The sequence below is a fragment of the Tiliqua scincoides genome, chromosome 4, assembly GCF_035046505.1.
Source record: "Tiliqua scincoides isolate rTilSci1 chromosome 4, rTilSci1.hap2, whole genome shotgun sequence".
In the NCBI taxonomy this organism is placed as follows: Eukaryota; Metazoa; Chordata; class Lepidosauria; order Squamata; family Scincidae; genus Tiliqua; species Tiliqua scincoides.
In genome coordinates this window covers 219,415,396-219,487,184 of record NC_089824.1, presented here as the reverse complement: position 1 = coordinate 219,487,184, position 71,789 = coordinate 219,415,396, and the positions used below count along the sequence as shown (strand labels likewise).

Here is a 71,789-nt window from a genome sequence, read left to right as displayed (position 1 = left end):
TTGCATCCCACCTAGTGGGTCCTGACCCACAGTTTGAGAAACAATGATATAGTAACTACTGTAGCTGCAGGGGCCGAACTACTGATCCCCCGTGTGATCTTACCTGGGGCAGTGAGTGTTCAGAGTCCCCTGCCACATGAAGCCATCTGCTTGCCACTTGTGGAGACAGCCAACCTGTGCACCCCGGCATTTTGTGTTTTGCGACTATGGGAAAGTGTATAGCACTGTTGAGAAAAGATTAAAAGCTCAGATACCAAATACATCCTTCAGTAAGCAGTAAAAGATTTTCCCACCAAAACCTATTTACCTGACCTAAGTAGAACCTTGGAGCCACTAGTTGTTAAGAAAAAAAGTTTAATTTAGAGTATTATTTTTTTTTAAATGTCTTACCTCAGAAATATAGTTAAAACCCAGTCAGAGAGGCATCATAAGAAACAGGCAAAGGGGGTAAACATCTACAAAGGGGTTAAATCAGATACCTGACCTGAGTGAAAACTATCAGGTTGGGTAAAATCAGGATGCCCTGCCTTGCATGGTACCAGGTTCCACAGAGGGGCTATAAAAGGAGCCTGCTCCTTCAGGCAGAGTCAGTCAGTGAGGGGCAGTCAGAGAGGCCAGTCGTGCAGGGCAGTCAGAGCAGGGACACATGGCAGGTGGGAAGGCAGGTGAGGCAGAGCCTCCCCACTGGAGTCCCTTGAAAAGCGCCACCACCGTGGGAGGCGTGCAAGCACTCTCAAGTCCTTTTTGAAGGACTCCAGTGGAGAGGCTCTGCCTTACCTGCTTCACCTGCTTCCTCACCCACCGCACATCCCTGAAGCACAGAAGCCCAAGTCTGGGGCCTGACTAGGGCTGCAACTTTAAAGCCCTTGGAGTAAAGCCTACTGAACTCAGTGGAACTTACTTCTGGCTAAAGATGCATGAAATTTGTATGAATTTATATTTATATTTTGCATTATTTTTCTTGCTTCTGCTTAGCCATGTTCCAGAAAGCACTATGTCTCATGCACAAGGTGCATGGGTTGAGAGTGCTTGCACGCCTCCCACGGTGGCGATGCTTTTCGAAGGACTCTGGTGGGGAGGCTCTGCTTCACCTGCCTCCCCACCCACCACACGTTCCTGAGTCAGAGACAGCAGTCAGTCTGTCTTCGTTCTTGTCAAGAACATCTGAAGGAAGAAGAGCTTTCTATTGACATGTAGTCATCTTGTTCTATCTTTGATGCCAGAACGAGATGACAACATGTCAGTAGAAGGCTCTTCTTCCTTCAGCTTAGGTATAAGATGCTTATTTGAGTTACCAGAAGGGGGGTTATTCTATGATTTGGCTAAAATCTACTTTTTGAGTGCTAAGCCCTGTCCTCAAAGTTCCAATATTTATTCATTTCAGTGTTTGTGTACTTCCATAAATATTTAAATCCATATATCAGGTGTGGTGTCCTTAGTTGCTCGCTGTCTTTGCTGTCTCTGAATGTCCCCAATACTTTGGCAAAACAAAAATTTTTACAATAGTGCCGCTGGTACACTCATTCCAGCAGTGCTAGCTGCTTTAGGATTTGGTTGCATATGTGAAATATATGTTCATTTCTTTTTCTGAACTCTTATCACATGGGACAAATATTCCCTCCCATGCATTTTGCCCTTCTTAGGATCCCCCCTCCATTTTCTTCTGGTGCTGCCACTGCAGTGGGGATTTCATTTTCATCTTTAATAAAGTAGGAAAAGAGGAGGACTTGACTTGAAATAGGACCCACACCAAGAAGACCTTTAGGGGCCGTAAAATCTGGCGTATATTTGAGGCCAGCATTATGATACTTGCTGCCAAAAGTCATATTTCCAAAATTCATATTCTTGAGGCAAGAAAGATGAAACTTGGTGATACTGATGCCCTCTATGCATTCAGGCTTCCTTTTTTGGTTGCACAAATATATCCATGGTAACATTGTCCCCACTTCTCTGAGCAGTGAGCAAATGCAGGGCCAGCATTAAGAGGTGTTGTTTCCTTCGGATGAGAAAATCCTGGCGACAAGAGGTCTTGGTTGTATTTGCTTCACTGACAAGTGCATGCAGAGCCTGGGGGGAGCAAGCAGGCTCCGAAAATCAACCAGAAAATCCAGACTCTTAAGTTTCATGACTGAGCAGCATAGATCTCCTCAGTCCAAGTGAAACCATTCTTGCCATTTTCTGCACCTTTTCCACCATTGCAAAGTCTTTTTTGGAGTTGGGGTTAACACACGGTAGCCCTTGCCCCGAACTGTAACCCATATGTAAAAGCCTAATAGCCAAAAGTATAGCAACACAACATGGTGTGCTCCCTGCGGCATTTGGTGGGCCGCTGTGAGATACAGGAAGCTGGACTAGATGGGCCTATGGCCTGATCCAGTGGGGCTGTTCTTATGTTCTTATGTAACACACAAAATGGTAAAAAGCTACTTTCCTTATTAAAGAGCAATATTGCTAGTCTGACTGAAGCTGGGCTTAGGACTCAATGTGTTTACACTTTAGAATGTAGCTTAGATAACCGTACCAGGCAACTGCTGGAGATAAGCATTCACGCCTTGGCAAATGTTGAGACACACCTGTATCCACCAGGAAAATTCTGTAACTTTTATACTTTTACACTTTTAGAACAAGAAGTTTACAGTCTTGATTTTGGTAATGTGATGACACAGAATAGGGTAGAAAGAGTGGGATAGTAAAGTAACAAAGCATATGGGTGAGCTAAAGCAGGGCCTCTGAGAGGAATTTTATCAGGGGATACAAAGTTTCTTTCGGGCCCCTTTGCAAAGGAGGGGGTATCAAACAGAGCAGGGGAGGGTGGTGACGGATGAGCAGAATGGGGGCAGGGTGGGGCGAAACAGGGTGGAGGGGAGGGTGGACATAGCTGGAAAGTCTTTGGAGCTCAGGTCTACCCACCCATGTTACATTGGCAGGTAGATACAGTAATATGGAAAACCAAACACACTCCCAAGTCTCTCTATAATCTTTTAAATACAGAAAATCATGCAGAAAATTAGCATCATCGTATTTTGGCTCACACTAGAATGGAAAGTGTCTTATGTGTACCAAAACTTGCTTCTGCAGCAGCTATAGTCTTGCAGCTGTGACCCTGAACCCTTTTACACTCCTTCGTGGTAAGCAGATCCGCAAGCCAAAGAGCTACTGTGGAAGTCCAGTTTTCTCCCAGATTTAACACTGTGTTAAGGAGTGTCATGTATGCATTCCTTGGCCCAGTATATATGGCTTGCCAGTAGCTGCAGTCGCACACTCGTGGTAGTGTCCCCAGCATCCTGTGCGGGCAACAAGTCTGAGTAGATAGGAAAATGTAAAATCCCAGGAAATTTCTGGGCCCCCTCCTTTGGCTCCTGAGCCCCCTTTTGGACACTGGACCCCAGTATAAATTACCCCCTTTACCCTCCTCTCCTAGGCAATGAGCTAAAGTGTTGAGAAATAAGTAGACTTCAGTTAAATGATGATCAGAGATCTGTAAAAAGCAGGGGAAATTGGCTAGTGGAGATAGGAGAAAATAGGAGGAAATGGAGAAAAAAACAACCAAATTTGCATTTGTGAGTCCCACAAAGCCTGGTTCACTACTGGCACAAGCCTAACCAGGTCTACTCAGTTCTATTTTGTTCAATGGGACTTACTCTCAGGAAAGTGTGGTTAGGATTGTAGCCTAAGTTAGGTTAAGGAAAGAAAAGGAGTACCATATCCATATCTGACAAGCCCTCATGAAAATAAGTGTGGTAGTTTTTATGCTACAGTCGTTCTGCAGTAAGAAAGTTGTCATAGGATTCTTGGTCATTTCTCTAAGCCTCTTCAGGCTACTTTACTTGTCCTGGATGAGGAGCAGGTGGTCCACTACCTGCCAGGTTCCAAGGTGGCTACTGTTTCAGAGAGGTGAGGGGATGAGGCTTGGTGCTGAGTTTGAAGATGCTCTCTGCTTCTCCCACTGTCCCAGATTCCCATAGACAGGGAAGGAGTCCATGGGATGGAGGGAGCGAGTGAGGTGGGGGAGGCAGCAAGAGGTATAGACCCTGGAGGAAGCAGGCAGCTTGCCACAGCTCTGTCCTGTCCCTGGGCTGAGCAGGCAAGATCAGTCAGCATCATTTGAGGGTGGCCTGAGCAACCGGGAGGCCATGGCACCGGGTCTGCCACCACTTTAAAAATAACACTCCTCCAAGGGGCAGGATGTGTGTCAGGGTCGCTGTGAGAGAGTGCTTCTTTCCTGATTAAAGAGAAACAGGACTTCTGCTGGGGGAGGCGGGATGGCTTTGAAACGAAGGTCTCCTTCCTTTTATTTTCTGACCTTGGCAGGAGAAGGCTTCGGAGAAAAGTTCAAGCAGAGAAGCACTTTTCCTTTCCACAGAAGACTTGGTCTGGGTGGGGAGCTGGCGCAGTGATACAGACACCCATGACATAAACAGAGAGCCATTTTCTCTCCAGAATTCCCACAGGGCATTTTCATACTCAGGGCCTGTTCACACATGCAAGTACTGTACACAGGCCTTGGTTCTTCATTCCTTGATGGCTTGTGCAACTGCCCATCTGAATAGACTCCATGGCAAAGGGTTGTGTTTGAAGCATGGAGATTGTTCTGTGAGTGCCCATTCACATGTGCAAGCATCTCTTCATAAAGGGATGGATATGCACATGTGAACAGGCTCACCATTATCAATGACACTATATATATATATGCTTATCATATCTATACAGCTGTCTTTTTAAGGCTCAAAGTAATTTTTCCACATGCATTACCTTAATAATCCTTATAAAAGTCACATAGGAGAGTATTCTTATCCTATTATAGACTGAAGGGGGGAGAATTGAGGGTGGAGGGAAGGAGAGAAGCATTGCTAAAACAATGGTTAAAAGCTGTCTTGATGTGATTTTCCATGCATGATTGCATCATGATTTTTGGTGATTCATTAGTGCGCACTTGTGCTCCTGCACAACAGTGAAACACCACACACAAATTGACACTTGTATACTTACAATCACGGCAAGACTGAAAAACACTACAATTATGCAAATACATATTGGTAATGGACAGGTGGAAGAGAGAAACCAATGCATGAATGGAAGGAACTCAAAGCTGTGATAAATGGCATGTGCACAGAAGCCTCTACAGCAGTGTTTCTTGAACCAGGTAGGTCACGAACCAATTTCAGGTGGGTCGCCATTCATTTCAATATTTTATTTTGAATAGATTAGACTTGATGCTACCATGGTATGTGACTGCATTTGGGGAAATGTTACAGACCTGTACTTTTAACAAGCTACTATGTATATTCTTTTAACAATGATAGTCAATGGGACTTACTCCTGGGTAAGTGTGGGCAGGATTGCAGCCTAGGATTGTTCAAAGTGTTCCTGCTTGATGTTGTCACTTCTGGTCATGACATCACTTCCAGTGGGTCCTGACAGATTCTCATTCTAAAAAGTGGGTCCTGGTGCTAAATGTGTGAGAATCACTACAGCACTCAGAATTTGAATCCAAAAGAGTGAAGGATTCCTAATGCACTGGGCCATTTAGCACAGCCAAGATCTGGGGGAAATTCAGACCAGGGGGGCAGAAGAATTTCTGGGACATCATCCCTCCTTTTCAGAGATCCAAACCTTTGTCTCTTAGCACTCTTACTCCTTTGCAACATCACCTCTCACCAGTTCTCTCACTACTTTCCATTGCTTGTCCTCTTTCATTTTCCCTCCACTTCTGAGGGGCTCCATTTTCCCTCCACTTCTGAGAGGCTCCATTTTCCCTCCAATTCCAAGGGGCTCCATTTTCCCTCCACTTCTGAGGGGCTTCATTCTCCCTCCACTTCTGAGGGGCTCTATTTTTCCTCCTGAGGGACTCCATTTTCCTTCCAATTCTGAGGGGCTCCATTTTTCCTTCCACTTCTGAGGGGCTCCATTTTTCCTCCACTTCTGAGGGACTCCATTTTTCCTTCCACTTCTGAGGGGCTCCATTTTTCCTCCACTTCTGAGGGGCTTCATTTTCCTTCCAATTCTGAGGGGCTTCATTTTCCCTCCACTTCCAAGGGGCTTCATTTTCCCTCCACTTCCAAGGGGCTCCATTCTCCCTCCACTTCTGAGAGGCTCCATTCTCCCTCCACTTCTGAGGGGCTTCATTTTCCCTCCACTTCTAAGAGGCTCCATTCTCCCTCCAATTCTCCTGGGTTGGTGATAGCAGACTTGATCTACCAGGTCTTTTCTCACCCAGCTACACATTAAACTTGTTGGAAGAGTGGGGAATTGGAAAGGAGTGAGTGCTTGGCACTAGGCATCACTGCTCTTGATCAGCGGGTAGTCACTAGAAGTTCCCCTCCTCTTTCATGACAGTCATGATATAAAATGAATAATAATAATGACCAGAGAAGAAGCTCAGACAGTGAACATTTTCTTTTATTGCACTTATATATAATAGGTTTCACATACGAAGTGAACATTAGAGATCATAACCCAAAACAAAACAGAGAAGGAATGCCCATCAAGATAGGCTGGTGTAGTGGTTTGGGAGGTGGACTTAGATCTGGAAGATCCAGGTTTGAACCCCCCCTCAGCCACGAAGCTTCCTGGGTGACCTTGGGCCAGTCACTTTCTCTCAGCCTCACCTACTTCACAGGGTTGTTGTGAGGACAACAGGAGGGGAGCAACTATGTACACCACCCTGAGCTCTTTGGAGGAAGGGCAGTATAAAAATGTGAATAATAATAATAATAATAATATGCAGTGTGCTTGTGGTCTATCATATATGAAAGCCATTTTGTTGTAATATAGAAGAAAGGCAAAACATACGTACATTTATGAAGAATACCTTTGGTTTTCTGAAATGTTTGCAACAAGCTATTTATTCCCAGTGGTAATCCCGGTGTAATCCACTTCTTGTTGCAGGATTCCCAGTGTAATCCACTTCTTGCTACATAAGGCAATTGTGTTTTCCTTTTCTGGTTTTTTTGATTATGCATCAAATGATTTATAACATGATGGTATTATTAAGATCTTGATATTTTCAAATAATACCATCATGTTGTAAATCATTTGATGCATAATTTCATGCCGAATGCAATGTAACAAACCCCATTGAAATATCTCTATTCTATCAAGTTATAGCAGAAAAAAACCAGAAAAGGAAAACACCATTGCCTTATGTAGCAAAAAGTGGATTACACTGGGAAGTGGTGTATAAATGTGGGCCAGGGGGGCTGCAGGCTTCAGGTGCAGCCCCCCTGGCCACCATTTATATGCCACTGCCAAAGCTGCAGCCCTACTTACTTTACTGGCTTACCTGCTCCACCAAGTGGCCAGCAGTCTGGCAAGGTGCGCAGGAAGGCTCCGGCAGTGTGCTGCCAGAATGCTTTATAGCCACTTTACAGAGCCAGTACTGGTGGAATGCTCGTTCCACCAGTAGGGCAGCTGTCTAACCCCTTTTAACATCCTGTACATTAAGTGACCCTCGCCACATCATATGACAGTGAAATCTCCAGATTTTCAGTGCTGTTAAAAAAATGTAATGAAGAAATAGACCACATCCGACTCTCTGCCCTTTGGCTGTGGGGCACGATAGAGGTGAAGGAATCAGGACTCGATTGCTTATCTAATTAGTGTACCTTGCCAAAGCTTCTTGCTATCAGCTCAAGACACATGTGCAGTTGGCAAAGCTTCTGGGAAGGAACAATACAAACAGTCTTCATTGTGGAGTCAACAATGATGGGAGATGGAGCCCGTGTGCCGTGGGCGGTCTGAGAGGCACACCACAGGCGATTCCAAGCCAGGAAGATGCTGTCAAAATCAAAAGCAGGGGGAGCGCAGATTTCTGAAGGATGGCTTTTATTTTTATTTTTTGGTTTTTTCCCAAAGGAAATTTCATATTTTGGGAATGATTTGGAGCCAACAATATAGAAGGAACAGGCTTTGTCTACATAAAACAGTTTATGGTTGTGGGCATTTGTGAGCTTAAAATAAACCACTGTTGCCAGCTGGTTGCGTAGCTGGATTTGCCAAGGTGCTAGTTCTCAGGTTGACGGATACTAACCTTAATACGTGTGTGTGTGTGTATTGATAAGAGCAGGACAAAAAACCCTGAATGGTTACATAGCTGCAGGTAAGCTGAATTTTGGCCTATATGTGAAATTCATTAAATTTTCACACTTTTGAATTCTGACATCTTAAAAATTCTTGTTGGCATCCTTCAATCTCGGAAGACCATGGTGTCACACTCTGAATGGTGGTTCTGGAACAGAGTGTCCTCTCCAGTGCGCGAAGCCTGGGTAAAGTAGGTATGGAGGATAGGCTGTTACCCATGCAACAAATCCCCCCTCTTCACGTCACTGAAATGGTCCAATGGAAAGGCAGAGGCCATTACGGTTGGTTCCAGCGACGTCGCAGGAGTTGCCAGAACATGACTTTGTTCAGCCATGAACTGCCTCAGGGACTCCGGCTCCTGATTTTGCCTCGAGGTTGACTCCTGAAGCCTTTTCCATAACTGGATGTAGCCACAAGGCAGTGGAGGTTTGGGATCAGAGTTGTTCTTCTCTCTGATGAGCTGCCTTCCCAGGCTAATGAGTCCCATCTACCCGGTGGCTGTTTAGTCGCTTCTTACGACAAGTACAGCCAAACAGAGGGCCTATTCTTATCCCCAGCCCCCAGGGGATAAAAATTAAGAATTTGATATTTGAGTTTCAAAAATGATTGATATTGAGGAGCAGTTCACATCCTCCAAAATGCACGTACAGAATTCTATGCCGACATCTACCCTAGAAAATGAAAATTCACTTAGAACTCTGATGATATACAGATTTCTATACAGTCCCTATAGCACAGTTACAGTTATATAGCCATGTGGTCCAGCTTTATTGGGACTACATCATTTTGGAGAGGCTGAGGATTCTATGTTTAAATACTCAACCTAGGGAACAAAAACACTCTGCATTTCCCTTTGGTTCCCCTGATGTGCTAGCTATCTAAATGCAGGGAGTACCTTTTAAGTGAAGGACATACCAATCTGCAATCCATTCATTTGCAGACTGAAGTGGTGCAGTTTAAATAGAGTTGCACCATGTACTTATTTGAATGCATAGATCAATTGACAACTAATGCTATAGTTTCACCTATTTAATAAAATAATTACACAATGTACTTCAATACCCCTTTGTCATGTTCAGCAAATGGAAAAGCTAATGCACTTTGGAATGGTCCTGCACTAAAGACTACCTGGTGCATATATGTATGTAATATGTTACTTGGGAATACATATATGAGCCCAATCCCCAAGAAATGTCACCAGCCTTGGCTTGACTATTTGCATTCTTGTTGGCTTGCATTAATTGGGACTGCTTTCATGAACCAAGTTTTGATTACAGTAGAACCTCTTTCAATTGACCACCCAAGGGACTGGAGAAATTGGTCGACATAAGGAACTGGTCAACATTCAGGGGAAAAATGGCATTTAAATATTATCATGTTTAGCTCCCAGGACAAAAAATGCAAGGCCAAGTTATTATTTAGATTGGATTTTTAAAAAGTTTTATTTCAAATATCAGTGAGAATTGACCCTCTTGTGATGCTTACTATTTGTATCATCTATACCTATAACAAGAGACAGAGAATAAACAGCCCACAATCAGTGTTTAAAAAAAACCCCTGAAAATTCATAAGCTTAAAAAAAATTGTAAGTTAAAAAAAAGTACTTGGTTTCATAGCGGACAGGCAGACCAATGCTATCCCTTGCCAGCCCATAGCATGTTACATAGCCCCAACAGCTAAAAACAAAACAAAACACTGTTTTACTTAGGCTGCCTGGCCTCCACTGGGTCTCCCCAGATTCACTAAATGCCAGAAGGTGTTTGATACGGTCCCTCACTAAAAGCTGTTGAGAAAACTCCACAGTCAGGGAATAAGAGGACAGGTCCTCTCATGGATTGGGAACTGGTTGAGGACCAGGAAACAGAGAATGGGTGTCAATGGGCAATTGACAAAAATAGTGGAGAGAGGTGGAAAGTGGAGTGCCTCAAGGATCTGTCCTGGGACTGGTGTTTTTCAACATCTTCATAAATGACCTGGCAACAGGGATAAGCAGGGAGGTGGACAAGTGTGGATGACTCTAAACTTTTCTGAGTGGTGAAGACCAGAAGGAATTGTGAAGTGCTCCAGAAGGATCTCTCCAAACTGGGAGAATAGGCAGCAAAATAGCGGTTGTGTTTCAATATAAGTGTAAAGTAATGCACTGGTGATGGGAACCAAAGTGAAAGGACAGTGGCTTCACTATGCACAAGCAACCTCATGTCCCTCACAACTTGGTACATGTCCAGGGACAATCGGCAGCTGGCGCAGGTCTGTCGGCTATGTGCAGTGTACCCACCTATAAAAACCCTTTCGCACATGCACTAGCAGGCATAGGGGAGGGATTGTCACGTGGCTTCTTGCTTTTCCAAGATGGGACAAACCAGACAAAACACAGGCCCACAGTATCTCGTTCAGTGGGCAACTTATGGAATTAGTTACTCTAATTCAGTAATTAGTTCAGTGGGCAATTAATACTCTGTGCAATGGTCGAAGTGGTCAAGATACAACTTGCAGAGGTGGTCAATATAGAGAGGTTACTCCCATAGTGTATATGCAGTGTCTGTCCATACTGTGAAAATTAGGTTAACTTAAGGAGGTGGTAGATATTATTATTATTATTATTATTATTATTATTATTATTATTATTATTATTATTATTATTATTATTATTATTATTATTTTTATTTTTATTTTTATTTTTATTTTTATTTTTATTATTTTATTAATTTATACCCCACCTTTTTGCACACAAGGCAGCTTACAATTTAAAAGTGCAACATGAAAACAATCATTAAAAACAATTTACAATAATTAAAAAAATCTAAAAACAAACAAACCCTGTGGATTTTCATATAAAAAGCAAGAAGCAAGAACGCCAGCCAGCCTGTCAACAATTAAAAGCTTTTTGAAATAAAAAGGTCTTCAGTCCATGCCGAAACGTTAGCAACGAGGGAGCAGTTCTCAGTTCTAAGGGAAGGGTATTCCACAGTTCGGGGGCCACCACCGAGAACCGATATAGAGAGGTGGTCAACTTTGGGGGTTCTACTGTATTTGCATGTAAGAAGACCTGTACCAAATGAAATTTGATTACCTGAATTAATTCAAATGTGACTATTTCCATCCGTTCAGACTTGATAAAGCTTGGAGGTGCATGTGGAGAGGGTTGAGTATTTTCATGAATTAAAATTTGAGAATTTAAAATTGGGACAATTAACTGTGGGTTAATACTATATAGATGTTGGAAGGATCTAGACTTGTTTCTCTAAGCAATTTATATATTTTTTTGCAAATGGTGTCTCCTTATGGGATCAGAGAGAAAACAGATATTAATACTAAAGAACAATGACATCAAAAAAGACTACTAAGAAACCAGAGACAAGGAAAGAAGAGGACTAGGGTGCTTTGCATTTAACAATGGACATAGTAAGGGAAATCTTTAGTTGGGAATTCTCACTGTTTGAGGAAAGGACCCTAAAGTTGACTGCAGAAAAATACCAGAAATTTCAGAATAAATTGAAAGGTAGACACTGGGATTTTGATTAAAAACAATTAAGGGCACAATCCATATGCAATGATGGGCTGGCACAAGTCCCTTGCGCTGGCCCACTGGTGTCGTAAAAGTGCCATAAAGGTCCCAGGCAGCCTACATCCAGAGGTGGTGCACATCCAAGTAGCCCTACTGGGGCTGCTGCAGCTTTACCCAGGGTAAGGGGAAATGTCCCTTGTCCCAAGTTGAGCTGCTTTGGCTCCAACCCTGCTCTGGATGTGGGGCAGGCCCGCTTGCCTGCCTGCTCCAGGGCAGGTTAGGATTGGACTGTAAAACATAAAGATGAGAAGTTGGAAGAGATCAGAGAACTGAATTTTGTATAAAATAACTTTCTAATACTGTAGCAGAATGATAATGGGTGATAATGTTTTTTGTGAAGTGTTTTTAACTTGTTTCAATTGTGTTTTTAATTGTGTTTACGTTTTTTGTATTCTTTTTTTATTGTTGTAAGCCACCTTGGATCCCTTCTGGGAGGAAGGCAGGATACAAATATAGTAAATAAATAAATAATAGAGGAATTGCAGACTAAACAAGAAATAGGGCATATTAAGCTATATAAAAGATGACAAGTAGCAAGAGATCTGAAGGCAAGAAAGAGAGAACGAATTAAAAGCAGAAAGGAACAAGAAAATGTTGGCATCCTTGTACAATGTGCTTCACATACATAATTTTAAATTGAGAGGGTAACAGAGGGAGTAGAAATAAGTACCCTAGTCCTTTTTTTTTGGGGGGGGGGATTTATTTGTCTAATACTTGCAGCTAGAATAGTTGGAACGGAGGGTGGCTTTCTTTTTAATTCTCTCAAAGAATGGGCAAACCAAGGGACATCTTCATATACGAGCTCTCGGTAAAAGAGGCTGTATTGCATCACCTTTGGAGTGGGCAAAATTGATTACACTCTTTCCTGATTATTCGTACTTAATTTGTTCCAGAAAACAGCTCTTATAGAGAAAGTCAATTAATTAATTAATTAATTAATTAACTAATTTAAATGGGAAAAATTCTAACTCATTCCAAAGCCATTGCAAGTTCTTCCAAAAATCACACTGAGGGCACAATCCTAACCAGGTCTACTCAGAAGTAATCCATATTTTGTTCAATGGGGCTTACTCTCAGGAAAGTGTGGTTAGGATTGCAGCCTAACAGCCCAATCCTGAGCTGCCTGGGGCACATGGCTGCAGGGGCGCTGAGAATGGCTGCCACCGCATCCTGCATGCCTCAGCCTGCCACAGGCGGTGCCTCGGGAGAAGGGGACTTTAGTCCCCTTTCCTCAGGTAAGGGAAGCAGCCCTGCCATTGGGCCACTCACTTTACCTTTTGGTCGGTGGTAAAGTAAAGGCATTGTAGGGCACTGAGCCCTACATGAACAGTCAGGATCCGGTGGAGCTCTGCTCCACCGTACCTGCCTCCTGTCTCCCCGCTCCCTCCTCCTTGCACGCCTCCCGCCTGCCCTCTCTCCACCCACCCCATGCCTCCCCACTCCCCGGAATGCCTCCTCTCCACCCCCCTCCCCGCCCCCACTTACTGTGCCGTGGCTGTCTATGAGACTGCCAAGCGGTGGACGCTGGGCGCCCACCCAGTGCTAGCCCAGCGGTAAGTGTCACAGATGTGTCTTATGGCATGTTTGCGACAGTGCGCGGCAGCACGAAGCCGCTGCACTAAGCTCAGGATTGGGTTCTAAATGCCTAATGCCATAAGGCAGTGTTTCCAAACTGTGGACTGGGACAGGTTGCTTGCGTAGCACCTGGTTCAGCCACCATTGAAAATACAGAGCTGAAAATACAGGGTACAGAACTACTGGGCAGGGTGGGTTTTCAGTGGGGAGAGGCCTGGTGCTTTGCCCTGAATAGGTGGGAAGATGGGACACTGGAAAGGGGGGAGGTCTGAGTGGTTGGAGAAAGATCCAAGTCTACATTCTGCTTTGACTTCTGAGCTGGAATGTTTGAATTCTGAGCTATGCAAAATAACAGCATAAGCATGCTGTGTAATGGGACCTTTAGTTGATGATGTCACTTCTGGCCATGACATCACTTCCTGGTTAATTACTTCACTTTTGGTGGGCCCTGACAGATTGTCATTCTAAGTGGGTTCCGGTGCTACAACATTTGAGAACCACTGCAATAAGGAAAACATAGTGTGGTATGATAAAATAAAGTAAGCAGCAATTAATAATATTTGCAACATTATAAAGCATCAATAAAGTGTTGACAATTAAAATGTTTCAAAAGTTGCAGTATCACATGATGAGGCTTAGCCCCTCAAGATTTAGTTGCAAACTGCAAACTCTCTTCCATTTCACTTAGTTTTCCACTTTTCCTCTGTGTTTTTTTCATTTTTCTGTTCCTTAGGACCCAAATTCACAATAAGTTCTAGAAACACAGCACTAAAACAGATACACTGTAAAAGGGAGTGTGTAATGCACATGCCTTGAAAGCATCCCTGTATATTTCCACAACAGACACAGTTGCAGATTCTGCAATAAAAACAAATATTTTTGTGCCTGTTGGGTGTATTTGGCAGAAAGGAAAGATGATGATAGTAGATATGGAAAACTCAGTTCACAAATTATAATGAGTTAGCAGAGCTGTGAAAAAAAAGCACAATTCCCCATGGAGCCGGGTTACACAAGCACTTTTTTACATCCTGCAAAATAAAAAGCAAGAGAAGCAATTGGTCATGGCCACTTAGGCAGGGAGACATAAGACAACAACAAGGGAAAATAAATTAATGAGAAGTCTAGTCAAAGTAGGAGAGAACAACCCACAAACCTTTAAACTAGAATAGATAACAGCTCCATATACTGGTAGGGTTGAACACAAATACTGTACCCATGTGCACTATAATTTTGCAACTCCAGCTCACAGGAAGGATGTTGCTCTTCCAATGTACTGTAATACATATATATATATATATATCCAAATACATTAGGAAATTATAATACAATGAGGGCGCAATCCTACCCTCAGCTGGAACAGGCAAGCCAAAAGGCTTGTGCTGTATCCAGTGCAGGATAGGGAACAAAAGTGGCTCAGCCAGACGTAAGGGGAAACTTTTTCCCTTACCTCTTGGTAAAGCACCCTGGCCCTTATGGGTCTCCCCAGACTTGCACCACCTCCTGAGGTGGCACAAGTCCAAGGAGAGCAGAGTGACTTGAAACCGCTCCGAGGAATGGGGGTTGGGATCTGGCATAACTGCCGGTTACCAGCCCCGCCTCCCGCTCCCCACTCGCCCACCCCCGGACCACCCACCACTCACCCTCCCCTCACACCGGAATGCCTCCCTCCTGCCTCCTCCCTGCCCATCCCAAAGCCTTGTGTCGGCCCACATTGGCCGACACAAGGCTTGCCATGCAAGCAGCTACAGAGGCTGGATTCAGCCTCCATGTGCCAGCACACCTCTGTGCGCTGGTGCGGCTTGCTTGTGAGGAGGCACAATTGTGCTTTATGACATATTTGCAACCCTTCTGGGCTGGTGCAAGGGACTTGCGCCAGCCCAAGTTCTCCTCTGGATTGCGCCCTAAATTGATCTTTACAAAGAGGGAAATTTCTTCTGGCAATTTTAATAGGATATAGATTTAGACTATTTAGATTTCTCTAATAGAGTAGAATGAAGTGCTGGACAAATGAACAGTCAGTTTCAAATCTTTATTCCAAAGAAACTGTGCTCAGAAGAGGATATTTGGTGCTATTTTTAACTATTTTAAATATGTATGCTTGTATAATAATAATAATAATAATAATAATAATAATAATAATAATAATAATAATAATAATAATAATAATACAGGTATTTATAAACCACCTTTCTTGGTCTTTATTCAAGGCAGTTTGCATAGGCGGGCTATTTAAATCCCCGTAGGGACTTTTACAATTGAAAGAAGGTTCTATCTTTCAAGAACCACAACATTCAGATGTTTCTTTCTGATCTGGTTTCACATTCTGGCCTCCATCCTCCCACGCTAAGAGCAGATGGAATAACTCAGCTCAGCTTGTCAGCTGCTTCAAGGTCGCATGGTGCCGGTGGCCTCAAACTGGCGACCTTCAGATGTTATCTTCAGGCAAATGGAGGCTCTACCCTCTAGACCAGACCTCCTGCCCATTAAAATTAAGATAGACATTTATCTATCCTAAATGGTAGGATAGACATTGTGTGTGTGTGTGTGTGCGTGCGTGCGCACACAGGCATTTCTCAAAGCCTGTGATCAGCATTGGGCAAAAACAACTTTTTTCCAAGTTAACCTTGATTCTTCGGGAAATATGACTACTCCTTAAGATACTTTTAAAGCTATGTTGAGGACAAGGTGACCAGATGCATCTTGTTATCCGGTGTGCTCCCTGTGGCATTTGGTGGGCCGCTGTGAGATACAGGAAGCTGGACTAGATGGGCCTATGGCCTGATCCAGCAGGGCTGTTCTTATGTTCTTACGATTGAAGCCAAAAATTCTAATTCCTTACTGCATTTATATTAATACTCCAAATTTCCACCCTTACAAAAGCTATATCTTGCAGTCTCTCTTATGACTAATCTTCAAATCCAAAACTCATTAAGGGCTCAATCCTATGCAGTGCGCGCCAGCTTGTGGTCCTCAGTGCCAGTGGAGCACTGGTGCTAGCTTAGCATTGGCCGGTGCTGGGCTAGCACAGGTGGAGCACCGGTGCTCTGCTGCTCGGTGGTTGCGCTGACTGCCAGGCAGTGGAGAAGTAGGTGGGTGTGTGGGGGAGGTGGGGAGGAGGCGTTCCAGGGTGGGCGGAGGCAGAGGGAGGGCAGGGAGTGAGCAGGCATGCCAGGGGGAGGAAACGGGGCAGGAGGGAGGCAGGACCACCAGGAGGGAAGCTTTGCTCCACCATATCCTGAGCCTCTGACCACCTGACACAGATGCTCTTAATTCTACGCCGACCCTTAGGTTGCTGTAGAATCGAGTAGCCTCATTGAGGGGCTACTCACCTTACCCAGGGGAAGGGGATGAATGTCCCCTTCTCCCAAGGAGCCTCTGGCACTGTCCACTGAGTGTGCAGGATGCGGTGGCAGTCATTTTTGGCACCACTGCAGTCTTGCTCACTGGGCAGCTCAGGATTAGGCTGTAAATCATTAATCTCTCTCTTGCAAAAAGTCAATAATTGCCTTCCAGTTTTTCATAAAGGTTTTTGTTGATTTCTCTTTAAGTAAAGTCATAAGTTTATCCATTTCTGCAGTCCATAAATTTTGTCCACTATTCTTCTATCAACAGTCTATACGTGGTTTTCTGAAATTGTGCATAAAGTATTCTAGTCACATATAATCCCCCTTCCCTTTCAATAAGATTTCACATTTAGGCTGACTAAGGACCAAATCCTATCCAATTTTCCAACCCTGGTGTAGTCATGCCAATGGGGTGTGCATTGCATCTTGTGGTGGGAGGGTAGTTATGGAGGTCTCCACAAGGTAAGGGAACATTGTTTTCTTGCCTCTGGGCTGCACTTCAGCTGTACCAGCACTGGAAAGTTGGATAGGATTGGGCCCTAAGCTGACAATGCTATTAACTTTTCTTTTTTATTGAAAAGCGGCAAATAAATAAATAAATAAAGACGAGGGGTAGAACCAACCGTACTGGTTGGTAGAACCAAAAGGTTTTGGGTTAGAGATACTGTGCAGTGCTGATATAACAGAGGGTGATGTGTAGATACCAGTACATAAGGATATTAAATTTTCTACTGTTTTGGTTTATTTGAGTGAAGCACAATTTAAAATGCTTTACAGATGATACTGGATGCCACAGAGCCTTAGTAAAATGTTGGAAGTTAATTCATTTAAATGCTGGAAATATGAAGCTTGTGATACTGATATGAAACATATGTGATTGGCTAGTACAAAAATCCAAGAATCCTGCAAAATGGTTAGTCTGTCCATTGTAGTAGAGGACAGAATTTGAACCTTGTTGTATTGATATTTGTTTGGTTATATTCAGAAGAATTTGCACAGAGATTTAAGATAGTTTATACTGTATTGTTAATATTGTTGTTATTATTATTGTGATAATGATGACATTTTTCACAGTCAGGTGTTTTTCACACACACGGGTGTTATTGACTGGTTTGTTTTATCCAGCCATCAAGTCCTTCTGAAGGACCTGGGATGCCTGGTTTTTATCCTATAAATACCATTGCAAAATGTAAGCTGTTCGCAGTAATGCTGCTTTTTGCAGTTGATTGATGGTACTTTCTGTGGCCTCGGTGCTGTTCAGGTGCTGTTCAGATGCTGTTCAGGGTATTTTGGAACAGCACCAAGGGTGCCAATCCCCACTGGGATCACTTTGGTCTTCTTCTGCCACAGCCTTTCAATTTCTGTTTGTAAATCTTTGTGGTTTTTTGCTTTTTTCCAGTTCTTTTTCTTCCACTCTGCTATTGTATTGGCCTCCATGTGTCTGTCAGTCTGTATCCAAAAGTCCCACATGGTTTTGACCTCTTCATTTTCTACTACTCTTTCTACCTGGTGTTGCCACAGCTTTTCTGACTCGGGTATGTTGTACTGTTTACGTAAGGCCCAGTGAGCCACATTATTGTGCCATTCTTTGTAATTGGTGATGGCTATTTTGGGATGTTCACAATATTTGGGATGTTCACAATATTATTATTATTATTATTGTTATTGTTATTATTGTTATTATTATTATTATTATTATTATTATTATTATTATTATTATTATTATTATTATAGCACCAGTGATTATAGTAAATGTCGTTTATGCAAAAAAATGGGATGAAACAATCAATCATCTCATTTGTGAACATCCCAAAATAGCCATCACCGATTACAAAGAATGGCACAATAATGTGGCTAAATTAGTTCACTGGGCCTTACGTAATAATAATAATAATAATAATAATAATAATAATAATAATAATGGCCATTGCAATAATTGTCTGGATGAGAAACTGGAAGCTAGTTGCATGCCTGAAGAAAAAAACTGGTTGAACAGAATTTTAGAAATTTCCCCTATGGATACATCAATGGACTTTCTATGGAGAGTTGACATGCTAAACATTTCTGTATGAAATGACAATTGTTTATTAGACACTGCAGTTTTCTTTATGCACAACATTAGACCAGATGGTTTTTTTTAATGTGGTTCTGTTATTATGCAATTTGAAAGTTTTACCATATAACAAATTGAAAAGAGAAATGTCCCTAGCCTGATTAAAATCCTTTCGGCTTGCCTCAAAATTGTTGGAGAAGGAGTTTGCAGCAAATGTGGGATTTTGCTGGCAATGAGTGTCATCCACAGATCTGGAAATTCAAGGGACCTTAACGGTTCATTCAGTTCCAATGCATGAGTGAAGCCAGTAGCCCCCTCCCCAAAGCATTCTTTTGCAGAAGAGAGCAAGCCACTACAGACCTCCCTATCAAGGTTCTGAAGCGCCATTCACCTTGTTAGCTGTGGTATTATTGAGTATTTAAGAACAGCAGTGCATCCTGGACCTTTTCTATTAAGGTAGTTATTGCTTACAACTCACCTAAAAAAAACATATTAGGGCAGAAAATTCTAGACTAGAGAAACAAGAAGTCTGGGTTAACTAAGCTTCTTACAGGGGATCCAGGAGAGAGACAAAACCTTGGCTCTAATGGTCAGAGGTAAGTATAGGCACACTGGGAATTGGAGAAGGTGAATCCTGATTGGTTGGGGCAGGTAGAATGTTGGAGGCAAAAGAAGATGTCTTTCAGCACAATGAAGAGCATCCTGGCACAATCAGTCTGGCACCAAGAAAAGGCACCCTGAGCCTCACTTTCATCTGTTTAACTAGAGAGTCATTCAAGTCACAGGGCAGGGCAATCAAGGTGGGCATATTAGCATATACAGTAGGAAGGTCTGGGGAGAAAGTTCTGGCTGGAGAAGGTCCTGCAAGAAGGTTGCCAATAGCTACTTAGTAGTTGGCAACCTTCAGTCTCGAAAGACTATGGTATCGCGCTCTGAAAGGTGGTTCTGGAACAGCGTCTAGTGTGGCTGAAAAGGCCGATTCGGGAGTGACAATCCCTTCCACACTGGGAGCAAGTGCAGTCTGTCCCTGGCCTGTCTCCCTGGCTATGGGCCTTCCTTCTTTGCCTCTTAGCCTCAGACTGTTGGCCAAGTGTCTCTTCCAACTGGGAAAGGCCATGTTGCACAGCCTGCCTCCAAGCGGGCCGCTCAGAGGCCAGGGTTTCCCACTTGTTGAGGTCCACTCCTAAGGCCTTCAGATCCCTCTTGCAGATGTCCTTGTATCGCAGCTGTGGTCTACCTGTAGGGCGCTTTCCTTGCATGAGTTCTCCATAGAGGAGATCCTTTGGGATCCGGCCATCATCCATTCTCACGACATGACATAACCAACGCAGGCGTCTCTGTTTCAGTAGTGCATACATGCTAGGGATTCCAGCACGTTCCAGGACTAGGCTCTCATGATTGGATGATTGAAGATAGCAATCTTTCAGAAGAAAGGAAGGTTCTTTGCCTGCCCAACTCTCCCATTTACTCATGCAGCACAATGATTTTGCATGGCATAGAGCAGCTGGCAGAATGAGGCCAAGGTTCCTGTCCTAAGGATGCAGGAACCTTTGAGCGTTAACACTGGCAGCCCAAATCTGGCCCTCTGGCCACTCTGTTTACACAGACTATGTGTTACCATCTGATCTACATACAAGGTTCTGGCTGAGACCTTCTCAGGGCAATGAGATGCTTAGGACAGATCCTCACCTTGGTCTGGCAGGTTAAGATACCAGAAATATTTTCAGCCAGGGAGGAATATGCCCACTCCTTTCCTGACTTGCCAGCCCAGGAACCATCACAGGTTCCATGTGCACAGGGCCAAGAGTCACTCAACCTTACCAAACACACACATCCCTCCAGCTTCAACTGGTACTTGTCGTCCTTGCTGTGAGAAATCCCCAAAGTCACCTCCTTCCAGGAACATTGCAGGCTTCCTTTGCCAGTAGATGGAAGGGAGTATTCTCTTGCGTTGGTGCCGACAGGTCGGCTGGCTGGCATGTGCCTCCCAGGGGAGGTGTTAGCAGGAGGTTGTGCATTTCTGGGAATTGTGCAGGCCAGGGAAGAAGGCTGTCATTGTTTAAGGGACAAGCCTGCATCAGGTTGCTGAGATCAGTGCTTGGCTAGCAGCAGAGATTTATGGGTGAAGACTGAGGGATCATTAGAACACTGGCCACAGAAGGATCTTTTCCTGTTGTTTGAACCACCTCTGCAACTTGCCATGACATCAGTGAGTCAAAACTGGTTCAGCTGTCCATCGTATTCCTCCCCTTAACCTTCAAATAAATTGTCCACCTTTCACTTTTTATTCTTTAAACATCCAATGTAGATTTATCTGTTTGTATATCCAACCTTTGCTTAATTAAAAACATTACTGCATAATGGTTTCAGAAACCATTTCGAAACAGTTTCTGAAACTGGGTGGGGAGGAGGAGGTGTGTATTGGTGACATTGCAGGCACAAGCCAATCAGTACTCTCCCCACCCAGCTTCTCCCCATTCAAACCTAATCATTCCAAACAGATGCAAAATGTTTTTTAGAGCTTTTTAGGAGAGAGAAAAGTTTTTTAGGAGAGAAAAGTAAACTTGGTTTGAACATGGCAAGGGGGCTTCCAAATCTTCCCTGCTGCTTTGCAAATGTTACATTCGTCTTCGCTCTATGTGGTGTATTAATATTAAGAATATATATGCTGAGGTGATATATAGAGGGGGTGCAAAGCACTAAGTTTGGCAGGTGCCTCACTGTGCCATGCAAGCAGCCCCTCCCCCTCCCTTCAGAGTCATTCTGGGCCACTAGAGCAAAATGGAGGGGGAAGTGTTGCTTGCATGACATGGTGAGGCACCTGCAAAACTTAGGGCTTTGCAACCCCCTCTAGCTACACTGCTGGTGGGAAATGATCTTGATTCACAGTTGGTCTGATCCAGCAGGGCTCTTACCTACAAACATCTCATGGTAGAAAACCCAAAAGCTGGGGAGGTGTGTGGATCTCAGATGTCACTGACCCATATTTCTCCCCCTGATTCTACTTCTGCTCTGCTGATATTTCTGGGAAGTGTGTGGTGTTTGGGGGATGGTATAGGAAGTGTTCAATGAAAAAGCCCTTTGTGAGAGTTCAGGAGCCCCTGCCTTCCCACAGCCAGCTTTGCAGTGGCGCCGACGAAAGGAGGGTTTTGCAGAGGCCAAAAGGGAAGTATATGAATGCTGGACTTCTCAGGGTGAAGGACGCCCAGCGGGCAGAGCAAGGCTGCAGGGAGGGGAGAGACACAGCTGATGAGGAACACAAAGCGCAACCACATGGCCTGCACTTTTCACAGATGCTGCTGGGCAGAAGGGAGGAGTCAACTATATACAAAGGAATGTCCACTGTGCAGAAATGGATTGAGGGGCACTGAAGTGCACATGTGCCAGTTAATATGCTCTAGTATACAACTTTAGTGCAATCTTCCACTTTCCTTACACACAGAAGCCCTATTCACATGTTATATTCAACACACAGTTTGTGAACAGTGTACAGATGATTGCTGAACTGTATCCATGCACCATTCACATGTTATGTTCAACATGTGTACAAAAGTACTCTACATTTTTGAGGAGTCCAATTCCTATGTTTACCCTTAAATTAAAAACCATTTCTGCCCAATGTTGCATATACACAACAGGGATCAAATGTATACATCTGTGGGCTTGGGCAGAAATGGGTTAAACACATATACAGTCATGCATACAAAAATATGTACATGTACAATTGCACATGCATACAATGCAATGTGTGAATACTTCTGGAGAAATGCAGTTTCTCAGACAATCAAGCATGGGGGGGAATGTCAATTTTTCACACATGAAATGAATGTTACATCATCCTACAGGACCACAGTTTGGTCAGGCAGAGGGTCCCTCACGTTTACACTCTGGCCCAGATTCCAAGGTCACCACCAATGCTTCCACACTACATGGTTCCACACTGCTGTCATCATCCAGGCTGCACCACAACTTGTGAAGGCATCTCTTTGTGTAGGTGCAGATGTGCTGCATGCTGTTCAACGGCCTCTGGTTGTGTGCAGCACCTTTGCCTGGTCCCGGATTGGAACCTCTGTCTCAGTAGCAAGTGAGATGCCCCAGAGAAATCCACAAGGAAGGCATGATGGAGAGAAGCACCTACTGCTGCTTAGCCTGGCATCTGGCATGCAGCAGTGCACTACCCTGGAATACGGAGGAGGCATCAGTAGAGGTGGGTGGAAATGGTTTTTTCATGGACTTCGATGTTTTCTGAAGTTAGAAGTGCAGAAAGCAGTGTGATGTGTTGTTATTCCAAGGGCGCATTTTTATAAATTATAGTTATAAATTATAATCTCTTTAAAAGTATACTACTACTAGGTAGGTGATATAGGTGGTATAGTGTCAGCAGATGCAGCCACATACATGTAGCAGTGTTAGAGAATGTTTTTTTTCTTTTTTGTAGTTTTTGCAGATTTTTTTTGTTTTATTACAAAATTGAGAAGTGCACAAAGTGGTGTTAAGTTTTTTATTTCGTTATCACCAATAAAACCCCATCTCTATGGATTAACAATTGTGGCCCATAGTCATTGCTACACCGCTTCTCCCACTTCGGTGTTCAGCTGTCATCTGTGGCCCAGGGTATTTTTACCCAGTTTATAGCCCAATCCTGAGTTACCTGGTGTGCAGGGCTGCTGTGGCACCAAAAATGACTGTCACTGCATCCTGTGCACTCCAGGCAGCCACCGGCTGCTCCTTGAGAGAAGGGGACTTTCATCCCCTTCCTCCGGGTAGACCAAGTAGCCCCACAATGGGGCTACTTGATTCTATGGCAACCCAAAGGTCAGAGTAGAATTAAGAGCCTCTGTGTCGGATGGTCAGCCCGACACAGAGGAACTCCCTCCCCTGGCCTGCCTCTTCCCCGTCATCTCCCCACCCACCCTCTGCCTCCCCCCTCCCCAGAATGCCTCCTCCCCACTTCCCCCCACACCTTCCTCCACCTACCTCTCTGCTGCTCAGCAGTCCCTGCGACTGCCGAGCAGCGGAGCTCCGGCACTAGGGCCTGCAAACATGCCTTATGGCATGTTTGCAACAGTGCGTGCTGGCACTGAGCCGGCGTGCAAATCTTAGGGTTGAGCCCTCAAGCTGGTGCACCTGCTGCATCAGTCCTTATATCAGATCTGACCATGATTATTCATTATTTGGTTGCATCTTGCCTGGATTACTGTAATATGCTCTACATGAAGCTGTCTTTGAAGGCCATTCAGAAACTCCCAGTGCAAAATGCTGCTGTGCCAGTGATGATCGGCATGGGGTGTAAATATTGTGCCTGTGCTTTGTGCTGGTAACTGGTGTGTCTCCAAGTTCCATTTTGCTTAGGCATGGGAAAGGCGGGATATAAATTTTTCAAACAAACAAATTTGAGGTGCTGGTTTGAGCCTCCAAAGCAGTGATTTTCAAACAGTGTGCCATAGTACCATATTGGTGTGTTGCGAAAGGTCCATGGGTGTGCTATGGGTTTGGAACACAGCATTGAAAATCAGTGTAGGAGGAAGAGGGACAGACAATTTGTTACTATAAGCAGTTGCCCTAGAAACAGAGATGCAGAATCCAGACAAGTCTCCCAGAAGCAGGAAGTGACATCACAAGAGGAGAAGACCATAGGAGGTCAGTGTACTATGAAAATAAAAACATTGACAATTGCTACTCTAAAGGCATAAATGGCTTGAGACTAGAGAACCTAAAAGACCACTTCTTGCCATACAGTCTTCCCTGTCCCCTAAGAACTTCTGAGAGGAACTTTCATGTGTGCCACTGCCAAGGGTTTTCCAGTTAGTGATGATTCATGAAAGGGTCTTATTCATGCTGGCAACCAAACTATGGAATCCCTCCTGCGGGAAGTGAAGTTATACAGAGCTTTTCCAAAACCTCACTAGTGGGAACCAGCAATGCGCAGGGGAATTAGATCACCAGGTTGTCAGAGATGAGAATCAGGACCGAAGTCAGAACAACAAACAGTGGGGGCGGGGGGGGAGAGACCATCATTGCCCAGCAAAGTCTCATCCCCCCCTTACAGGAATTCTGTGTAGGCCTTCCTGTTGAAAAGAACCAGTGACCAGCCTGGATGGGTGGAATCACGCCAGAACTTGGGAATGGTATACTATAACTGAGATGTATTGATAGCCACTAGCTCAGATGGCTTTTAAAAAGGGATTGGACAAATTCATGGATGGAGGAAGATCTACCAGTAATTATTAGTCAGTTCAGTTCAGTTTTATTACAGTTACCGACCAGCATAAAAATAACAATACATTCATAGTATACAACTGAACATACATACGACCCATCACAGCATCCTAACATAGGCTCTTGACAACATAAAATACTAACAATTAATAGATCTAAGACTAGATAAGGCTAAGTTTGGTCTAGTTATTGTGGATTGAACGGAGTACAGTAACTGAGGAAGGTACTTCTGAAAGTCTTCTAGTCCTTATTGAATTAAAAACTTATTCAGAATATAAATACTCCTCTATGAGCTACCTGGAAGGCCACAATCCGCTCTCTTCCTCCTGATCCATGTTCCCCGGCAGTCTACCTCTATCACTGCTGGGAATGACAACAGCAGAGGAGTGTTTCGTTTCACACCTTGCTTCCTGAAGGCACCTGGTTGGCCACTGTGGGAAACAGGATGCTGAGCTGGATGGACCTTTGGCCTGATCCAGCAGGACTCTTCTTATATCCTTAAGGGCAGAAGTAAAACGTCCTGACACACAGCTCGCTGGCTTGGAATGAAGTGAGAGGTCATGACTGGCCTTTCCTGTCACACAACCGGGAACCTCTCATGGTCTGCTCCCTGGGAATTTCTGTGGCTGCCACAGGTCGGCTCCTGCAGAGGTGCGGTTTCCTTCTGCTCTGTCCCCACCCAGGCTTGCTGGCATGGGCCTTTGATATTCAGGGGCTAGCGCTGGATGACGCCACCACAGCTGCTTCAGGACTGCAGCTACCCAAAGTCTGCCAAAACCTCTCCAGGCAGTTCTGCTGCCTCTTCCTGAGTTGGGGGGACACGGTGATTCTGCAAGAATTGGGACAGCTTTTTAGGAGCTGGTGGAGTGGAGGGGCCACCTGTGAACCGGGAAATCCCCATTCAAATCTCATCTCTGCCAAGAAAACACCATAGCTTTAGAAAAACCTCCACTTGCAATGCAGGGCTAACAAATATTGTTCTACCTTATAGGACTGTTGTACAGATGACATAGTTAGAACATGTGAAATGCTTCAAAAATATCAAAAACCTGATCATTAAATTTGTGACCAGGCTTTGCCCCAAAGTTTGCTTTTAATGCCAGAGTTTGGGCCTCAAAAATATTTTGTAACTTGGCAGAAAGAAAGAACGCAGCACCTCTTTGGATACACACAAAGTTCCTTTCCCTCACCAAGTAACCACAAGCAGAGACCTGGTGTTGCAATGGCCTACATTCACACTGGATCCACAAAACAGATGTCAGGGAGAGACAGCCAGAATTTGTGTGATGCACTCTCAACGCCAGTGCCTTTTTTATGATCCCCAAGAGTAGATTATTTAATACTTATTAACTTTTGTTGTTGTTGCTTATGCTGCTTTTTCAGTGTATGCAAAATGCCGAAGGCAGAACACAACATGAAAAGCACAAAACGTTTTATAAAAACTCCAAACACACAATAATAAAGTCATTAAAATAGCTCAGAGCAAGAAACCAGCAGGAAACCACAGCAGCACACGCAGAAAACCCCAGAACATGCAAGGGTTACAGCAGCAGTCTGGATGTGAAGAAGGCTAAGAAACTGGTTATTACTAAGTTAACACAATGACTATGGACATGACCTGGCAAAGCTAAGTCACATGTATAGCTGGAGTCCTATGCAGATCACCTGGCTTGGGCTCTAATGAGGATAGCACACCGCTCAGTAAAACTGTGTACGACGCATGTTTCAGTTATTTCAGTGGGAGAGTTGAGCATGTGCTCACAGTGAAATGATTGGGCTCTATATGCACTTAGCTTTGACTGAGTAGTGTGCAACATTTTTATTTATTAGGGATTCTTCCTACCTTTTTTTAGTATGGGCACCCATGACACTGTGAACTGTGGGACATTTTTCAAAAGACTACCAATGTCTGCTGCTCCGCCATGTCTTGTCATAGTAGTGGGGTTGTACAAATCTTTGGATCTCAGCAGCTGACCAGTATTCACTGTTTTAACCTTCTTTGCAGGGTTTCCAAGAGGAAATGCTCCATCTCAGAGCGATGGACCAGAATCAAGGGGGTGGGCGGTTTACTGTAGTCCAAGAGCATTTCCTACTCAGTCCATCTCTCGTGTCCATATAGTTCAAATCCGAGACACCAGATACAGCTGAGCTCTTCCTGATTACCCAGTTGCAAACTGCTCTCCATCCCAACCAAACCCCACCTCTGTTCTACTTGGCTCCACCTCAGATTCGCTGTGCACCAACCCACAACTGCTAGATTCACACCCTATGTTTCAGGGTCTGAGCCTCTTCAGCAGACCTGGAAACTCTACATAAATCTGCTCATTCAATATTATTTATTATAATATGGCCCAAGAGGGTTGCAAATGTGCCGTAAGGCACATTTGTGCCTCCTTGGGAGTCAGCTGGGCCAGCACAAGGATGCATGCTGGCCCGCAAAGGCTGAATCCAGTCTCCACGCTGACTTCATGAGGGAGCCTTGCATCAGCCGAGCTCAACTGACACAAGGCTCTGGGGAGGGCAAGGAGGAGGCAGAAGGGACGTGTTCCAGTGTGGGGGGAGGGCAGGCGGAGGGCGTTCCAGAGGGTGGGTGGGCGGGCGGGTAGCAGGGGGCAGGACTGGGACCCGGCAAACATGCAGGATCCTAGCCCCTGTTCCTGAGCAGCACAGAGCGGCTGCCACTTCACTCTCCTCAGACTTATGCCACCTCTGGAGGTGGCGCAAATCTGAGGAGACCCACTGGGGCTGTGGTGGCTTACCTGGGGGTAAGGGGAAGTGTTTCCCCTTACCTCTGGCTGAGCCACTTTGGTGCCGGCAAGAGCTATGCTGCATCCTGTGGGGGAATTTTGGCTGCTGGAGGTCTCCTCAGGGTGGGACATTTGTCTCCTTGCCCCAGAGTAAGCTCCAGCAGCCACAATGAGTCAACTCGGACCTGCACCAGTGATACTGCTGGTGCAAATCCATGTTGATCTGTGCTGGTGGATCAGACTCAGGAAGAGCGTACAGCGTGCATTGAAGCTTCCAAACCTGCCTCCTGCTTGGGCCCTAACAGCCAACCCCTACCCCATTGCCACCCTCCCCACTCCATTCTCCCCACACTCCCGGTCTTACCTGCTCTGGTGAGTCTCCTTTTCCCTGCTAGTGCATGCGGGAAGGCTCTGGCCTTCTCACCAGCACACTCAGCCTTTGTGCCAGCAAAAGCACTTCATAGTGTTTTTGTGACAGTGTGAAGGCCTGGCGCACCTCTTCCTTCGGATTGGGGTCTAAGGGCTTGTGTATTGTCACCAGGAATTTGAGGCAGAAGCATGATTGAACCTGGGGCTTACTAACCTCATGCACATGTGGCACAATCCTATGGATGTTAACTTGGAAATGTACCCGTTCCCACTTCCTAGCAAAATGTGCATAAGATTCCAGCCTTGAGTTCTAGCTAGATGTTCCATATGGATAAACACACATATCTTTCTGACTTTTAAAAAAAAATTGCCTGCATTGGGAGGAATGACAGGAGAGGGGCTGTTAACCCTTTTCCCATTTGTCTGTCTTTGTTCAACATTTCTGTCCTCTCCACCTCCCTGCTTTTCCACCCACAGGAAAAAAGAGACAAGTGCTTGCTGCAGATCCACTTTTAGATAAAAGTTCTCCTTTCTGATATGCAGAATGCCACAGTTCTCCACCTCTCCTTCCTCTTCCCCACCGTTCCTCCCAGCCATCCTGGAGTGACTGAGCACCCTGGAATCTGAGAAGCATCACATGCTGTTTCTGTGGTTGCAGACCTTGTTGGAGCTGGAATAATACAAACCACATTGACGGTCTTTGCAGGAGCAGTACATGCGCACTCAGGGTGTGCTGGGAGAGTGCCTTGAACCCAGTCGCCTCACTCCCACTTGAGATCTGCTCTTGACTTTGAAGACTGTGCCAGAACCAGAACCATTCTTGTTCCAAAGCCTGACCTTCTTCCAGAGCCTGGATTTTGCCATGTGATGGAGGATCTCCAGGCACTGTGCTGTTTCCAGATTCTGGTCTGGACAGCTGCCTAATCCCTACTATACTGAGGCTTATTGTTCTGTGGTCCCTGGAAGCATCTTCCCCCTTAATGAGCATGCACGCGGTTGCAGTTTCAGTGTTGGCCTTTGAAAAAAAAGATATTCAATGTATCTGGAACTTCACACACTGTGTGGTATTAATTGCCAACACCACTATTTGAAAATCTTTATTATCCTATCTCATGGTTCTGGCTGACACAAGGGTAGTATTGTAGCTTCAGGGGGAGGCTAAGTGCCACAGGTGCCACAGTGCACGGTGTAAGTGACCCCTCCCTCTTGCAACTGCATTGCGGTTGATGCTCAGAATGGTTCTGATAGTGAGACAGGCTGTTTACATGGCGCACTGTGATGCCTGCAATACTTACCCCCCCCCCCGTGTAGCTACACTACTGCACAGGCCTGTGTACCCATAGCCATCATTTCCCTTTCCAGGCTTGGGTATATTTCAGGGAAGCCAGTATGGGTGAGTCGTACCCTGACCACCAGTCCTGTAAAGGTACTGCTATGTGGCCTCCTTATACAGTATCCTGACGTCCAGAAAGTCAAGAATCTTCAGCCAGCTTGACGAAGGAGCAGTCTGGCTGCCACACACAGCCACCTCCCAGCTTCTGCTCTCACTGCCTGCATTTCAGATAGCAGTGAAGAACTTATTTCATTAGGCTTTCGGTGAGTTTCTGTGTCTTTTTCTCTGTGACTTGATAATTTTTCATTTGGTTGCTTTGTTGATGTTGAATTATTTTACCTTTTTTTTACATCTGATGAAAGCCACCTTGGTGGTCCTCAGAATGTGGTAGAAAAGTGGCTAACAAATCTTTGGAAGAAACAAATCTCTTGGCCTTGTGAGCATTTCTGAAAATGCAGATGGGTTTCCAAGCCTGGCCTCCTGACTGACTGAGGGCCCTACATATTGGTTAGAGATGAATTCTACAAGTGCCCCTGCCCAGCATATGATCTTCTCTGGGGTGGGGGTATGCTCTGTTAAATGCAAGGAACTTAGGGCAGAGTTAAACATGGTTAATTGGCCATAACATGATAGAACACAGATATTCCAACAGTTTGTTTCATTGCGTTCAGTATTAAATTACCTTTCAAATGATATATAACATGATGGTATTATTCGTACTTATCAAGGTCTTCACAAATTTGGCCACTAGTGTGAAACTCAGCTTGTTGCCCCCCTAAAGCTTGTTGTCTGGTGCAATTATCCCCTGCACCTCCCTTAGCTATGCCACTGGGTGATGTCCACTGGCTTAGATTTAAAAAGACACAAAACAAATTCATGGGGTTTATCAATAGATATTGGCCCAGATAGCTCAATGGAGCCCCATATTGGGAGGGAACAGGTCTCGGAATACCTGTTGATAGGCGGGATCCATGGCAGGAGCGGGGTCTTGCTTTCAGGCCCTGCTGGTCCATTCCACCAGGGATATCTTTTTATTATTCAAGTATTTATAACCAAGCATTCTGTCTTTCCCGCTCTTGTGGCTTTGGGAACAGACCTCAGTTCTTCCAGAACACACATTTAAAGGGTTTATTATTTCAAGAGAAGAAAATAGTGAACAGCCCGTATTAGATCAAGCAATGGACATATCCAGTGATTTCTATTTCCTGAGAACTTCATCAGCAAGCCTAATTTCCAGGATCAGGAACTGTAGACTTCAGCTCTCCTGTGCCAGAACATACATAAAACAGGTGTTTTTGTTAAGAATGGTGTGAACCGCAGTCCAATCACATTGTTCCACTCCACCATCCATTCTGTAGACTAGAATATTGCACTGTTTTTATTGAAAAGGGTGTTGGAGCATCACACAAAGACTAAAATGCATTTGGTGACACTTTGGGAGCATAGAAAGACTTAGTCCTTGAAATCAAAAGACTGTATGCAAGTACTTCCCACATGGCTCAACAGCACCACCTGCAGGCATTTCTTAAAATCTGAGTTTATTATATGACATTTATGCAGTGTAAACCTGTGCATGTTTACTCAGAATCACCTACCAGTAAGCTCAATGGGACTTAATCGGAGCATGTGCTTAGGGCTACAATCTTAAAACAACAAAAGGGTGGTGTATTGTATAGAACACAGAACTATCCTACTCTGATTTACAATTAACAATGATAAGAACATGCCTGGTTCTTCAGACCGAAGTTCCATCATCTGGTACTCTTGTCTCCAGTTGTGGCCATCCATATGCTTATGGGAAACACACAAGCATTGAGGATGGCAGCAGTGAGGAACAAGGGCTTCCCAGCCATGGCACCTTGCTTTTGGAATGCCTCGCCCTCCCCACCCAGCAGGCTTGCTCTTTGTTGATTTTGAAAAGAACCTGAAAATGATTTTTCAGGTTTTAATATATGCTGCTGCTGCTATACCTGACTTTGATGCTTGTGATTATTTATTATTGTGATTCATATTGATACATTTGTGAACTGCCTAATAAAGCTCTATAGCTAGGAGGCAAGGTATAAATATGTTAAATTAAAAAGCTGGAGAAAAACACATTACAATTGGGACCTCTGTATCTGCAGATTGTGTATCCACAGATCTGGCTCAACTCGGGTCCCCCGGACCTGCATTGAGCCAGTCTTGGCCCCACTGGTGGCTACTGGAGCTGCGCTCTGGTCACCTCCGGAGGGCTTTCTGAAGCTCATTGCTTCTGCGGACATCAGAATGGCCATTGCAAGCCAAATAACATGCCTTTTGGTTTCCCAAGGGAAACAGGAAGTGACATTTTTATGCCATATAAGGCATTCTGAGGTCCAGGGAAGTCCTCCAGGGGCTTCAGAGCCCCTCAGAGGGCTTATAGGACTGAATAGCGCAGATTATCTGTGATTTTCGGTATCCGCGGGGGCCCGAGAACAGACCCCCAGTGGATACCGAGTTCTAACCTGTATTAGGATTTGTGTGCATCCTCCTAGTTTCTCCTTTTTCTAGTACTACTTTCATAACTTTGTGTACCTTGGCTCAACGATCTCCGACACTCTTTCTCTCGATACCGAGCTAAACAAACGCATCGGTAAAGCAGCTACCACGTTTTCCAGACTCACAAAGAGAGTCTGGTCCAACAAGAAGCTGACAGAACATACCAAGATCCAGGTCTACAGAGCTTGTGTCCTGAGTACACGTCTGTACTGCAGCGAATCATGGACTCTTCACTCACAACAGGAGAGGAAACTGAATGCTTTCCACATGTGCTGCCTCCGACGTATTCTTGGCATCACCTGGCAGGACAAAGTTCCAAACAACACAGTCCTGGAACGTGCTGGAATCCCTAGCATGTATGCACTACTGAAACAGAGACGCCTGCGTTGGCTCGGTCATGTCGTGAGAATGGATGATGGCCGGATCCCAAAGGATCTCCTCTATGGAGAACTCGTGCAAGGAAAGCGCCCTACAGGTAGACCACAGCTGCGATACAAGGACGTCTGCAAGAGGGATCTGAAGGCCTTAGGAGTGGACCTCAACAAGTGGGAAACCCTGCCCTCTGAGCGGCCCGCTTGGAGGCAGGCTGTGCAACATGGCCTTTCCCAGTTTGAAGAGACACTTGGCCAACAGTCTGAGGCAAAGAGGCAAAGAAGGAAGGCCCATAGCCAGGGAGACAGGCAAGGGACAGACTGCACTTGCTCCCAGTGTGGAAGGGATTGTCACTCCCGGATTGGCCTTTTCAGCCACACTAGACGCTGTTCCAGAACCACCTTTCAGAGCACGATACCATAGTCTTTCGAGACTGAAGGTTTCCAACAACAACTTTCATACTACATTAAACACCCTTTCTGTCACCCCTCCTCCATGTTTCTTCAATAGATTGAAGCACTTCTGCAAACATGAAGTTCACCACAGGAGCCTACCTTTATGTACTGTACTTCCTTTGGCTGCTTCATGATGAGTAAAGATGCTTCCTAATAGTTTTAGAGGGTTTCAGCAGGAGGGCACAGAGGCCAGCAAGAGATAGATCTTGTTGAAACAAGTCACAACTGACTGTCCATAGCCATTTGCAGTGAAAGTTCATTTATGGTTTCCTATTGCACTCAATATGCTGGCACATGGGTTTCTTATATTCAACATTAGTGGTGTTGGTTGTTGATTTAGTGAATAATCTGCAAGTTTCGCATCTCTCTTTTACATGCAAGTGGGGGGAGAAACAGGTTGTTGCCACTTTTTCATACAGAAGATGAGCCCTGCTGGATCAGACCAAAGGTCAAGCACCTTGTTTTGGGCAGCCAAATGCCTCTGGGAATTCCTCAAGCAGGGCATGAAGTCAACTGTCCTCTCCAGTTGTGTCTCTCCAGCCTCTGAGCATGGGAGTTCCATTCTTAATCAACTTAATAAGAACTTGAGAGGCCTGCTGGAGAAGACCAACGACAATCTAGTCCAACATCCTGCCTGGCATAGCAACGAACCAGATGCTTCTGGGATGTGTCAATCCACTGCAGTGAAACTCTAGTCTAGCTCCGCCCCTGCCCCTTGGCCTCAACTCATGTTTAAGTCTTAATGGGCAGCCAGAGCCTTTTCGACTCAAGTCAGATTCTTTTTAATAAACGAGTCAGGTGTGGCTCCATGGAAAAGACAGAGCTGCTGGCAGTGTATGTGTATGTCGGAGTTCTCATTTAACACTCCCCTGATGTCCCTATTCCATCTGTAAACTAAAGCTCTGTTGTTGTTTGAGCGAGTGAAGCAGTGCAGAAAGTGCTCAGTTTCCAAGTCTCCACTTGTTATCAAGAAAAACTCCCGAGTCCCAGGTCATTTCTGGTTTCAAAACACGTCTCGAGTCCATATGACTCAGGAAAACACGTTTGGTGATGCAAGTCTGAGTCTTGAGTTGCCCATTCCTGTTAATTTTCTTTCCTCCTGCCAGCACTTGCATCTATTATATACCTGGCTGTTCAGGGTTCAGGTTCTTTTTTTTCCCTGGCTATGTTTGAATTGATTTCATTGCAACTCTGTGGTATTATTCTGTGATGTATGGTGTCTAGAGAACTCCATTCTGGAGTAGAGAAGCAGGCTAGAAATCATAATCAGGACTGTGGCCTCCCACTGCCTGGTAGTCAGAGAAGGAACCTCTACGTTCAGATACTGTCCAATCAACCATAAGTGCATAAAGCCACCAACTGTCACCATCTGCCTCAGAGATTTGGCCAACCCCCTTCTACAGACCTCTCACCTTGGCTGGCCCTACCTTTTTCCTGCACTTTTAGCCCCCCCCCCGCCGCCTTTTGCATAATCCCTTATGGCAGTGTTTCTCAAACTGTGGGTTGGGATCCAGCAGGTATGTATTTCGTTTTCATTTCATTGTGTGTATTTCAGTGAGTACATTTCAGTGTATTTCATTTTTATTATATTAGACTTGATGCCACCATGGTATGTGACTGCATTGGGGGAAAGGTTATAGATCTGTCCTTTTAATCGGCTACTATGTACAGGTGGGACCTTGGTATCCACTGATTTGGCATCCACTGATTTGACTCACCACTGATACCAGGGTCCACCTTTAAATGTCTTGTAACAAGGAATAAAAGCGCCAACATCCAATTTCCTACCTTTGTTTCATTTCATTCCATTAGATCAGGGTGTCAAACTCGTTTCATTACAAGGGCTGAATAGCATTCATGATGCCTGCTAAGGGCAGGGAGTGATGTCATTAGGCAGGAAGTGATGTCATTAAACAGGTCATAACCAAAAATAAGCACTTTTTCTCACTTAGGAACTCATTAGCTGCAAATGGCAGAAGAGAAAATGCACAAATCTTGACCATATTTCAAGATATGGGACAGCCCCATTTTCATGTCGGCTGCCCTTTCAGCAGTAACTGCTTAGCACTGCTCAGCAGCTGAGAGCCTGAGGGCCAGATAAAAAGCTTCCATGGGCCGCATCCAGCCCCCGGCCTTATGTTTGACACCCCTGCATTAGATTCTATTATTCACTCCATCTATTGGCTGAATGTGGTATGGCAGTGTTTCTCAAACTGTGGGTTGGGACCCACTAGGTGGGTCGCGAGCCAATTTCAGGTGGGTCCCCATTCATTTCAAATTTTATTTTTAATATAATAGACTTGATGCTCCCATGGCAGGGGACTGCATTCGGGGAAATGTTGCAGATCTGTACTTCGAACAAGCTGCTATGCATATTCTTTTAACAATTTACTCCTGGGTAAGTGTGGGCAGGATACCAGCCTCGGATTGTTAAAAATGTTCCTGCTTGATGACATCACTTCCAGTGGGTCCCAACAGACTCTCATTCTAAAAAGTGGGTCCCAGTGCTAAGTGTGTGAGAACCACTGAGGCACGGCATCTATACCGCTACATTTTGGGGCGACAGAGGAGGAGTAGGAAACCTGGAAATGGGACTTTAAAGCAACTTTTCCACTGATTTGGGATCCACTTATTTTTTTTTAGTCCACTAAGGGTCCAGACCAGAACCCCATAGAGGCACAACGTGTACATGCTTTCAACAGTGGCAGTCAATGTGGCCTACTGCAGCTAAGTGTGAACAGGACTGCAGCCTTTCGGACGTTTTGGGAATGTTTAAAAGCCATTTCCGTCCAGCGTTGCATATGCGCAACAGGGAAGAAACGGGAGACACGGATCTCATTTTTTAACTTATACTTATGATAAACATTTAATTTACTGAATTGATTTGACCTTGTCGTGGAGGGGTGTTAAAGTGTGCTTGCTTGATGACGTCACTGCCAGGGAGATGACGTCACTCCCAGTGGGTCCAGAGAGTGCTAAGGAGACTGCGGAGCGCTGCCTGAGGGGTCTTCACTGCTCCCCGTCTCAGTTGCTCGCCCCAACAGCTGGCTCCTCGGGGGCTGCTGGGTCTTGTAGTCACTTCCAGCGAGGCAAACAGCGCGAAGCCACTCTACCCACCCACGTCGAACTGCATCCCCCACAATGCCTCGCGACCCAGACCCACTTCAGCGCGGCGCGCGCACCCCCATCTGGGAACGGTAGTCCCGCCCGCTCGGGCTGACTGGAGCCGACAAAGCGGCGAGGAGGCCACGGGACTACAGCTCCCATAGTGCCCCTGGCCGGCTGGCTGGCGAAGCCCCTCGGCTGCTTTTTTGCCGCGGCTGGCCGGACTGAGGCGCGGCTGGCTCGGCGCTCCCCGCCGCTCGCGGTCCCTGCTCCAGGCGCGCAGCCGGGGAGCCGCGGAGCCGGCGCCATGGGCGGGGGAGAGGACATCGTGCGCATCGCCAAGCGGCTCGACAAGATGGTCGCCAAGAAAACCGCAGTGAGTAGCTCCGACCAGCTCCCCTCAGCGCCTCGTAGTCCCGCCCCTCCTGAAAGCCCCGCCCTGCGCCTATGTCGCCTCAGGGAGAGGCGTCTTGAAGGCGCCCCTCCCCCATCAACCTGGCCGTTAGCCCCGCAGCCTTTTAAATTCTCGGCTCCGCCTACACCCATCCTTATGGCTGGCCCCGCCCACTGTCTCGCGCAACCGTCTCAGGTGCAGCGCGTTTTCTACCTCAGCCCTTAGCCCCGCCCCGTGTACCTCGTGCCGCCTCTCTCGCGACTCCGCCCACCTAGTTGCCCCTGCAGAACTTTTAAATACTCGTCCACACCCACCCCTTCTGGTTGGCCCCGCCCAACTGGCTCGTGCAACTCTTTCCTCTCAGAGGCGCCTCACCTCAGTCCTCAGCCCCGCCCTGCCCGCCTCGTGCCGCCTCTCGCACGACTCCGCCCACCGCCTCGCCAGAGCTGCCCTCGGAAAGTTAGCCCCGCCCTCTACCTCCCTCAGCAGAACCCCGCCCTTCTTCAACAGTTCCTCCTCGGTGGCCACGCCCCCTCACAGCTCATTTGCATAGGGTGAGTGGCTTTGTTGTGCTTTGGTTGCTCTCAGCAGATCAGTGGCTGGCTTTCTGCTTGCAGGTGTCAGGAGGAGCTCGCAAATTCCATTTCAACGTATAAACAGGTGCAACAACCGGTGGCGTAGCTGGAGGGAGGGCGGAGCGCTCAGGCTGGCAGAGAGCCTCAGTGAGGCAGGCAAGCGGCCCCTCCCTTTGGAGCCATTCGGGGGGGGAGAAACGGAGCTCCGTTCCCCCCCCCCCAGGAATGGCTCCGAAGGGAGGGGTCGCTTGCCCGCCTCGCTGAGGCTCCCTGCCAGCGGGGAGAGCCAAAAAGAGACGGCCGAAAATGACGGGATACGCCTGACTTTGTCCATGAACTGCTATCTGCATGTGCTCCTCTCTCTTCATCCTCAGCCCCACCTGATCTTTCTTAGCAATTACTTTCCACTCAAACGTATCATTCAGCATTGCAGATAGTGGGGTTTGTTTTGAGGGGTCTGGTCAGACTGGTAAGTGAACATTTCAAGACAGGGCTAAGAGGAAGAAAACCACCCCTGGTCTCAAGGGCACCCTGTTCAGTAAGAGTGCCTGGGCAGCGCAGGTCTTCCCATGTGTCACATTCCAGCACTGAAGATGGCCAAAGGGATGACAATGTCACTTCTGATTGCTATGGCAGCCAATTGCATAACTGCAAAAGGACTGGACTAACTGTGTAATAGTAGTAGTGCTTGGCATTTAGGTCAGTGATTTTCAAAGTGGGCGCTAGCGCCCCCCAGGGGCGTTGAAAGTAAAATGGGCGTTAGGGGGGTGATGGGGACAAAGTGGGCGATAGGGGGGCAGTGACAGTTCAGGCCAGGTGAAAAACGCTGGCCACCACCAAAAAAAGTGGTTCCAGGTGGCCAGCGTTTGAATTTGGCGCGCTTTGTCCTTGCGCGCCTCTGATTTGTTTTTCTCTGCCTGGAGTCAATGAGTGGGAGAAGGAGGCTCCTCCCCCCCTCACCGCTCAGAGCGCTGCAGACTTCTGAGGCAACAGCCTCGTGAGTGCTCTTCCCCCGCGCCGCTTTGCCGCCTGCCTCCCTGCTTGTGTGGCCACAGCCTCAACGCTGGTCGTGGTGCCTGCCTGCTGCCTGTGTGGCCACAGCTGCTTGCCTATGCCATGTGCCTGCCATCGCCACCACAGCCTCTGCAGCGGCGTTGTGCTGCCTGCCTGCCTGCCTGCCTGGGACCAACACAGCTCAGCAGCAGCCTTCATACATACGCTTTTTTTTATAGTGTTGTATTACTTGTTTTGAATTTGCAGTAGACTATTAAGCAAAGAGGTGGGGGGCGCTAGGAATTTTTCCTGGGCCTCAAGGGGGCGTTAGCCCGAAAAAGTTTGGGAACCACTGATTTAGGTAATGCCTTTGGATGTTCAGTACTTCACTGTGGTAATCTTTACAACTACCCCATGTATTGTAGATTGCAGGTACTGAGGCCAAGAAGGAGTGGCTTCCCTAAGACTATTAACAATCCTATACGTATCTCCTCAGAAGTAAGTCTTATTAAGTTCAATAGGACTTACTCCCAGGTAAGTGTGTATAAGATTGCAGTCTGAGAGCCCAGTCCTGAACTCAGTGCGCCGGCTTTACACCGGTGCACACTGTCGCAAAACTGCCATAGGGCACATTTGTGAGTTTTGGCGCCAGGCAAGCACCCGTGCTAGTCCAGTGCTGGCTGGTGCTGGGCTAGCGCTGGGTAGGTTTCTGGTGCTTGGCGGTCACACGGACTGCGGAGCAGCAGAGAGGAAAGCGGGGGCAGGGGGGAGGCGTTTCGGGGAGGTAGGTGGAGGTAGGTGGAGGGTGGGGAGGAGGCGCGTCAGGGAGGCAGCGAAAGGACAGGGGGAGGCATGCTGGGGGAGGGAGCAGGGAGGGAGGCAGATGGGACCAGTGAAGTGACGCTCCACCTTTTCCCGAGGTGCTGCCCATGGCTGCCATGGGTGTGCAGGATGCAGCGGCAGCTGTTTCTGGTGCTGCCGCAGCCACACGTCCTGGAAGCTCAGGATTGGGCTCTGAGTGAGTCTGTGGCAGTGGCACACTAAGAACATAAGAACAGCCCCACTGGATCAGGCCATGGGCCCATCAAGTCCAGCTTCCTATATCTCACAGCGGCCCACCAAATGCCCAGGGAGCACTCCTGATAACAAGAGACCTGCATCCTGGTGCCCTCCCTTGCATCTCACATAGCCCATTTCTAAAATCAGGAGGTTGCACATACATATCATGGCTTGTAACCTGTAATGGATTTTTCCTCCAGAAACTTCTCCAATCCCCTTTTAAAGGCATCTAGGCCAGATGCCGTCACCACATCCTGCTGCAAGGAGTTCCACAGATCAACCACATGCTGAGTAAATAAATATTTTCTTTTGTCTGTCCTAACTCTCCCAACACTCAATTTTAGTGGATGTCCCCTGGTTCTGGTATTATGTGAGAGTGTAAAGAGCATCTCCCTATCCACTCTGTCCATCCCCTGCATAATTTTGTATGTCTCAATCATGTCCCCCCCTCAGGCATCTCTTTTCTAGGCTGAAGAGGCCCAAACACCGTAGCCTTTCCTCATAAGGAAGGTGCCCCAGCCCAGTAATCATCTTAGTCACTCTCTTTTGCACCTTTTCCATTTCCACTATGTCCTTTTTGAGATGTGGTGACCAGAACTGGACACAATACTCTAGGTGTGGCCTTACCATCGATTTGTACAACAGCATTATAATATTAGCCGTTTTGTTCTCAATACCTTTTGTAATGATCCCAAGCATAGAATTGGCTTTCTTTACTGCCGCCGCACACTGGGTCGACACTTTCAGCGATCTGTCCACCACTACCCCAAGATCTCTCTCCTGATCTGTCACAGACAGCTCAGAACCCATTAGCCTATATGGGAAGTTTTCATTTTTTGCCCCAATGTGCATGACTTTACGCTTACTTACATTGAAACGCATCTGCCATTTTGCTGCCCATTCTGCCAGTTTGGAGAGATCCTACCGGAGCTCCTCACAATCACTTCTGGTCTTCACCACTCGGAAAAGTTTGGTGTCCTCTGCAAACTTGGGCACCTCACTGCTCAACCCTATCTCCAGGTCATTTATGAAGAGGTTGAAGAGCACCAGTCCCGGAACAGATCCTTGGGGCACACTGTTTTTCACCTCTCTCCATTGTGAAAATTGCCCATTGACACCCACTCTAATTATTCCCATTGATACCCACTCTAATTATTAACTTCTTGATTTGTAACACAGTCTTATGAATCAGTGTAGCTTTGGAAACATGCTCAGGTAAATGCTGTCCTCTCAAAAACAGCCCTCCACCTGTTTTGTTATGTAGAGATTAGTCCTCAACTTATATAATTATGTGTCAGACATCCCAGAAGAGGCCCTAAGGTGTCCCACTATTTAGAAGCAAAGAAAGGTTCAGAGATCAGTATTTCCCTTCTTTCCTTCTCTTCCTTCCTTCGAGCTACCTTCTTCCCAAGGAAAAGGGAGTGTACTGTCCCAACAGTAACCAAACCCAGACTCTTCTTGTTTTTTTCCTCTTCCCTCTTGCTAGTAAGTTCAGAGAACCTCATACCTCCTTGGAAGCAACAGGCTGAGTTTGGAGATGGGTTTTGCCAACCACACTCCTGGGAAGAGACTGGCATTGTAATGGGAAATTCATGGTGCCGTCTTGTGGCCATGAAACCTGTTTTAATGTCCACATCCTTGTTAAGTTTAGTGTGTCTCTGTTTTACAACAGACTTACGTGAATGGCACATAAGTTCCAAGACATCTGCCACTGACCACATTTTGCCAAATATAATACTGCCAAAAATGCCCATTGCCTGTTGGGTTGTTTTCTAGGGGACTAGAATTGCACAGTGGCAAATAGATAAAGCAAATTCTTAGATCTCCCACATAATAATGTCTTTGCTATGCTGTGGTCTGAAGAGGTATTGAGTTTGTTTTCAGTAAAAGCCAGAATCCACCTACTTTGGTTTTTGTGCAATGCCTGGTTGGAGTGAATGTGTATTTTCTGACTTTCACAAACATGAAAGGGATTTGGATTTGCTAAATGGCAAATGGAACATTCTGGATATTGCTGTTGTTCTTGGGCCTCCCTCCACAGCCACTGTTTTTGCACTGTTGACTGGGCCGCACTCAGAGATGTATCAGAAACAAATACTCTTTACAGGGGGAGAGAAAGGGAGAGCAAAAGCCAAACAACCTATCTCTTTAGGCCTCTTCCTGCCTCTCTGTTTAGATGCTGTAGAGCATATGTTCTGGAAAAGGCCAGAATATTTAAATTTTGCTAAAAACCACTGTTTGGTAGGATGGGTAAAGGAGCTGCGTCTTGACTGATTCCAGTTAGCACTGCAGAATGTTGGCCTGTGCACAGTTCCTCATAAAAGTCAGAGATGGACAAAAAAGTATTTTATCAGAATTTGTAAGTCATATGACTTCTTTTCTTTCCCAGGAAGGGGCAATGGATTTGTTGAAGGAGCTGAAAACTATGCCGATAACTCTGAATTTACTACAGGTAATTCATGCTGTTAGAATTTTTGTCTTTTGCCAGCCCCTGAAATTTGCCTCCACTCCTGCCAATCTGTCTAAAAAAGGTTGCTAAGTCACTCCTGCCTGCATGCTGATGGTGCAAAACAAATATTAATACCAGTGGTAGCTAAGAGAACTGTAATAAGAGCTGTCCACTGTGACCCAAATGCTCAAAATTATTTGATAAGGAAATCCCAAATTTGGGAAGTAATAATTGTAAGCAAATTATTATCATTTGCTTTTTCTGTAGAACATATTCTGCTTTTAATGACTTTTGCAAGATTTGGGATGTTTTGGGAAAGATCAAGGTGGTAAAACGCAGTGAGGTTAGGGACTTGAAGTCATGGGAATGAACAAGACGCCTTGACCTAATTCTCGTTAACCCCTTTTGCTGCCTTTCAACAGACACAGAGTGAACACTGTAAATATTTCCTGTGCAATTCTGAAAGCCATAAAGGACCCATTTTAAAAAGTAAATGCTGAGATAACTATAACGCAGAATTCTGCACCCAAGTGAAATATGCACTTCCCTGACTATCATCCTGACTTACAACTTGGTCATTTATGTTCCAAGTGTCAGCGCTGGATGGAATAAACATTGAGGATTTCGTGATATAATTAACAGAGGGCCCAATCCTATCCAATTTTCTAACACCAATGCAGCTGCAATTCATTGCAATGCAGCTGCAGTTTCAGCCCCATGGTAAGAGAAAATCCTGCTGCCTATTGAGGTGAGGCGGAACAGGGCTTCTTCAGTGGCAGCTGTGGAGTTTTCTCTCCTCTGAGGCCTGGCTGGCACCTACACCGCCTGTTTGTAAAGCTGTTTGTGTTTCACTTGGCTTATCTTTGATGACTGTGCTGGGCTTGGCATTTTGCTCATTCTATTTGCTCGTGCCTGCTTGTTATGCTTTATGTAACTATTAAATTGTTTTTACTGAAATTATAAGCAACTATGGCAATTCCTTTATTGGAGTAGAAAGGCAACTTACACACTCTTCTAATAAATAAAATAATGAACTAGCCATTTCTTGCTTATTGGTCTGCAGTCCACTCGCATTGGAATGTCCGTGAACGCCCTCCGAAAGCAGAGTACAGATGAAGAAGTGATTGCACTTTCCAAATCGCTTATCAAGGCCTGGAAAAAACTCCTAGGTGAGGGAATGAATATTTGGGTAGGTTCATAAGAACATCAGAATAGCCTGCTATTTCTACCACTGATCAGGCAGATACCAATAGGAGCCCACAAACAAGGCATGGAGGCAAGAGCCTTATGTTTTTATTCTTCTGGCCTCATTTGGTGTTCAGAAGTATAACTTCTACAGCTCATGGATGTTCCCCTTAGCTGCACTCAGTTTCTTTCCTAGCTTTGTTATTACTGCCTAATTGTCAAAACCTGCATTTAGTGCAACACAGATATTGGAACCTGAATCCTCAGTTACCCTCCAAAGCTGTGGTTCCTCAAACTATAGGGTGTGGCTTGGACTGTAATGTATTCATGTGTTGGGAATGTCCCAGTTTTAACATAGTGGTGCTGTTCCATGCCATGCACAAATACTCCTGTCTGCTAAGAGTGTTGGGACTGTTGGCAGTACTTGGAAAAAGACCATTAGAGCTAGAAGTGGGCCCTCTTATTTGCCCCTGCAGCTACTGTTCCCCAGTCTTCAGAAGTTCATAAGAAGCCACATCTCTCCTCACCCTGCTCGAGTGATGTATAACTTCCTTGAACCCACAGTAAAAGCAAAAGAGCAGTTATGAGAACCTTGATGCTAAGACCCTGTTCCTCAGTCATTCTTCAGTGTGTAATCTCAGGGAAATATGAGAATGAGGACTGAGGTGTGGGGATCAGCATGGTAATGTGATTTAAATGTATGATGCTGTCCTTCAGAGTCAGAATGTTGGTCTGATTAGCCTTGTTTGTTCTCACTGGGAACAGTTCTAGCGTCTCGGGTAGAGGTCTCCCAGCACCTACTACTCGATCCTTGAACTGGAGGTAATGAGGACCTAGGATCTACCACATGTGTGTGCCCCCTCATTCTCCGTATTGTAGCACTGTCTTATGAGCAGCTGACTTAGCTGTACAGCTTTTAAAATTGGGTCAGTAGACAAGCTTGTTTAAGGACAATTGAGCAATCGGACATCTTCATATGTTTCCGGGACACAGTTTTATATGCAGCGTGAGTATTTTTATTTATATTTATATGCAGGGGGGAGTATTTTTGCTCATTCTCTTCCTCCCCCTGTATTTCTCACATTCAGATGCTTCAGAGGAGAAGAGTGATGAGAAAAGAAAGAATTCCTCTTTGCCAACTTCTTCCTCAAAGGAGAGCGGTGACTCAAGAGACCAAAGGTAATGCTTCCCTTTAGCCAGAGATGATGTCCTGGCACCTGGTATTCTCCCCTTCCTCTGGTTGTTTCACTTGTTTTGTTTGTTGGGATGGGAAAGTTTGTCTTTATATAGACAAATTAAGGCTATCAAAGAAGATGGCAGGGAATAGAAGAGGGCTGGCTGCAAGTAGACCAGTCCAGGTGGTCTTTCTCTCTTTTTAAAATTATACTTGTAAATTGAACAATAAATGTCTACAATACATGGTGGCTTCTGTGAATTTGATTAGCTTTGTTTATGTTTCGTTTCACATTCAATCCCTCTTATGCTCTATCATGCTGGTCCTTTATTAATAAAAACATCACTTCTGGTTCTGTTGATTTATTTTGGGTTTCATTTTTCCCCCATTTCTTATTAACCCATTCTTCTCTCTCACCACTATACAGAGATACATACATATTTTCCCAATGCAGTATAAATCTGTGTCTTCAGAGGAATATTGTACTTCTGGTTCAGCTGAAACAGGAGAGGCAGCAGGAGGACAGATTTTTAATAGAATCTGTGCCAGGCAGCAACTTCTGAGGTCCAAGCTATGCTGACACTCCCCTTACCCCAAATTGCAGTGCATACTCTGGGTGGAGATCATGACCCCTTAGCTCCTTGATGGTTCCCAACAGTCTAATCTCATGGTGACTCTAACTGTGGAGAGCAGGGTGGTTGCACCATCAGTCATCAGTGCTCTAAATATTCAGACCAGGGGTGCTCAACACGTCGATCCTGAGCTACCGGTCGATCGCGAGGCAAAATGAGTTGATCACAGAGCCCTTAGTCTACTCTAGTCTATAGACTAAGGGCTCCGTGATTGACTCATTTTGCCTTTAGCTGCTAAAGGGTTGGGCTTGACTTTGCAGGACAGCCCTCACTAATCGATTGCGGAGCTCTAGCTAGACCTCTCCCAACCAGGCCACGTGGGAGCGGAGAGGTTGCTTGGGGGGGGGGGCAGCAGGCAGGCTGCGGATTTCTGCCCCGAGGTACATGTGGGAAGGAGCCTGGCTGGGGCTGCAGTGCTAGCCACTTACACAGGAGTAAGCCCTGTTGGCTCTAATGGGGCTTTCTTCTGAGTAGACATGCCTAGGATGGGGCTCTGAGGCTGCAAGCTTGTCCACACTTTCCTGGGAGGAAGCCCCACTGGCTCTAACAGGGCTTACTTCTGAGTAGACATGCATAGGATGGGGCTCTGGCTTCGTGGAACTAAAACTGAGCCACATATTCAATTCAGTTCCAATGGAACTGCGAGGTTGTTTTGTACCATCACTTCACACTTCCCTGAAGGTGAATCCTTTGAACACAGATTTACTTCTGAGTAAACATGCAGAAAACTGTACTGTTAATCGCTTTTTTCCCCCTATAACTTTTTCTTTGTATCCCCCTGTGCATCTGTTTGCTAAATGCAGACACTTTATGCATCTGATAAAATGGGCTTTGGAGCCCAATCCCATGCATGTCTACTCAGAAGTACATCTCATTATAATCAATGGGACTTGCTTCCAGGAAAGTATGGATAGGATAGCACAGTCCTATGCTTCTTCTACCCTGAATTAAATTCCATTATAGGCAATGGTGCTTACTCCCAGGTAAATGTGCATAGGATCAATCCTATGCCTGTCTACTCAGAAGTAAGTCCCATTATAGTCAATGGTTCTATAACAAGTGTATAGAAGAGAGAATTTCAGCAGGTGCAACTTGTCATCCCACAGATGACAAGCTGCACCTGCTGAAATTCTCTCCTACACAATTTTAAAGGTCCAGGATCCCTAAAGTTGAAAGTTTGAGCACCCCTGCTCTAAAGCTCCTATCCACACTTACTGGAGAGTAGTCCCCATTGACTAGTATGGGACTTACTTCTGAGTAGACACCATAGGGTTGGGCTCTGAGGTTGCAATTCTGTCCACATTTACACAGGAGTAAGCCCCACTGACTATAATGGGATTTTAAAAAAACTCTGGTAGATCTCCGGGCCTTGCTGGGTTTCAAAGTAGCTCTAGAGCCAAAAAAAAGTGTGAGCACCCCTGATTCAGACCATTGCATGTGAAACCTGTTCATCAATTAATTCTAAGAAATGTGTGTCAGTACTCAGTATGAATTGGAATGGGGAGCTTATACTTGTAGAGATTAAAGTGAGTATTCAAACACTATTGCAACTTTTCAGAAATCTGGGGAAGCAGTCACCATACTAATGCTCCACTCACATGTGAATGGAACCACTCCAAGTTCTGTTCTTCCAATCCAGTAAATAACAATGTGTTTTCACCCTCAGTCATAAGAGGCCTTGCACAAGATGGATTGCTAGGCAGGTGCCTTTCACAGACCTCCTGGATTTTGACCCTTTTCTGAGACTGGTTTTCTAGTTTAAAGCATTTCTCCAGTTCACAAAGGGATAGAATATTGGTCTCGTTAAACCAAAAAAGAACTTGAGATTTCAATATCTTTGCTTCAGTTCTCAGTTAGCAATGCAGGTGGCCCCTATAGCCTCAGATCCGGTATCCACGGATTCAGTTATCCGCCCCTCCCCCCATTGCACGCCCATTAATGTTGTTTAGATTTGTACTGGGGTGAAAATGTTCTTGCTTTTACAGGTTGCTATAAGCATTCAAGCTTATAGCAACCCTCAGGCTGGCAGCCTTTATGCTTGAAGTGACTTGATCAATGCTAACTGGAAGCAGTAAACTTTGTGGGGGTGGGTGGGGGGGAGATGGTGGTGTGGGCGCTGTGGTGATAGGGTTCCCCCATATCTGTGATTTCCGTATCCATGGGGGGAGCACCCTGGAATAGATCTCCCATGGATATGGGGGCCTGCCTGTATTGGAAAGTGTGAATCAAACAGTTTTGAATCTGGGTAAAAAGGTATAGATTAAAATGCAAGGAAGTCCAATGTTATGCTGGGTGGCCCAGGAAGAGTGTTAGGATACTGTGGAGACCTCTGCCAATCCTATCCCTTCCCAGGCACAATGTGTCCCTATTCCACTGTCCCCTACCCAGAAACGCCTCCCTGCCACCCTCCCCACACCCCTGCACTGCTCAGCACCTTATCTCCTTGCAGAAGCAGCCAGGGCCCCCATTGCAGCAGCCCAATGCAGATCTTCTCACCAGTGCTGCTGGCTTGCAAGTTGTCACAGATGCACCTTATAGCACATTTGCTACACTCTGAGGTGGTGCAGGGACAGCTGTGCCATCTTATGGAGAGGTTTCAATTGTACTTTGAGACTGCGATCCTATCATTTCCCTCCCCTGTCAATGCAGGTGTGCCACTGGAGTCCATGCTTCATCTTGCGGGAGGGGGGGCAGTTCCAGAGGTCTACTCCAAGTAAGGGAACACTTGTTTCCTTACCTGGGGGTAAACGTCTGGTGTCAGAATGGATTTAGTCAGACCTTCACCAGCAATTTCACTGGCAGAAGTCTGAGTGGACGTAGCAAGGCAGATTGAGGCCCAGAAGGGGGGCAGCATATTGGTAGCGGCACTGCTGCCAATAGTGTCCCATTTCAGTCCCTGTTCCACCCTGTCTCCTCCCTTTCCTTTCCCATTCCTGCCTCTCCCCCCTCCCTATGCTGACCTACCAGTGCCAACTGACATGGATGATCCACTGGCAGGCCACCGGCACAGCTTGCAATAGCAGCCTGACCATACTGGGCAGCATGCCCCATTTGCAACAGCCATAAACAACCTTACACTGCCAGAATGCTAGTTCTGGTGTTGTAAGGCCACACAGCAGTGGTTCTCAAACTGCTGGGTTGCGACCCACCAGTTTGTGTAACACTTACCCTGTCCCTTTAAGGGGCAGGGGGAGGGAAGGGAGGCAGGGGGGTGCTTTGAATGATGAAGGGCTGCTGGAGGAGGTGCGGGGAGCTCTGTGCAGCCCCCTGCAACGCTCCCTGAGGCTTGGAACGTTCACCAAAAGTGGGCACAAAGCACTTCCTGAGAAATGGAAGTGCTTTGCGCCCACTTCCAGTGAACGTTCCAAGCCTCAGGGAGCATTGTAGGGGGATGCACAGGGCTCCCTGCACTTCCTGCAGCCTCCAGCAGCATAATTCAAAGTGCAGAGCACCCCCCTTGCCCCACATTAGCGAAGCGATCCTGAGGATTGTGTCACTACCCTAGCCCCTCCCCCACAATAACTTACTGAGGGAGTAAAGCTCCCTCAAAGTTTGAGAACCACTGCCACATAGGATTGGGCTGTAAATAAATGATGGTGACTCTACATCAAGAGCTTGCCAGAATTTTTGGTGAAAGGGGCAGACATCATATCACTGCTGAACATCCAAGTTGCCAAGTTCCCTGAACTGGCTGCATGGAGCTCAGCTTGGAAGGCAAAGACTCCCGCTCAATTTGCATGCACCAGACAGGGCATGGCAGAGTCACACACAGCAGTACAGGGACTCAGTAAAGCTGGGCAGACAGCTCTGCCATGCCCTGTTCAGCATGTGGCAAATTGAGCAAGAGGCTTTGCCTCCCAAACGGAACCTTAAGAGAGCCAGATTCGGATTCATGGGCCATAGATTGCCAACTACTGCTCTAAAATTATTCTTCAGGAAATGGGCAATAGTTTAGGGATAGGATACATGCCTTGCTCATAGATTGTCTCAGGTTCAATCTCTGGCATCTCTAACTGGGCATCTCCTCTGTCTGAAACCATGGAGAGTTGTTGCTAGTCAGTCTAGAATCTAGACCAGGGTGCCCAAACCCCGGCCCTGGGGCCACTTGCAACCCTTAAGGCCTGTCAATGCGGCCCTCAGGGAGCCCCCAGTCTTCAGTGAGCCTCTGGCCCTCCACAATTTGTTGGAGCCCACACTGGCCCAATGCAACTGCTCTCAGCATGAGGGCGACTGTTTGACCTTTCATGTGAGCTGTGGGATGAGGGCTCCCTCCACTGCTTGATGTTTCACGTCTGTGAAGCAGTAGCAGCAGCAAAGGAAAGGCCAGCCTTGCTTTGTGCAAGGCCTGTTATAGGCCTTGACCTATTGCAAGACCTTCATTCATTCATATAAGTGCATCTTTAATATATTCATTTATGTAAACTTATGTAAATTTATTAAAATTTTAAATGTAAATTAATTCTTTTTCCCCCCCGGCCCCCAACCCAGTGTCAGAGAGACAAAGTGGCCCTCCTGCCAAAAACTTTGGACACCCCTGATCTAGACAATAGTGAATAGTAATGTAGTTGGACTAATGGTCTGAATCAGAATAAAGGAGCCTCATGATTTTGGCCATACAAGAACATTGGAATATCTGGGGCTTTTTACACCAGCCATCTGACATCATCGAAGGTGAAGGTCATCCATGGGATATATGCAGATGTGTCACTTGTGCACAGTACATTCAAGTATTTGTATCCCTCTGTTCACATCACCACTTTTTCTGGGAGACAAAACTAGAAGTGGATGAGGGATTCACAGGACTATCTGTACTGCAAAGCTATGCTGGCTCTCCTAGTTTGTCAAAGCTTTTGCCTAAAAATCTAGGGCAGTGGTTCCCAAACTGGTAGGTCACAACCCACCAGCCAGAGAAGCACTTGTCCCTGCCCCTTTAAGGGGCAGGAAGGGGGGGGGGAGGCAGAAATTTACCTGCAGCCAGTACTGCAGTCCTGGGAGATCCCAGGAGGTGCGGTGAACCCTCTGCAGGGCTCCCTGTGCCTGCAGAAGCCTTAAAAAAGGCACTTCTGGTTTTGTTGCAAAAACCAGAAGTCCCTTTTTTTAAAAAAAAAAAAAAAAAAAGACTTTTGCAAGCTGGCTGTAGGTAAGTAAAAAATAAAATAAAAATAAAAGCTATCTCCAGCAGCAGCACAATCCTGGGGATCACTTTCCTGCTTTCCCCCTTCCCCGCACCCACTTACAGTGCTCCAACTCCCTTGCAGGAATTTGGGAAGCACTGATCTGGGGGTTGGTTTGATGAGAACTCAGCAATTCCATCCTTAGCCCTACTTACCGTAGATACTCGCCTAGATACTCGCCTATAGCACGTGAAATTTTTGCCAAGTAATCAAGCTCCTATTCTCACTTATCTCTGGATCAGAGAGCAAAGCCTTTCAACTCTGAACAGTTTTGTTTCTCAAGCGCAGCCAAGTTTCTCAAGCAGCAGGCAGGCAGGCAGGCACAGCTCCTTAGAAGCAATTTGTTAACCTTTTATTCTCCTTCCTTCTGCTGCAGCCTGGTTCTGCTTTGCAAATGCTTGGAAAGCAGGTCTGTTTTTTGAAATACCAGGATGGGAATCTTCCTTTCCATCTGAAGCAGGCTACAATTCAATGCACCCTTACTTAAGAATAACACCCATGGAAAGCAGTGTGTCTACTTCTGAGTAAAAAGTGTTGCAAATATATGCAACTGCATCTCTCTGCTGTGAATTGAATTCCACACTCCCAGTTTTGTGTTATGGGTTGTATGTTGTACGTAGAGCTTCTGGCTTAACACACAAGACACCTTAAAGGTGGATTTGATTCCTGGTTCTCCTGCAGTGGTTCCCATCCTTTTTCACTTGCATATCCCTTGGCAGCCCATTTCCATAAATTGTACCCTTCATATTAGCAAAATGTTTGTAATTAATAATACAAGCCCTCATCTCCTTGATATGAAAGCCCAGACTTCATGTATTTATCACAGTATTTTCCCTTTTTATCTGTTTGAAGAACAGAAGACTCTGCCTTTGCACTGTTTGCACCAGAAGTGTGCTGAGAAATTCTGGGTGATTGATCACTTTCCATATTATGTTTCAGCTTTTTTACTGTGCTGGTTTTCAATCACTGGTTCATACATGAATTGATGACCAAAAACTAACTATTGGTGGGGCTTTCACAGCCAACTAGCTACCTCCCTTCCTGCATTGCTGGTCCTTGCAAGGCATTCCTGTCTTGCAAGGCATTCTGGAGCACGACCTGCCTTTTTCTGCCATTATTTCATTCTTTTTCAAGTACCCCTAAAGGTCCTGTTGAGTGTCCCTCGGAGTACATGAATACCAGGTTGGAAACCACTGTTTTACTGGTATGTTGTTTACAGTGCACTTACTCTGATAGTGTTTACAAAAAGGTGGTGAAGACCAGAATTTAAAAAGAATAAAAATATATGATCTTTTTAATAAATTAGAGATGACAGGTCTTAGGTAACAATTAGTGGTAGGTTATTTTTCAGGATCTGACCTCGTGTAAAATCAGATAAAACTATAGTCAGACACCCCCCTAAGTTTAACCCCCCGACTTATCCGAGGGTCATAGAAAATTCCATGATTGTTGGCTCAAAACCTGCCCTCGGCTTATCTGTGGGATTGACTTATAGGTGGATGTCTATGGTATATTGCTGCACGTGTGGGAAGAAGGAACAGCTGCTGAACCAGTTTAAAACTGTTGCATAGATTCTGGGGTTGTCATTTTATCAGTGTCCATAGATCACTTCCATAACACAATCAGTCATCCATACTCTTCCAAAAATAATCCAAAGAAAGACATTCCAAAATGTCTCTGGGGAACTTGTTCCACTATTGTGATCAAGTGCCTCCTAAAGTCAGTCAAAATCTATGCTTTAAAACCTGATTCTGTGAGTTGCTGTCCTGAGGGGATTCATGGTCCAATCCTATGCATGTATACTCAGAAGTAAGTCCCATTGTAATCAATGGAACTTACGCCCAAGTAAGTGCGCATAAGATTGCAGTGTCTTAGTCTTAGCACTTGCAGTGTCCTAGTCTTAGCACTAGGAAGCTTGTCCCTTGAGGAAGACACCAGGACTTCTAGTTCAAGCATAATAGCAACTGCTGCCGCCCGTGTGTTCTGTTCCACTGCATGGCCCAGGGCAGGGCTATATAAGGGCCCATCACAGCAGGGAACAACATGCTGACAGTGACCTAAACTAAGTGACTGGAAACCAAGATTAGCTCTAGCAAATCTTCAACATTATTTAGGGTGCAATCCTAAGAGTGCTTAGCGCTACTAGGAACAAGTGTTCTGGTGGCACTTGGTGCTTTCCAGCTGTTGGAAAAAGCGACCCATCAGAGCATGCAGCCTGTTCGTTGCTGCAAAGCCTGGATTATTCAATCCAATGCTGTGCAACAGTGATCTCCAGATGCCCGCTAGGCCAGGTAAATCAGCGTAGGGGTAGGTGGAATGGGAGTGGTGATGGGCGCAGGGAGGAGGATTATCAGGACAGGTGAGGGGGCAGTTTCTGTGGCAGCAGTGCACTCTGGACTCAACCCCCTTCCTGACTTTGATCTGTCTTCCTGATCCAGGCAGATGTGCAGTGGTGGACCTCCCCAGCCCTGTGGGCTGTCAAATCCCCCCCCGCATGAAAATCCGCCCCCCCTCACCTGAGGCTTACGAACCCAAGCCTGTGTAGGGGAAGCCTCTCTGAGGTTCCTCGACACTATAAACTGTGCTTCTGGGAAACCTGAAGCACAGTTTCCAACCCTGTCAGGAGCCTCAGAGAGGCTTTCGCGGGGTCCTAGAGGCTCGCTCTTGGGGCATTTGCCCCATTGGACCTAATGGTAGGTCTGCAACTGTAGATGTGCATCAGCAATATATGATGCACATCTACAGTTTCACTACAGTTCCTGAACTGTAACTGTACATATTTACAGTTATGTACAGTTTACATATGTACAGTTTACAGTTCCAGAGGCGCAAACATGCTTCCAATATCTACAGTTCCAATATCAAAAGTTGGACCACTAAAAGCTCATTATAAGATTTAGTTCACATATTTCACAGCAGAGAGATCTCTCACAACCTTTAAAATTGTGTAGAACCTTTAAAATATGTGAGATCTCTCACATATTTCATAGTCTCTCAACAAGAGTCTGGATAGTTAGACTGAAGCTGAAGTGCAGATTCATTTCAGAGCCAAGAGGTAGAAAGTCAAATAGAGGATTTAACATAGGTTTTGCCTTGTCTATCTGTCTTTCTTATTAGAAAAATTTATACTATAAACCAGTGGTTCCCAGACTGGTGGGTCGCAACCCACCATCCAGGGAAAGCCCTGTCTATGCCCCTTTAAGGGGTGGAGAGGAGTAAAAGCAGTGACATAATCGCCAAGATCATGCCACTGCTGGGGACAGAAGAGGGCTGTTTGAACTTACTTGGGGCAGTGCTGGCCAATGCCTTTGCAGGGCTCCACATACCTAAGCAAGTTTAAAAATAATGATCACAACTCACTTCTGGTTTCACAATGACAACCTGGAAGTGAATTGCAATGGTTATTTTTAGACAAGCTGAGGCTTGGGAAGCCCTGCGGTGGCATCTGCGGGCTCCCCACACCCCCCTGGAAGGCTGGTGCTGCCCCGGGTAAGTTCAAACAGCCTCCTTCCATTCCTGATAGCAGTGTGATCCTGGCAATCGCATCACTGCCTTCGCCTCTCTCATGCAAAGACTTAGTGGTTCCCAACTTCCAAAGAAAAGTCTGGGAACCTCTGTTATTCACAAGAGTGCAGTGGTTCTCAACCTTTTTAGCACTGGGACCCACTTTTTAGAATGAGGGTCTGTTGGGACCCACTGGAAATTATGTTATGGCCGGAAGTGACATCATCAAGCAGGAAAATTTTTAACACCCCCATATGACAAAATCAAATCAATTAATTAAAAGTTTACAAGTATAAGCTAAAAAATTTATTTAAAATAAGAACCCTCCGAAGAGAGCAATCCAAACCTGTGCTGGAGCAGGCAAACTAGGAGGCTTGCGCTGTATCCTAGGCAGGTTTGTGGGCAGCAGCGGCTCAGCCAGAGGCAAGGAGAAACTCTTCCCCTTACCCCTGAGAAAGGGCTGCTGGCCCCAGTGTGTCTCCTCGGACCTGCGCCACTTCTAGAGGTAGCGCAAGTCCGAGGAGAGTGGAGCAGCTTAAAACCGCTCCGTTCTCCGCGGGGACAGGTTGGGATCCGGCATAACTCCCCATCACCCGCCCTCCCCTGCCCAGAAACATCACCTTCACTCCTCCTCCCCGTCCCCAATGCCTACCTTTGCTGCTTGTGCCAGCGCAAGTGCGCCGACACAAGCAGCTGTGGGGAAGCCACGGTGGAGGCTTAAACCAGCCTTCCCCGTGAGGAGGCGCAAACATGCTTTCTGGCACATTTGCGACCCTCTTATGCCAACCCAAGGGACTTGGGCCAGCATAAGGCGCACTTTGGATTATGCTGTAACTCTCTCAAATAGTTGCTGATCTGTTTAAAAAAAATTCCCCAAACATCCCAAAGGTTGCAGTCCTATCCACACCCAGGAGTAGGCCCCATTGACTATCATTGTTAAAAGCATAACCATGTTAAAAGTACAGATCTGTAACATTTCCCCAAAGGCGGGCACATACCATGGTAGCATCAAGTCTAATATATTAAAAATAAAATGCACATTGAAATGAATGGGGACACACCTGAAATTGGCTCGCGACTCACCTAGTGGGTCTCTCACCTGCAGTTTGAGAAACACTGCAATAGTTATTCAATTTTAGGGCTTCATTAAATAAACATGTTAATTCAAATACTGCTTTTGTACTGAGGACTAAGGGCCCAATCCTATCCAACTTTCCAGCCTCAGTGCAGCTGCAATGCAGCCCCTAGGCAAGGGAACAAAAGTTCCCTTACCTTGTGGAGGCCTCTATAACTGCCCTCCCACCACAGGATATAGCACAAACCCCATTGGCATGGCTGCACCAGGGCTTGAAAGTTGGATAGGATCAGGCCCTAACTTGGCACAATTTATTGGCAATTTAAAGATGGTCCCAATCGAATGAAGCATATCCAATTCAAGGAATTTAGCTAGCAGGACTGGCAAATATGCTTGCCTGAGACCCTGGAAATTTAGAGCGGTCAGTAGTGAGGTAGTAGTGAGGAGTGAGGTGGAGAGACCATGAGGGACTTTGGAAGGCAGCTTCAGATGTTCTTTCGAACACTTACTAAGGTTTCTTTCCAAGACCTGGTTTCACCAAGCTTATTTGAACTGATATCTGAAAGTCTGAATTCTTGACCAGATTCCCCGGAGTCCGTTCCCATGTTCCCGAATGACTTTCCTTCTCCCTTGTGAACTGAGAAATTCTGATTAGTTCAGTTTCTTTTTTTAGCTCCATCAAAAGGCAGGACCCTCCGAAGACCCCGACCACTCCCAAAATCACTACCTTCCCACCAGTGCCTGTCACATGCGACACTGTGCGCAACAAGTGCCGGGAAATGTTGACTTCTGCTCTACAGACAGACAGTAAGTAACCTGAGAAGATGTGTGTGAGAGTGAGTGTGTGTGTGTGTGTGCATGCATGCGTGAGAGTGAGTGTGTGTGTGTGTGTGTGTGTGTGTGTGTGTGTGTGTGTGTGTGTGAGAGAGAGAGAGAGAGAGAGAGAGAGAGAGTACTTCCCTTTCATCACATTTTTTTATTTGCATCCTTGCGTCCACTGCATTACAAAATAATCAGAGCTGTTCGTAATGGTCACTGCCAAATCTGGGCTCCTTGAGCCTTGTCACTTCTACCATTCCCTTCTAGAAAAAGTGATGACTGGGGTATTACTTTCTAATATGGGAATGGTCAGATGGATGACACTGCATGTATGATACGGGCCTTTCTGCAGTAGTTCCAGCCTGGGTCAGTCTTGTCATCTGGGAAGCTCCTCCCTCTGGGGCAGGAGGGAGGAACTTCCCAGATGACAACCAATCCAGCCTGGAACCACTGAGAAGGGGAATTCACAGGTAAGGTCAAATTGCTCTGTTTTTGCTCCACCTACACTCCTTGCTATGCAGAGAGGCAGACCATACAAAGGAGCAGATACAGTCCTGCGTATACAGTCCTGCGTACTCTGCCCTTAAACACTGCCCTTAAACACACAAGCAAGGCAAATTAAGCTGGTGCAGCACAGGGGCTTGGAGACTGAGCACCAAATTAAGAAGTTCCCAATTCAGCTCTCACCAATTACCAGCTCTCTGGGTAGCTTTAAGCAAACCACAGTCTCTTACCTTCAGCAAGCCCCCCCACTCATTTGCATTAGGAATAATAAACCTGACTTACCTTCTGGGTTGTTATAAGAATTGCAAGAAGATCACACGTATGAAGTGCTTTGAACAGTCTTAATTCACTATGAAAATATTAGGGATATTTACCTATCTTGCATTCTTCTGCTTCTACTAGTTATGGGAAGTGAAAATGATCTACGCAGAATGCTGAAACGCTGAACCCAGAATCCTGCTCCACTCCCTTTTGGCTTTTGATATTCCACAATCTGTTTTCAAGCTTATTTTTGCCACCTAAATGGTTGGAAGCTTAAAAAAAAATAAATGAAAGCAGATATTAGTATGCAGAGTTCAGCACCCTCCTGTTTCCTCACACAGCACTAAGTATATCATGTCTATTTTTAAGGCTGTCACCCAATTAAAGAAATTATAATCAAATAATTGTATGTGTTTTAGTTGATTCCTTGATCAATTAAGCCTGCATCAGAGTTGCAATTTGACAGCATTACCTTGTCTCTCCCGCACAGGAGAGAACTGCCTTTTAAAAGATACTGTTTGTTATCTGCTCTTTTTATATGTATTTCTGTTAAAAACAATTTCATTTTAAAAATCTTAATCAAATTAAATTTAAAAATCTGTTCATTTAATTGGGAGATGCCTTTTTGTTGATTAAAATGTTTTGATCAATTAGACAGACCAATTAATTGACTCAGTATTTAAGCTTGATATGGAGGAGTATTTAGCCATGTGAGTTCCAGTGGCAAACTAAGGTGCTACCATCTTAATACAAGCTGATCCACCTCAGAAGATCTAGTTCTGAAGCTCCTCTCTATCAAAAGGAAACTCCCTGTAAAGAAGTTTTCTAGCCTAGCTTTCTACCCGACATGTTAGTTTTTTGTGTGCAAGAGGAGTTTTTCTTCTTGTTTGGAGGACCATTCAGTCATTTGAAACCATGCAGTCCAGACACAGATTTACCACCACACTACCACCACAGCCCAATCCTATGGGGGCTACTGCCTTGCTGTCCGGCAGCACTGAAACGACTGCTGCTGTATCCTATGAGGCCAAGGAGGCAGCCAGAGGTCTCCTTGAGTTAAGGAAACATTGGTTCCCTTACCCTGTGTCAGGCCCAGGCAGCATGTGTGGGTCTACTTCAATCTGCGCCAGCTAAATATTTGGTGCAGGAGATCTGTGTAGGGCAGCCATTTTCAACCACTGTGCCATGGCACACTGGTGTGCCGTGAATGGTCCCCAGATGTGCTGCGGGAATTTAGGAGAGGCTCATTTATCAATAGGACCTTTGGACAGCACAGTGTGCCTTGTCAATTGTCAAAAAGCTGGTGGTGTGCCTTGACCATTTTAGTGCCTTGCCAGTGTGCCGCGAGATGAAAAAGGTTGAAAATCACTGGTGTAGGGCTTTGAGACCCAGGAGGGGGAATAGGATGTGGCAGCAACCTCTGCTGCTGTCCCCACCTCCCACCCAGGCCTGAACCATTCCCTGACCACCCTCTTCCCCACAGCTATGTGCATGCAGCTGTAATGCTTACCCATTAAAGTACTGGACTCTCTTTTGCTCAGCTTGTTCCTTGTTTCTTCACAGGTGACTATGTTGCCATTGGTGCTGATTGTGAGCATCTTGCTGCCCAGATTGAAGAATATATCCTTTTTTTTTTTTTTTTTGTAGCATCAGAAAGGGGTCTTGGGGACATTATGAACAGCCACTATTTCAAATGTGGGCTTCTAGTCCTGTTGTGTTAAGGCTCTCTCTATGCTTTTGTACAGTTACAGCAATTTAACTAGCACAGTGCTCTCTAGACCAGAGTTTCTCAAACTGAGGGTTGGGACCTAGTAGGTGGGTTATGAGCAAATTCCAGGTGGGCCATGTAGCACCCAGCTCAGCCCCCATTAAAAATGCAAAGCTGAAAACACAGGGTACAGAGCTGCTGGGCAGGGTGGGCTCCTGGTGGGAGATGGGCCTGGTGCTTTGCCCTGATAGATCGGGGCAAATGGAATAGATCGGAAGATGGGGACGCTGGAAAGGGGAGAGGGCTGTGTGATTGGAGAAGGATCCAAGTCTACATTCTGCTTTGACTTCTGAGCTGGCATGTTTGAATTCTGAGCTATGCAAAATAACAGCATAAGCATGCTGCGTAATGGAACCTTTGGAACGGATGGTGTCATTTTCAGCCATGACATTACATTCAGGTTAATGACATCACTTCTGATGGGTCCTGACAGATTGTCATTCTAAAAAGTGGGTCCCAGTGCTAAAAAGTTTGAGAATAATAATAATAATAATAATAATAATAATAATAATAATAAAACTTTATTTTTATCCCGCCCTTCTCCCAAAAAGGGACCCACAGCTCTAGGCAATCCTGGGTCACATAGTTCTCTGATGGTGTTCAGAATTTTTTGGTGGCAATCCCTACCTTTTAAACATAACTTCAGAAGCATAGTTTCATTGAAGGCTATGGTCAGCACCACAGTGAGCACACTGAAAGCCAGTGCTAGCTTACAGCCTAATCCTGTGCTCGGTGGCACGACTCCATGCTGCCGAGCACTGTCACAAATGCGCCGTAAGGCACGTTTGCGAGCCTCACCGCTGGGCTCCTGCCAGTGCTAGGCCAGTGCTGGCTGGTGCTGGGCTAGCGCAGTGCAGTCACCCAGCTTCCGCGGCTTGGTGGTCTCCTGGACCGCCGAGCTGTGGCGCGATAGGTGGGGTGGGGGTGTAAGGAGGTGTTCCAGGGAGGGGGGAGGCCGGCAGGGGGTGGAGAGTGGGCAGAGGGAGGTGTGCCGGGGGCAGGCTGGAGGCCTGCCCGGGAGGAGGGAGAAAGGCGGGTTTGCAGAGCTCCGCTCCACAGGATCCAATGCGCTCGTGTAGGGCACAGAGCCCTACACGAGTGCCTTTACCTTACGGTAAAGTGAGTAGCCCCATTGCGGCCCCATTGTGCAGCTACCTACCTTATTCGGGGGAAGGGGGTGAAAGTCCCCTTTTCCCAAGGTACCTCCTGCGGTAGCCCGAGACACACAGGATCCGGTGGTAGGCCTTGGTGCCGCCAAGCCTGGGCGCCCCAAACAGCTCAGGATTGGGCTGTTAATCAGCAGGGGTTCAGGCTGCCAGGAAGCTAAGTGCTGGTCTGGAGCCTACTGGATGCAGGGAGTTGTGTCCTAGGCCCTGCCCCCTTCAGGGAGATCTGTCTTATGTTTAAGGGGCCTCAGCCTGTTCCTGAAGTGTGGCTGGCACAAATAGGGATGTCTCCCAGTTACTCTAAGACAGGTACAATGGTGAAGGTGCAAACCTCAGCGTTAAGGAAGTCTCTGGGAAGGTGTCAGGGGTGAGAAAACCTCCTTGAGTGGATGGGCCTTTATGACTCTTTGGAATTCCTCTTCCTTTTCTTTGTCTGTGGGGGTTCTGGCTGCCTTGATGGCTGCTTCCTGAGACAGAACAACCATCAGGCTCCTGGAGCACCTCTGTTACCAAAAGGGCTGTTTTGTTAGGGGAATTAGTACACTGCCCTTACTGGAACCTCAGGATCGCAGCCTGGATAACAAGATGGCGTAATGCCGAGAAATTCCCTGTAGCTTAAAGAGGAGATTGGGAGAAAGATAACTTTTAATAAAAGATTATAGCTTTATCACAAAAGCACAAAGGTAAGCATAATGCACATGGAAAAATGATAAGTATATGTTCCTTGGTCCTAGTACTTGAATCTAGTGTACCTAGCTTTTATGGTGGTTGCACGTAAAAAGTATTTGGTGCATCCGAGGAAATTAGAAAAGGGAAAGGTGGTAGGGAAGGATTTTAGGGGTCCCTGGTCTGCCAAACTCAGTTGCTAATTAAAGATGGGGAGAGAAGGGGAGAAAAAGGGGGGGAGAAGGAAAGAGTTTCAGGCGCCAGATAGTTACCTGTCCTGTAGAGCAGTGGGGGGGGGGGAGAGTCCTGTGTAGAGGACCCTCTGCCACAACACAGATGTGTTGTGTCCTTGGAGGGCGAACCAGAGAGAGAGCATGAGGGGAATCCCTCACTTAAAAGGGGTTTTCTGACTGTGCTGAGCTGGAGGGTAACTTCCTTACTACCAGCCAGGTGCTTGGGAGTGTGTGAAAGGATTATCAGCAAAATTCAATGGGGTCTAATGGCTGGCTTCCTAGATGGGGGAACTTAAACAATACAAAGAGTCAGCAACACACAGAAGGCAGTTCAAATTTGCATACAGTACTTAAGCAGTGATTGGGCTAAAACAATACCATGAATACAGCAATGTAGGAGACTGGGTTAAAACAATACTGTAGGAGACACTTAAACAATAATGACCTAGGGAGGTGGATTTAAGATGCCAGACTTCCTTCTATAATGTGTTTGCATAAACAGTGATTGGATTAGGAGACACTTTTGCATAAACAGTGATTGGGTTAAAACAATACAATGAATACAGTAACCACATGGAGGTGGAGGTTGTGCAAGCTTATGGCTTGACCAGAGTTTTGGAAATTTGGCCTGTGTGAGAAGTTTAAGCCTGCATGATATTTTAGTCCATAGTAACATAACCAGATATAAAATCACAACTAAAAGGCAAAAGGGGATTTTCACGTAACACCTCTAGATCCAGGTTCTGGCCCGAGACTGTCGGGTGTTGGTTGGGCACTATATTTGGGTGGGAGCAAAGGCAGGCAGAGATTGCTAGCGGTGCTCCTTAATGGCTGTTGAACTTATATACCAAGATGTCAAGAACACAGACTTGAAGTACAAAAACCGCATCAGGAGCCGCCTCTCCAATCTGAAAGACTCAAAGAACCCTGACCTCCGAAAGAATGTTTTGTGCGGAGTGATCACTCCAGAGCAGATTGCAGTGATGACTTCAGAGGTGAGGTGGAAGGCTGTGTAACAGGGAAAGCCAATTTAATGGCTGGGTGAGGGAGAGACTAAGGGCAGCCTTTGGACCAAGACAAATTTGACTTCATGCTGAACCAGATGTGCCTTTCTGACCAGGGCCTGGCGAGTAGACAGTGGCAGTCAGGCTGGACCAGAAGCCCTTTTCTGCTGACTGCAGAAGATGTTGACTTAAATCAGGCTGAAGCTCTAAGGCTGCCTCTAGTCATCTCTTAGCTGAAGTACTTCCAGGTCTACTCAAGGTCTTCACTCCTATTTTTTTTTCCTTTTCTCATTTACTGCACAGTTTCTGGTGACAGTGTGGGACAAAACTCAATTGAAATGGCTTTAAATGAAAAATGTGACTCACTCATGAGTCTATTAAACCAATGAAGTAAACTGAGGTGACATCCCTGCCCTTCTTTCCCCAACAGGAAATGGCAAGCAACGAACTGAAGGAGATCCGGAAAGCCATGACCAAAGAGGCTATCCGGGAGCACCAGATGGCTAAAACGGGAGGGACCCAAACTGATCTCTTCACCTGTGGGAAGTGCAAGAAAAAGAATTGCACCTATACCCAGGTGAGAGCCCGGACTTCCACAGCGTCACCTGAGAGAGCTGCTGGTTTGCTCATCCTGGTCCTGAGCATCCTCTTCTTCCATGACATCCACTGAGAGGTGAGGGTGTTCAGTTTCTCCACAGAGGTGCTGGCAGGAACTGGCCTATCATGATTGTGCCCTTACAGGATTTGTAAGAGGTCTGCTGAGGGAAAGGATAACGTTGCTTCCAGTTTCTGCTTCTGGAAACATAAGAGGAGGAACTGGAGGATTGTTCAGGAAAGTACACCTGCCTCGGCTCTAATAATGGATTACCTTTGCCCAACTTTTAGCAGTTATTCTTTTATTTGTGGCAAACAAGAGCAGTATAATTGCCTGATCTCCTAAGGCCAGTATACCAAATGGACCTGCTCACAAGTCTGGAATGGAGACCAATATTTTACTGATACTGATTTTAGAGATACTGAACAAGACTCTAAACAAGGCTTGCCATGCAGTTGGCCTCTGTGAAGTTTCAGGCTACACCACAGCCATATTCATAGAGATAGGTGTCTGCATTCATCCTAGATCCATCCATTCTGAAAAGAAAAGGACAGATGGACCCAAATGAAATGGGTGCCAGAGACACACAAATGGGATCCTGAAACAGAAATCCTAATTTCAAAAAGGAACAGGGCTCCTGAACAAAATCATATTTCTCATACACAGTCCCAGTACAAACAGACTTACATTTCACAAGCCCTTGCCTTTCTTTAACTACTGTTCTTAGTAAGGGTCAATTTACAAGACATTTGGGGTGGGAAAATGTCATCAGAATCTGTGCATCATTCTCCCATGATTCCAACGTCTTAGATCAGTTGCTCCATGTGCAGTCACATTTGTCGGAGATCAATCATGGGAGAATTGTGGAGAAATGTCAACATTTTTGCAAATGTTTGCTTGTGCTCATGTGGAGGAAACTGCAGTACATGCTATGGTCATATTTGAACTGTTCCATATAGATTTGCTTACCCCATGTCACAAATAATATCCTGGAATTAGAGAAACCAGAACGATCAGGATGCTGGAGCACCTTCCCTACATGGCAAGACTGGACTGTTTGGGGCTTCTGAGTTTATGGAAAGATGACTGGAGGCGTGAATAGTAGGATGTCTATAAAATTGTGAAAGGTGCAGAGAGACAGAATTAATCTCTCTCTCTCAGGCATGTATGCACAAGAACATGGTCACTCTTTCACACAACACAAAATTAACTTCCAGAATTACAGCCCAATCCTATGCATGTCTACTCAGAAGTGAGTCCCATTAAAGTCAATGGAGCTTAGTCCCAGGAAAGTATGGATAGGATTGGGCTATTAATTACCACAAGAGTTAATGATGCCCAGCTGCTTGACTGGCTTTAAAAAGGACTAGTCAAATGCAAGGAGGTAGATCTAATGGCTTACTGACTATGATGGCCATATGGAGCCTCCATCTTTAGGGGCAGTATATCTGTGAGTGCTAAATGCTGGGGACAGTTGCCAGGCATAAGCCCTGCTTATAAGTTACCAACTCTGACTGAAACACAATGCTAGCCTTTAAAGCCCTTCAGACTGATCTAGCAGGGTTTTTATTTTCCTAGAAAAGTGTGTGCTTTTTAGCTCACATTTGTAAGACCTCTTAACCATTCATGGATGATGTTCTGAGCCAACTTGCCTCAGTTTATAGCATGGTTTGCATCCAGGCAGACTGGTAGCACATGTTGTCACTTTTCCTGCAAAGGTCAAAATCCACACTAGAGCAGCTCCCAGTCATTTCTCTGAGGCTCGTGCATGAGAATTTCCTGGTGGATTGCTCCTCAAATGTGCTGGGTTCACCTCAGAACAAGCTTCAACTGTAGCTTGAGAATTGATTTAGGGCTTCCAGGGGAACGATGGGCAAATGAACAAGTGTATATAGGTGATGCGGAAACAGTCCTCCATTACAGTCTTAGAGCCAGCAGCCCTGTCTACCCTCGTCCTCAGGTTTCAAATGTTTGCTTCTTTCACACAGGTGCAAACTCGCAGCTCAGATGAGCCAATGACCACTTTTGTTGTATGCAATGAGTGTGGGAACCGCTGGAAGGTAAGCATTGCCGACACCTTTTCTTTGAATGCATGGGCCAAACTGCACATGACATATTTTGACTTTTTACACATCCTGGCTGAAAGCTTCAGTCCTGTGCATAGTGGGCTTTCAAATATATTGCTGACTACTATGATGTCTCCCAAACAATTCTGGGAATTGTAGTCTGCCAAGAGTGCTGAGAATTCTGTTACAGATCCCCAACCCCTCCCTCTCCACCATCACACCTACAAACCAACGTTTCCTGGGAAGAGGAACTGACTGTCATGCCAATTTAAGTCAGTAGAAGCAGTTACCAGGCTGGCCAATACTAGTGTTGGACTCAGTGGCGTCACTAAGGTTCGCGTCACACGGTGTGGGATGCCAGCGTGTCACCCCCCATTCAGTGGGCAGGTCAACACCCCCAAGTGGTGGATGTGGTGAAGTACCATCACTCCGCCCCCACTGTTTTTTTTGGCTGTACCTTTTGATAGAACAAAGATAGAACACATTCTGCATGAAATTACACATTGATTGATCTATAACATGATGGTATTATTCTTCCAAATTATGTTTTTAGTGATTTTGGTCACTAGTGGTGTCACTAGTGGTGGGTGGGTTGCTAGTGGTGTCACTTGGGTGACACCCAAGGGTGTCAACTTACTAACACCTTATTGTAGCAGTTCTCAAACTTAGCACTGGGACCCACTTTTCAGAATGACAGTCTGTGCAAGACCCACCAGAAGTGATGTCATGGTGGAAGTGACATCATCAGGAAAATTAAAATAAATAAGTATAAATAATTAAAGTAAAACAAATAATTAAGTAAATAGAAGCTAGCCCTGGTCCACCAAGTGAATTTCCTCTGTAGCCTGCCTGCAATAACACTACCCTGCAAAACCAGTAAGGTTTTCAGCCCTACCCAGTGCCCAGTTCAATTTAAGAATTTCTGTTTAAACCAGATCACTGTCAGGATCCACCTGGCTTTGCAAGTCTCAAAAAGTTTCACCTTATCAGCTGAAGCCTCTGTTTCGATCCTTTTTAGTTGGGCTGCCTTCTTGAGCACTTGTTTAGCTCCAGGTGCATAGGATCAGGACCATTCTGATAGCCTTGCACTCTCCTTTACCTGATCTTCCACACCAGCCAAGGCACGTTTGCTTACTCATGAGTAAATTTGACTGTGAGGCTTAGTTTCACTTTCCATAGGGCTCAATATATTCATCTGCTTGGAGGGAGGGACTTCCTTCTCAGGTGTTTTTGGGGGCTGCATTCATTGGATCAGGACCATTCTGGTGGTGTTGGATTTCTCTCAGCCTGCCCTTTCTGATGGACTAAGGCAAGCTCGCCTACTCGTGAGTAAACGCACGATATGGTTCACTTTCACTTTCCATAGGGATCCACACATTTTTTGTTCTTCAGTTTTTTTACCATAATTTTTGATAGAAAGGAGATATTTTACTCTGGTTATTTGCATTGCATTCTGCTCAAAATTCCGCATCCAACAGTATAATATGCTGGGGTTACTCCTAAACACCGCAATTTTAGCACGTTACCCCCCGTGCGCGTCACCCCCCCCCGTGCGGACCGCAACCCCTGCACCCACTAGCGACGCCACTGGTTGGACTTGCATGCTTGATTTTTCTCATGTAAATACAATGCACTGGGAGGAAGGTGAATCCAGATTAGGTTTGTGATGGGAGAGGCAGGCTTTTACATGTTGCCCCTTTGGTCCCAATCCAGAATTCCCTCCAACTCACCCTCAGCAGTTGTTATTTGCGTCAAAAGATAATCTCCCACGGACACCAGTGGGAGCATTTCTTCTGGGTCAAATAACAGCCATGTTGGTAGCCGGAACAGGGGTCCAATCCAGACTGGGACATGAGCCATTAGTTGTTTGATTTTTCTCTGTAAACCGCTTTGTGAACTCTTAGTTGAAAAGCGGTATATAAATACTGTTATTATTATTATTATTATTATTATTATTATTATTAGTGAACACAAGGTTAAAGCCTCCCTCCATTGCTAATGGCTTGATCCAGATTATCCCTTCCCCATGTGTGCTGTTTACACTAGAAAAATGAAGCACAGAGGCTCAAATCAGACAATAGGCTAATCTAGTTTGTTCACAGTATTCAGTAGAAGTTCAGTATTACATGTAGGACTGCAGCCAAAGACATACAGTGTCCAGATGGGGATTCCAGTGGCCTGGGCTGTGACTTCCCCAGTTAACATGGACCATTGGTCCACTTCCCCTGCCCAGCCAGGCCTGTACCTTGAACACTAACTCTCATGTTCTAAAAAAATCAGCCTTATCATTTCTCTGGGTTCTCAGCCCTCTTGTCCACCTCAGGTAACGGTTTTGGGGGAAGAATGCTTGCCTTTTCCTCAACCCTCTGAATTTCTCTTCCCATCAACCTCTTGCAGTTCTGCTGAGACATCTCTGAAGAGACCAGCAGCCATCAGTCCTGGGCCAGAGCTCTGCCCTGCGTTCCCCAACTCCGCCAGCAAGTTTTGTACCATTTTGTCGCCGAGTTTGCTTTGTGCTCTGCATTATCCCGACGAGGAGTGCCCACCTGTTGTGTGCCCCTAGAAGAGAGCAGCAACAGCTGGGGGTGTACCAGCTGCATCATTGATGAGTGGACCAACTGCCTTTGGAGAATCTCAGCCTAATCAGTATTGTCAGGGCTTGGAACAGTATTAAATTTTTTTTTTTAAATTTGCCCACACAGCTAGTTTTGAAGTCTGCAATTGCTTCTTGCGACTCTCTGGTTCTAGTTGTGTATTTCAAAAGCTGAAACAGTTTATCCAGTACAAAAGCAGCAAGGCCCCATTTGTGATATTTTGAAGTGCCAATTTAGCTGCATCAGCAAACTGCTCTTTGTGTAAGTGCAACTCAAGCTCATGGCTTACACTGTGCTTGGAAACCCATTTCAAACTTGCCTTCGAATTCTCAACCAAAAAGAATCCTTTCATTAGCTTCTCCTGGGGGCAAGAGGATTTAAATGTGCAACGTACACCTTCCCTTCTGACTGGGCTGTAATACAAAACCCACCCCAAAGTGGCTTCTTTTGTAAGGGGTTAAGGAGGAACAAATAACAAAGCTCTCTGAGCAGGAACCTCATGAGGACTGGCCACACACACATATCCCCTTTCTAAATCAGTCTGTCATAGTTCCTCCTCCCCCCCAGTAAAAAATTTCTGGGAGTTGTCATTTGGTGAGGGTGATGAGAATTGTTAGAAATATATAGTGTTTTTCAGAGGGTACCAGCATTTCTAGTGTCTAAGCCTAGACTATTTCAGCATTACGACCTTCAATTTGTTCATTAAATTTTCCTGCTCCTCAAAGAGGAACTGCAGTAACTCTCCTTCCTCAGCAGTTCCTCAGACATCAGTTCCTCTTTGACGTAAAGAAGGACTAACGAATCAGTGCAGCTCTGTAGTGTAACCCCCCCCCCAAGCACTAGAAATGTGTGGAGGAAAAGGAGAAGGCAGTGGCTGCCCAGCTTAGGGTACCTTGTGCCAAAAGTCAGGACGAGACCCCAGAAAATATTTTGCACCATCACTGCCAGTCAGTCACTGTAGGTTAGGACAGACATGGGGGCAGAGTGATGCCCCCATGGAAGAATGCAGTCTGGGAGAAAGCTGGTAGTTGCCAAATGGAAACAAAAGCAAAAGCAACTCACTTTTGGCAAAACCTGGAGCTTGCCCAGAGTGGCTTGGCTGGATCTCCTGCCTTGACTGCACCTGGTGAACTGTGCCTGCTTTTTTGCTATGTTCCATGTTCAAAGCAAACAAATGAAACAATAACATTCCTAAATGAAGGAGGATGTAATGGGTCCTTCATGTGTGTTCTAGAATTTAATTCTAAAATTAGAATTTAGAATTAAATTTTAAATTAAGGAAGGTGATCTTCACCATCTCCCCTCAAAAATTAATCAGCTATGTGGGCAAATTCAAGTCCATGTAATTGGCACTATTTGCATGGCTTTAGTCCAGTATTTCTCAAACTGTGGGTCGGGACCCACTAGGTGGGTTGTGAGCTAATTTTCAGTGGGTCTCCATCTCAATATATTAGACTTGATGCTACCATGGTATGTGACTGCATCTGGGGAAATGTTATAGATCTGTACTTTTAACAAACTACTGTGTATATTCTTTTAACAATGATAGTAAATGGACTTACTCCTGGGTAAGTGTGGGCAGGATTGCAGCCTAGGATTGTAAAAACTTTTCCTGCTTGATGATGTCACTTCTGGTCATGACATCACTTCCAGTGGGTCCTGACAGATTTTCATTCAAAAAAGTGTGTCCCGGTGCTAAATGTGTGAGAACCAATGTTTTAGTCTGAACTTGGTATTTCTAGAAGTCCCTTTGGAGCCCTCAGAGTGAACCATAACAGGTTAAATAACTGGGAACTAGAAACTTGCTTTTTAAAAAGCATGGTTCAGCAGCTTTTAAGGCAAAAGGGAGAGAAAATGAGGTGCCCAGCTTGAGCTAGTATTGGCTAGGTCTTTTTCTCTCAAAACCATGGAGGGAACATAAAAGCCCTGCTGAATCAGGTAAAGGGCTCATCTAGTCCAGCTTTCAGTATCTTACAGTGCCCCCCACATGCAACAGGGAGCACTCAAGGCAACATGATAACTATATCCTGTTGACACCCTTAGATCTGGCACTCAGAGAAGGGCTACCTCTAACACCACAGATTGCATATAATAATGGCCTTTTCCTCCAGAAATCTGCCCAATTCCCTTTTAAAGACATCTAGGCTTTCATGTGCCATCACAACATACTGTGGCAAGGAGTCCCACAGTTTATGTGCTGGATAAATAAATATTTCCTTTTGTCTGTTGTGATAAAAGGTATTTCTGAGAGGGAGGAGGTAGCTCTCCTTGTTGCTACCATATGAAACAAAGATTTGAAATAGTAATCTGAAAGGCAAAAGACACTGTTTGGGCTTGCGCTATGTCTGTGATTGGATTCCATCACTATTGTGTCCTTGTGCCAAACTGAGAGTAGACTCAATAAGGAAACACAACAGGCAGTGCTTGCTCACCCACTGCCAGACTCAGCCTTTTATGCGTTGCAAAAATGAACAAATTTTCCCCTCTGCCCACCCCAGAACACTTGCAGCAGCCTCTTAAATATGAGGAATGAATTATTATGCGGTCAGCTAATTAACTGCTCCAACCATCACATTCTTTCCTTTTTGGAAGTATCCCCCCCCCCATGGCAGTAAGGATCATGGTAAAATCCACTATAGAATAGCAAGACCTGATACAGTTGACAACAATTTTACATTGGCAAGATTGTTCAAATTGGAATTTTAAAAAAATTATTGAAAATACATACCGGCGACAGCTCTCCTCCTCTTGGAAGTAGCTGAAGAATAAAACTGGCTCAGTCTGAAGACCATTTAGCCCAACTTTCTGTTCAAAAACAGGATTCCCCATGCATGGCGTCATGTGCTCTAAAACTGCTCTGCTGGATCAGATCAACAGCCTGCTTCAAATGCCTTTGGGGACCTCACAAGCAGAGAAGCAGCATGCCTCCCTAGCTTTCTTACCCCAAGCACCTGGGAATAAAGAGTACACTGCCTTGGAACATGGAGGTTCTGTTTGGCCACCATGGTTACAGCCAGTGATTGACCTCTCGTCCTCCATGAATTTGTCAGATCCTTTCCAAGTCATTGAAGCCAGCGGTCATCATGTCTTGTCACAGTGAATTCCATCTACTGATTGTGTGTTGTGCTGAAAGTATTTTCTTTTGTCTGTCCTGAATCTTCTGGCAGTCAGGGGGACTGGATGACCCTTGAGTCTAGTGCTATGATAGGGAGAAACTACTCCCTGCTCACTTTTTCTGCACTATGCAGGGTCTGTCTTTTGCCATCCTTTTTCCAAACTCAAAATTCCCCTCCATTTTTAACTTTTCCTCATTCGAGTTCCAAGCTTAGACATTCTGGTTGCCCTTTTCCAGCAGACCTGTGCATAGCATTTCAAGTGCCTCCAGAGAATAAGCTTAAGCACCATCTCTGCTACCAGTTCTTTTCTATGCCATTCCTGAGCTTAGATTTTCCCTTTTTCACTGCAGCCACATGCTAAGTCAGTGTCTTCAGAGCTGTCCACCAGAACCCCCAGACCTCTCCTGGTTAGTCCCAAACAAAAGGATACCACATATCAGAATTACCAGCACATTTCAATTAGGCTATGAAGAATTCAAGCTACTGCCTGCCTCTCCCTTGAGCAATTCCATTTTGCTCCAATTTCAACTGGAAGCTGGCTAAGTTTCTGCCCAGTTAGGAGTCTGTTGGTGGCCCAAGTCAATGCAGACATGGAAGGGACTGACCCCCTTGAAAACGTAGGCAGCCACTGCTGCAGGGTGAAGTACAGGAATGCCTGCAAGTTTCTGTGAATACTGGTACTGAAGAAATGCATGCAAGAGTATCATAATTTTATAGTGTGAAGCTCTGCAAAGTCGCAGAGTAGTGAATCCATTAAGGCAGGGGTTGGCAACTTACAGCCATGTGCCCACATTTGGTCTGCCACCCAGTAATCCAGCCCCTGCAGAGCTTGGCTTGGGAGCAAAGGCTTCCAAGCCGAACTCTGTGCTGCTGCTTGTGGGAGCATAAGTTCAGTGATAAGATGTCATCGCCATCCCTCCAGACCTCTTGCCTGAAAACTGTTGCTGTCCCATTTTAAGGGCTGACCTTCAGAAGGCGTGAAGTACAGTGACTGTTACTCCCCACTTTGCCAATTGTTTTATTCTGCTAATGTCACACTGTTGAATGGTTCTTATGAATTTATCCTTGTACAGCCACAGAGGCACACAAAAGTTCCTTTGGAAGTTTCACCCGTTTATAAATATCCTTGTAGCTTCCCCTTGACAGTCTGCAGATTTTTTGACTTGGCAGGAGCATTCAAATCTTAATGCAGGCAGAATTCATTTGTGTGCAAAGTTCTCCTGAGAAATTTCATTAATCCCTCTGAAATGCTTTCAACTAACTTCAAAATATTTATTGTGCAATACAGTGATTTTCAACCAGTGTGCAACGGCACATTGGTGTGCTACAAAAGGTCCATGCGTCACAGGAGTTTGGAGCAGTGGTTGAAAATCTCTGAAAAACTCTTCCAGGTTCTGTGGCTGTTTTTAGGGCAACTGTCTATAGTAACACACCGTCCCTCTTCTGCTTGCAGAGGAAGAGGGGCAATGTGTTACTACAGATAGTTGCCCTAGAAACAGTCACAGAAGAGTCTCCTGGGGGCCAGAAGTGACATCCCAAGAGGCAGACCATAGAGGTCAGTGGGCTATGAGAAGAAAAATATTGAAAATTGCTGGTATAATACACTCATTCATTTTTCCCTTCAACTGGTGTAACTACAAACTAGCTAGTACATGAGGGACACATTCACGTTATATTCCTAGGGAGTTTAATCCCTTCCACTCTCAAAATCAGCTTCCCCATGGGGCTTTTCACCTGTGGAAGAAAACTATGGGGTCTGCACATAAGGGGGCAGGCCCTCATGTAAACAGACAAACAGGGCAGAGTTTGTCCTTTGCACGCAGCGTCTCATCCTTGGAGCCTCCAGAGTTGGGAAGGAGTTGATCCATCTGACAAGCCCTGAGATGCTCCTGGTAGTCAGAGCAGACAATGCTGAGTTAGATGGACATCATTCTGCATCAGTTTCAAATGAATGGAAAAAGCAGCTTGGAGAGGGGGGCAATGGTGAGCTGGGAGAGGCCTGGAAGAGAAAGGTGCCCCACTCCACCCAGTCTTCTTCTAACCCACTTGGCATTTTTTTTTTTTTAAAGAAAGGGAGAAGCAATGGAACTCTCTGGAAGCTGGCTGCAGTCGCACTGCTGGGATGGCCCCCCACGTTATTGCCTGTGACCAGGACTGCAATACAGAAGGGTCACTTCCTGGCAGCCCTATTACAAACCAACTCAACATACAGGACAAGGGACATTTTGCTAGCAAGGAATATTCACTGCATGAAATGAACTGGATTATCTCCAGATCATTATTTTGGCACCAGAAAAAGAACAGAATCCACAGCAGCATCACATGTGAAATACAGAATGTGTGAGTCTTACAACAGCTTTGCTCAGAAACACCTGGAGGGCCAGATGCGGAAAGGTCCTTTGCTCTCTTGAGGCAGCCTGATAAACATTTCTTAAAGGGGCGAAAGAACGGCCTGCTTCACAGGTTGCTTGGGTGGACCCGCTCCACAGGCAGCAAGCACTTTTGCACATATTCTTTATACATGAGAATCTGGAGCAGGCACTCATCTGACCAAGCCCCATCCCATGCCCATATCTGTGGCACATACCTGAATCTGGAAATACATATTTGAACAGCTGTGGACCTTCACAAATTCTTTATTCCCTACCATTTGTTTCCAGCAAAAGACCCACATCCATTCCAAAAGGTGCAGGAAAAACTTGAGGGGACACTTGTGGCTATTCTCATCTTCCCTGAATCTGCCAAGCCCTTAAAAACATATCTTCAGTTATGCAATTGATTCTGTTACTTCTTGTAGAAGAGAGTTCCACAGGTTAAAAAAAAGGATGTTTAAAGCCAGCCATGTGGATGTGTGTCCTCAGCTTTGACTACTAGGTAAAATGCAGGGGGGAAAAACTGTGGCTCCTTCACACCACTCCAAGGGCAGTTTTCCAGGCAACAAGAATGGTCAGGCAGAAACATCAGAACTGAAAATAAAAAAGGACACTGGAGAGGGAGCCAGTTAACCTGCCGGCCACTGAACCAGCTCTCCTATACATGTGTGCATG

The 71,789-nt window shown here is 45.7% G+C and overlaps 1 protein-coding gene across 5 annotated transcripts; it reads left to right on the top strand.

Moving 5' to 3' along the window:
* The first annotated feature begins 35,914 nt into the window (after nt 1-35,914).
* Nucleotides 35,915-69,873, top strand: TCEA2 (transcription elongation factor A2). Of its 5 annotated transcripts, XM_066623386.1 has the most exons (12): nt 37,894-38,196; nt 38,958-39,048; nt 41,147-41,209; nt 42,270-42,375; nt 43,480-43,570; nt 54,624-54,757; nt 57,098-57,154; nt 60,208-60,362; nt 60,802-60,948; nt 62,955-63,026; nt 64,257-64,357; nt 65,430-69,873. In XM_066623386.1, exons 3-11 carry the CDS (start codon nt 41,156-41,158, stop codon nt 64,338-64,340), a joined length of 900 nt encoding a protein of 299 aa, XP_066479483.1. In that variant the 5' UTR covers nt 37,894-38,196; nt 38,958-39,048; nt 41,147-41,155; the 3' UTR covers nt 64,341-64,357; nt 65,430-69,873. The 5 variants fall into 5 exon arrangements, with proteins under 5 accessions (XP_066479480.1, XP_066479482.1, XP_066479481.1 ...); XM_066623383.1 differs by lacking the exons at nt 37,894-38,196; nt 38,958-39,048 and adding an exon at nt 35,915-36,112; XM_066623387.1 differs by lacking the exon at nt 37,894-38,196 and having other exon boundaries at nt 38,946-39,048.
* Nucleotides 69,874-71,789: the final 1,916 nt, after the last annotated feature.

Coding starts and splice junctions, on each gene's coding strand:
- TCEA2 (XM_066623383.1), top strand. CDS start 36,044: ATGGGCGGGGGAGAGGACATCGTGCGCATCGCCAAGCGGCTCGACAAG. Junction 43,571..54,623: donor GGTGACTCAAGAGACCAAAG/GTAATGCTTCCC, acceptor TTCTTTTTTTAG/CTCCATCAAAAGGCAGGACC. Junction 63,027..64,256: donor AGTGTGGGAACCGCTGGAAG/GTAAGCATTGCC, acceptor CTTCCTTCTCAG/GTGTTTTTGGGGGCTGCATT.